Here is a 52,835-nt window from a genome sequence, read left to right as displayed (position 1 = left end):
ACCTCTTCCACGAGTTCCCCAAGCCCTGCAAGACGACTTGGATGGGATATAATTATTTCCTCCTCATCACAGCAGAATGATAATGCTGAGAGCCTGTCCGTGGTGAGTTCTTGAATGTGTGGGCACCAGGAACACACTGAGGAAGCCACATGTCCCTGCCCCAAGGGAAGGGCCCTGGAGAGCAGAAGAGAGGAGGAAAGTTGAACCTCTTCTGCTTTTCTGTCCTCTTTCCTCCTGCCCTGATTCTGTCCACGGAGGAAGGGTCAGAGCTAGAGGAACCTGGACGGTGAATCCACACCCAATGGACAGATGAGAAGACCGAGGCCAGAGACAACGCAGGGTCCAGCCCCTGGTCCTATTCCTGGATGCCTGTCACTGGAGACCCCTCCCCCGACTTCAAGGTCGCCCCTAGAAGACAGACGCTGAAGCCAAGTGTTTTTGGAGCGTCTCTTGGTGGACGCTTGGGCCTTGCCACACGGAACGGCAGCTTCGTGAAGGTTCTCATCTTAGACTTCAGCGCCACCTGGTGGCCACTGAGCATCAGACCTGGGACTTGCCTTGAGGGCGGCCGGAAACGAGTTTGTGGTTACATCACTGCATGAGAAGCCTCATTGCCAACCCACTCTCTCTTTTTTTTTCTCTTTCAGGGGGGAGGTAGTGGTGGCTCGGGGGTCTTTGGCGGCGGGCGGGAGGGAGGGGAGGGGAGGGAGGGCGGGAGGGCGTCGGGAGGGAGGGGGCGGGATGGCGTGAAGGTAGTAGGGCGGGCTTCGGGCGGGAAGTGGGAGGGACAGGAGGCCTACGTAATTCGAACCTTCCCCTTAAGGGGACCTCCTTCCTCCTTCCCTCCCCTCCCTCCTTCCCTCCCTCCCCTCCTTCCTTCCTTCCTCTCTCTCTGTTTCCCTCCCTCCCTCCCTTCTCTCTCTCTCTCTTTCCTTCCTTCCTGCTTTCTTTTTCTTTTTTTTTGGAGTCTCACTCTGCCGCCCAGGCCGGAGTGCAGTGGCACGATCTTGGCTCACTGTAACCTCTGCCTCCAGAGTTCAAGTGATTCTCCTGCCTCAGCCTCCCGAGTAGCTGGGATTACAGGCACCCATCACCACATCCGGCTTATTTGAGTGTGTGTGTGTGTGCGTGTTTGTGTGTGTGTTTGGAGATGGAATTTCGCTCTTGTTGCCCAGGCTGGAGTGCAATGGCACGATCTCAGCTCACTGCAACTTCCGCTTCCTGGGTTCAAGCAATTCTCCTGCCTCAGTCTCCCGAGTAGCTGGGGTTACAGACATGTGCCACTACGTCTGGCTAATATTGTATTTTTAGTACAGACTGGTTTTCACCATGTTGGTGAAAAACGTCTGGCTAATATTGTATTTTTAGTACAGACTGGTTTTCACCATGTTGGTCAGGCTGGTCTTGAACTTCTGACCTCAGGTGATCTGCCTGCCTCGGTCTCCCAAAGTGCTGGGGTTACAGGAGCGAGCCACTGTGCCTGACCGCATCTCTTTCTTTATTCTTTGTTTGTTTGACATGAAGTCTTGCCCTGTTGTCCAGACTGGAGTGCAGTGACATGATCTCGGCTCACTGCAAGCTCCGCCTCCTGGGTTCACGCCATTCTCCTGCCTCAGCCTCCCGAGTAGCTGGGACTACAGGCACTCACACCACGCCCGGCTAATTTTTTTTTGTATTTTTAGTACAGACGGCGTTTTACCATGTTGGCCAGGCTGGTCTCAAACTCCTGACCTCAGGTGATCTGCCCATCTCAGCCTCCCAAGTAGCTGGGATTACAGGCAGCCGCCACCATGCCTGGCTAATTTTTGTATTTTTGATAGAGACGGGGTTTCACCATGTTGGTCAGTCTGATCTCAAACTCCTGACCTCAGGTGATCTGCCCTCTTCAGCCTCCCAGAGTGCTGGGATTACAGGTGTGAGCCAGTCCCTTACCATACATATAATTTACAATCTTTTTTTTTTTTTTTTGAGACAGAGTTTTGCTCCTGTTGCCCAGGCTGGAGTGCAATGGCACGATCTCGGCTTGCTGCAACCTCTGCCTTCCCAGTTGAAACGATTCTCCTGCCTCAGCCTCCTGAGTAGCTGGGACTATAGGCATCCACCACCACACCTGGCTATTTTTTTTTTTTTGAGACAGAGTTTCACTCTTGTTGCCCAGGCTGGAGTACAGTGGTGCCATCTTGGCTCACCACAACCTCCTAGTCCAAGCAATTGTCCTGCCTCAGCCTCCTGCGTAGCTGGGATTACAGGCATGCACCACCATGCCCGGCTAATTTTTTTTTTTTTTTTTTTGAGACGGAGTCTCGCTCTGTCGCCCGGGCTGGAGTGCAGTGGCCGGTTCTCAGCTCACTGCAAGCTCCGCCTCCCGGGTTTATGCCATTCTCCTGCCTCAGCCTCCGAGTAGCTGGGACTACAGGCGCCCGCCACCTTGCCCGGCTAGTTTTTTTTTGTATTTTTTAGTAGAGACGGGGTTTCACCGTGTTAGCCAGGATAGTCTCGATCTCCTGACCTCGTGATCCGCCCGTCTCGGCCTCCCAAAGTGCTGGGATTACAGGCTTGAGCTACCGCGCCCAGCCTAATTTTGTATTTTTAGGAGATACGGGGTTTCTCCATGTTGGTCAGGTTGTTCTTGAACTGCTGACCTCAGGTGATCCGCCTGCCTTAGCCTCCCAAAGTGCTGGGATTACAGGAGTGAGCCACCGCACCTGGCCACATTCTTTTGCATGTGGCTATCCAATTGTCCCAGCACGATTTGTTGAAAAGACTATTCTTTCTCCATTAACTGGTCTTGACACTCTTGTCAAAACTCAGTGGATCATAGGTGTACAGGCTTATTTCTGGACTTTTTATTGAGACGGAGTCTTGCTTGTCGCCCAAGCACAGTCTTGCTGTGTGATCTCGGCTCACTGCAACCTCCACCTTCTGGGTTCAAGGGATTCTTTTTTTTTTTTTCTTTGAGACAGAGTCTTGCTCTGTCACCCAGGCTGGAGTTCAGTGGAGCAATCTCAGCTCACTGCAAGCTCCACCTCCCAGGTTCACACCGTTCTCCTGCCTCAGCCTCCCAAGTAGCTGGGACTACAGGCGCCCACCACGACGCCTGGCTAATTTTTTGTACTTTTAGTAGAGACAGGGTTTCACTGTGTTAGCCAGGCTGGTCTCTAACTCCTGACCTCGTGATCTGCCCACCTCGGCCTCCCAAAGTGTTGGGATTACAGGCATGAGTCACTGCGCCTGGCTGAGTTCAAGGGATTCTTGTGCCTCAGCCTCCCAAGTAGCTGGAACTACAAGCATGGGCCATTTCTCCTGGCTAATTTTTATATTTTTAGTAAGACGGGGTTTGTCCATGTTGGCCAGGCTGGTCTCGAACTCCTGACCTCAGGTGATCTGCCCACGTTGGGCCAAAGTGTTGGGATTATAGGCGTGAGCCACTGCACCTGGCTGAATTGTTTTCTTATTTTATTTTCGTATTGTTTATTCTAAGTGTATAGAAATATAATTTATCAGGCCGGGCACAGTGGCTCACACCTGTAATCCCAGCACTTTGGGAGACCAAGGCGGGCGAATCACCTGAGGTCGGGAGTTCGAGATCAGCCTGGCCACCATGGTGAAACCCCATCTCTACTGAAAATACAAAAATTAGCTGGGCGTGGTGGTAGGAGCCTGTAATTCCAGCTACTCGGGAGGCTGAGGCAGGAAAGTCGCTTGAACCTGGGAGGCAGAGGTTGCAGTGAGCTGAGATTGCGCCATTGCACTCCAGCCTGGGCAACAAGAGCAAAACTCTGTCTCAAAAAAAAAAAAAATTATATATATATATATATTTATAGATAGAGAGAGAGAGAGAGATAATCTTCGTGTATCAGTCTTGTATTTGCAACCTTGCTGAATGCACTTATTAGTTCCAACAGTCTTTTAGTGGATTCCTTAGGCTTTTCTATATACAGGATTATATTTGCTTCTTCCTTTTCCATGTGGGTACTCTTTTATTTCTTTTTCTGTCCTAATTGCCTTGGCTGGAGCCTCCAGTACACTGGTGAATAGAAGTGGTAGGAGCAGACATCCTTGTCTTGTTCCTGATTTTAGAGAGAAAGTGTTCAGTCTTTCATCATTAAGTATGATGCTGGCTGTGGGTTTTTTATAGGTGCCCTGTATCAGGTTGAAGATGTTCCTTTCTATTCCTAGTTTGAATGTTTTATCATGAAAGGGTGTTGGATTTTTATCAAATGCTTTTTCTCCATCTATTGAATGATCAGGACTTTTTTTTCTTTCTTTTTTCTTTTTCATACAGTCTTGCTCTGTCATGCAGGCTGGAGTGCGTTGGTGCAGTCATGGCTCACTGCAACCCTCGCCTCCTGGGCACAAGCGATCCTCCTATCTCAGCCTCCTGAGAAACTGAAATCACAGGTGCGCCACCATGCCCCGCTTGTTTGTTATTTTATTATGTGATATACTGCATTTGTTGAGTTTCAGATATTAAACCAACCTGGCATCCTATCCCAGGGATAAGTCCTTGTTGATCATGGTATATCATTCTTTTTTGTTTGTTTTTGTTTTTTGAGACGGAGTCTCAGTCTGTCGCCCAGGCTGGAGAGCAGTGGCACGATCTCAGCTCACTGCAGCCTCTGCCTCCTGGGTTCCAGCGATTCTCCTGCCTCAGCTTCCCATAGCTGAGATTACAGGTGCGGGCCACCGTGCCTGGCTAATTTTTTTTTTTTTTGAGACGGAGTCTCCCTCTGTCGCCCAGGCTGGAGTGCAGTGGCCGGATCTCAGCTCACTGCAAGCTCCGCCTCCTGGGTTTACGCCATTCTCTCGCCTCAGCCTCCCGAGTAGCTGGGCCTACAGGCGCCCACCACCTCGCCCTGCTAGTTTTTTGTATTTCTTAGTAGAGACGGGGTTTCACCGTGTTAGCCAGGATGGTCTCGATCTCCTGACCTCGTGATCCACCCGTCTCGGCCTCCCAAAGTGCTGGGATTACAGGCTTGAGCCACCGCGCCCGGCCGCCTGGCTAATTTTTTGTATTTTTAGTAGAGACAGGGTTTCGCCATGTTGGCCAGGCTGATCTCAAACTCCTGATCTCATGAGATCCACCCGCTTAGGCCTCCCAAAGTGCTAGCACTATAGGCATGAGACACCATGCCCGGCCTATGGTGTATTATTATTATTATTATTATAATTTGAGACAGAGCTTTGCTCTTGTCGCCCGGGCTGGAGTGCAATGGTGTGATCTCGGCTCACTGCAACCTCCGCCTCCTGGGTTCAAGTGATTCTTCTGCCTCAGCCTCCTGAGTAGCTGGGATTACAGGCATGCGCCACCACGCCCAGCTAATTTTGTATTTTTAGTAGAGACGGGGTTTCTCCATGTTGGTCAGGCTGGTCTCGAATTCCGGACTTCAGGTGATCCGCCCGCCTCGGCCTCCCAAAGTGCTGGGATGACAGGCATGAGCCATTGCGTCCAGCTAGGTGTATCATTTTATAATAATGGAATTCTTATTATTGTTTTAAGCCTGTAAATTTTAGGGTAATTTGCTAAGCAGCAATAGACAACTAGCTCAAGCTGCCTGTTATGGCGCCACAGACATCATGTTGCTTCCTTAACACCCAGGTGAGTGTAGTCAAGATGGGGGCAGATGCCTTCTTGGGGGCCTGTTCTCTTGGCTGTGGGGACTCTTCTTTCCAGTGACTTGTGGTGAGATGGTTTAACCTGGAGCTGGGGCCAGGGACTCCCTCTTCTGTCTGGTGAAATGGGTGTTGCAGCTGCAGCCGCGAGCATGTGGAGGCAGAGCTGGGATAGAGCCTGAGCTCGTCCCCTGGGTCTCCAAGTTCTTTCGTTGGTAACGAGGGTTCAGGCTGCAGTCTCAGCTGTGCCCTCCCGTGGTCTTCAGTTATGGTTAGGCACATGGGGGAAGCAGATGCTGCCTATTGACATGAGGGGTCTAGGTTGTCAAGAATTCACCCTAAATAAGGAGAGAGCGAGGTCCTCAGCTTTGGTTGGTGCAAACCTCTGGTGCTGGAGAGCAGAGTGATGCGGTTTGTAGCACGGGCCCGCTGCGCAGGTTGTCCTCTGCTCCTTTATCCCTAATCTAAGGAAAGGGAGAGGGGGTGTCAACATGACTACCCTGGATCCCTGCAAGACACTGGCTGCCCCACGAGAGATGCCCCTGTGTGCAGAGAGCATCCGGGGGCCATGCATTTGAAAGACTATTCCAAGCGAATGCAAGATTTTCTTTTTCTTTCTTTCTTTCCTTTTTTTTTTTGAGACCGAGTCTTGCTCTGTTGCCCGGGCTAGAGTGCAGTGGCTGGATCTCAGCTCACTGCAAGCTCCGCCTCCCGGGTTTACGCCATTCTCCTGCCTCAGCCTCCGGAGCAGCTGGGACTACAGGCACCCACCACCTCGCCCGGCTAGTTTTTTTTTTTTTTTGTATTTTTAGTAGAGACGGGGTTTCACCGTGTTAGCCAGGATGGTCTCGATCCCCTGACCTCGTGATCCGCCTGTCTCGGCCTCCCAAAGTGCTGGGATTACAGGCTTGAGCCACTGCGCCTGGCCTTCTTTCTTTCTTTCTTTCTTTCTTTTTTTTTTTTGAGACATGGTCTCCCTCTGCTGCCCAGGCTGGAATGCAGTGGTGCACGATCTCAGCTCGCTGCAACCTCTGCCTCCCAGGTTCAAGCGATTCTCCCACCTCAGCCTCTTAAGTAGCTGGGATGACAGGCACCTGCCATCACACCTGGCTAGTTTTTGTGTTTTTAGTAGAGACGGGGTTTCACCATGTTGGCCTGGCTGGTCTCAAACTTCTGACCTCAAGTGACCTGCCTGCTTTGGCCTTCCAAAGTGCTGGGATTACAGGCGTGAGCCACCACACCCAGCCCATATTTTGGAATGGGGATACAGTTCTAGCTATCTTACGGACGTAGGCCAGAGCATCCTTTGCCGAGATTCAGAGCCTACTATTACTCCCAGGCTGGTGAGGCTGATGGCCTGAGAAGCTAGATTTATTCACTCATTCAGAACACCTGTTTTGTCTTCCTGCTCTGGACAAGGCCTGGGCCAGTGGGAGGCAGAAGGTCTTCCTTTCCCTCCAGAGCCTCACTGACCAGTGGAGGAGACAGAAAATCCTAATGATGAGCAGTAAGTATCATAATAAAGATAAGCCAAGCCAAGAGGCTTAGCCAAGCCTGGCAGCTTCCTGGAGGAGGTGATGCATGAAGTTTGCCCTAGTAGGAGGTGGCATCAACAGGCCCGTGGGGTGGATGTTGAAAGCTCAGAGAGCTGGGGATGGAGGGAGTTTGGAGCATTCTCTTCCTCCTTTTCATCCATCTCTGTCCACTTCCTCTTTCCCTTTGCCTTTCTTTCCTTGCTTCTCTTTTTCCCATCTTCCCTTCAGTTTGCCAGGCCCTCTCATTCCAATCTCTGTTCCCAGTTTGGGCCCATTGCTCACCAAAGCTAGGTCCCTAATAACCGCGGGTTCCTGTATTTATAGATTCCAAAGGAAAGCAGGGGTTTTCCACACTGTTATCAAATAAGGAGACCCCAGGCGAAGAGGGAAACTGGGCCTTTGCAGGCACAAATTCCTGACCTTTCTGGCATAGCTACATCCATGTGGCACCTGCAGTCCTGAGCCCTGGAGCTGTATGGATAGCACACATCATATGCACATTTTGTTTAGTTTCAAAGCATTATTTTTTATTTCACTTTATTTGTTTATTTGAGACAGAATCTGGCTCTGTCACCCAGGGTAGAATCCAATGGCATGATCTCAGCTCACTGCAACCTCTGCCTCCTGGGTTCAAGTGATTCTTCTGTCTCAGCCTCCTGAGTAGCTGGGATTACAGGCGCCCACCACCACGCCCGACTCATTTTTATATTTTTAGTAGAGGTGGGGTTTCACCATGTTGGCCAGGCTGTTCTCGAACTCGTGACCTCAGGTTATCTGCCTGCCTCGGCCTCCCAAAGTGCCGGGATTACAGGCATGAGCCACAGCACCTGGCATATTTTTTATTTTTATTTCTTCATTTATTTAGAGACAGTGTCTCACTCTGTGCCCCAGGCTGGAGTACGGTGGTGCGATCATGGCTCACTGCAGCCTCAAACTCCCGAGCTTAAGCAATTCTCCCACCTCAGTCTCCTAAGTAGCTGGGACTACAGCCACATGCCATCATGCCTGGTTAATTAAAAATTTTTTGTGTGTGTAGAGACAAGGTCTTGCTATGTTGCCCAGGCTGGTCTCAAACTCTTGGGCTCAAGCGATCCTCCTGCCTCATCCTCTCAAAAAGCTGGGACAGGAATGAGCCACCATGCCCAGCCAGCGTTATTATTATTATTATTATTATTATTAATTTTATTTTTTTTTTGAGACGGAGTCTCGCTCTGTCGCCCAGGCTGGAGTGCAGTGGCCGGATCTCAGCTCACTGCAAGCTCCGCCTCCCGGGTTTACGCCATTCTCTCGCCTCAGCCTCCCAAGTAGCTGGGATTACAGGTGCCCGCCATCTCGCCCGGCTAATTTTTTGTATTTTTTTAGTAGAGACGGGATTTCACTGTGTTAGCCAGGATGGTCTCTATCTCCTGACCTCGTGATCCACCCGTCTCGGCCTCCCAAAGTGCTGGGATTACAGGCTTGAGCCACCGCGCCCGGCCTGCATTATTTTTTTCTGATTATAAAAGTTATACATCAGGCTGGGCACAGTGGCTCACACCTGTAATCCCAGCACTTTGGGAGGCCAAGACAGGCAGATTACGAGGTCAGAAGTTCGAGACCAGCCTGTCCAACATGGTGAAACCGCATCTCTACTAAAAATACAAAAATTAGCTGGGCGTGGTGCTGTGTGCCTGTAATCCCAGCTATCCTGGAGGCTGAGGCAGGAGAACTGCTTGAACCCAGGAGGCGGAGGTTGCAGTGAGCCGAGATCACGCCACTGCACTTCAGCCTGGGTGACAGAGCAAGACTCCATCTTGGGGGAAAAAAAAGGTATACATCCCACTGCTTTTTCTTTTCTTATATTATTCCTATGCAAGTGACACACTGCAGAAAAATTAATATACACAGATAAGACAGGGAGGTGGTATCGCAGAGAGGATAGGAGCAGAGTTCAGAGCCACATGCGGCGGTGACGTAGCTTCTTTGTGTCTCCGTTTCCTCACTTAAAAAGTAAGTATAGGCTGGTCATGGTGGCTCATGCCTATAATCTCAGCACTTTGGGAGGCCGAGATGGGAAGATCACTTGAGCCCAGGAGTTTGAGACCAGCCTAGGCAACATGGGGAGGCTCCCTCTCTAAAAAAAATTTAAAAATAAAAAATTAGCCAAATGTGATGGTGCACATCTGTACTCCCAGCTACTCAGGAGGCCGAGGTGGGAGGATCGCTTGAACCCGGGAGGGCAAGGTTACAGCGAGCTGTGATTGCAACATTGCACTCCAGCGTGGGTGACAGAGAGTCCCTGTCTCTGCCTGCCCCCACCAAAAACTAAGCATAATGATGGTTTGTTTTTTTTTTTTTTTTTTTTTGAGATGAAGACTTGCTCTGTCCCCCAGGCTGGAGTGCAGTGGCATGATCTTGGCTCACTGCAACCTCCGCCTCTGGGGTTCAAGTGATTCTCATGCCTCAGCCTCCTGAGCAGCTGGGACTACAGGTGCGCACACCATGCCCAGCTAATTTTTGTATTTTTGGTAGAGACAGGGTTTCACCATATTGGCCAGGCTGGTCTTGAACTCCTGACCTCGTGATCCACCTGCCTCAGCCTCCCAAAGTGCTGGGATTCCAGGCGTGAACCACTGCGTCCGGTCAGCATAATGATCATCGCCAATTCACAGGCACTCAGCACATGGTATGTGTTAGTATTTGCTATTATTATTATTGGCACATAGTGATAGAAAAAAGAAATAAAGGAAAAAAGTTTACCTATAGTTCTATGAGCCTGAGATAAGTACACTGTTAAGCCTTTGAGTTATAGCCTTCCACATGTTTGCTATATGTATATACTTTATAAATATGGTCGGTTCCACAACGTGGTCTAAAATATGATCATAACTCATTTTCCCGATTAATTGTTCATGCTTGTGTACGCCTTATTAAAAAGAAATCCAGGGCCAGGCGTGGTGGCTCATGCCTGTAATCCCAGCACTTTGAGAGATCAAGGCAGGTGGATCGCTTGAGCCCAGGAATTTGAGACCAGCCTAGGCAACATGGTGAGACCCCGTCTCCACAAAAAAATACAAAATTTAGCCCAGTGAGGAACATGCCTGTGGTTCCAGCTACTCGGGAGGCTGAGATGGGAGGATCACTTGAGCCCAGGAGATAGAGACTGTAGTGAGCTGTGATCACTGCTACTGCACTCCAGCCTGGTCGATAGAGTGAGACTCTGTCTCAAAAAAAAAAAAAAAAAAAAAAAAAAAAAAAAAAAAAAAAACCAAACAAACAAACTTTGGGAGCCCACACCATGCCGCGCATAGGTCATGACTGCTATTTCCTCTCATGACCACATGGTGTCGCCATTGAAGCCCAGTTGTAACTAGTCCCTAGGACTTGGTGGTAATGATGCTTTTTGAAATCGTGCTAACCTCAGCGAGGAGGGTTCCAGGCTTGAGATGTCAAGCTTGCTGTTCTCAGCGTTCAGCTGCTCTTTTTCCTGCACACTTGCCACCATCTAGGGTGATTCCTAGCTCCAGGAGGCCTGGGTTAGGACAGCTTCTGACATTTGCCACCTCCTAGATCCAGAACCTAAAATTTTCCCTTCCTCTTTGGAAATCCACACCAGGAGCTCGTTTCAGCCCTGCAAGCATCAAGGCTGGGAGGTGGTTAGCCATCCGCGAAGACATGGTCTGCTTACTCCGTGGCCAATTTCTTTCTTTGAGACAAGTCTCACTCTTGTCTCCCTAGGCTGGAGTGCGATGGCACAATCTTGGCTCACTGCAACCTCTGCCACCCGGGTTCAAGCGATTCTCTTGCCTCAGCCTCCCGAGTAGCTGAGATTACTGGCACCCACCACCACGCCTGGCTAATTTTTGTATTTTTAGTAGAGATGGGGTTTCACCATGTTGGCCGGGCTGATATCGAACTCCTGACCTCAGGTGGTCCGCCTGCCTTGGCCTCCTAAAGTGCTGAGATTACCGGTGTGAGCCACCGTGCCCGGTCACCCTGTGGCCCCTTTCTTTCCCCTTCCTCCTCAGAGACAGAGGCCGACCCCCCCGGCACCCACCTTCCCAGCTTCTCCTGCAGACATGGAACCGATGCATGACTCAACCTGGCCATTGGGATGTGAGGGAGCGCCAGCAGGGGAATTTCTAGGACAGATTTTCCTCCCTAATAAATACACGTGAACACATTTCAGGATGAATCTACTACCTTCTTATAGGTGAGACGACAAGCCTCAAGATGGAGACTGTGGCAGCCAGCCTGCAAGATCTCCTGGCAGGGTGCGGTGGCTCAGGCTGGTTATCCCACACTTTGGGAGGCCAAGGCGGGTGAACCATCTGAGGTCAGGAGTTTGAGACCAGCCTGGCCAACAGGGAGAAATCCTGTCTCTACTAAAAATACAAAAATTAGCTGGGCGTGGTGGCAGGCGACTGTAATCCCAGCTACTTTTGGGAGGCTGAGACAGGAGAATCACTTGAACCTGGGAGGTGGAGGTTGCAGTGAGCTGAGATTGCACCACTGCATTCCAGCCTGGGTGACAAGAGCAAAACGACATCTCAAAAAAAAAAAAAAAAAAAAAAAAAAAAAAAAAAAAAAAAAGACTTGAATAAAATACATAAATCTTTTTTTTTTTTTTTTTTTTTGAGACTGAGTCTTGCTCTGCTGCCCAGGCTGGAGTGCAATTGCGCCATCTTGGCTCACTGCAAGCTCCGCCTTCTGGGTTCACGCCATTCTCTTGCCTCAGTCTTCCGAGTAGCTGGGACTACAGGCACCCACCACCACGTCCGGCTGATTTTTTTTTTTTTTGTATTTTTAGTAGAGGCGGGGTTTCACTGTATTAGGCAGGATGGTCTTGATCTCCTGACCTCGTGATCTGCCCGTCTCAGCCTCCCAAAGTGCTGGGATTACAGGCGTGAGCCACTGCGCCCAGCTTTTTTTTTTTTTTTTAAAGATCTCCCATGAGCTTTCCCTCCTGGTATTCATGCCCTTCCACGCAGAGGGGCAGCAGAGAATATGGGAGCACAGAGCACAGACTGGCTTGTGTGACCAATGGAATGCAGCTGAGTACAGACCTTGGAGTCCGGGTCAGGAGAGATGCAGGCCGGGCACAGTGGCTTATGCCTGTAATCCCAGCACTTTGGGAGGCCGAGGCAGGCGGATCACCTGAGGTCAGGAGTTTGAGACCAGCCTGGCCAACATGGTGAAACCCTGCCTCCACTAAAAATACAAAAACTGGCCGGGCGCGGTGGCTCAAGCCTGTAATCCCAGCACTTTGGGAGGCCGAGACAGGCAGATCACGAGGTCAGGAGATCGAGACCATCCTGGCTAACACGGTGAAACCCCGTCTCTACTAAAAATACAAAAAAAAAATTAGCCAGGCGCGGTGGTGGGCACCTGCAGTCCCAGCTACACGGGAGGCTGAGGCAGGAGAATGGCGTGAACCCGGGAGGCAGAGCTTGCAGTGAGTGGAGATCACGCCACTGCATTCCAGCCTGGGCGACAGAGCAAGACTCCGTCTCAACAACAACAACAAAAAAAATTACAAAAACTAGCCGGGCGTGGTGTCATGCACCTGTAATCCCAGTGACTCAGAAGGCTGAGGTGGGAGAATCGCTTGAACCCAGGAGGCAGAGGTTGCAGTGGGTGGAGATTGTGCTACTGCACTACATCCTGGGTGACAGAGCAAGACTCTGTCTCCAAAAATAAATAAATAAATAAATATAAAAGATGTTGCAGTTTCTGCCTTGGTCCCTAATGCATCGTTGCCCCTGCAGGAAACTAGCCACCATACTGTGAGGATGCTCAAGCAGTCCTGTGGAAGGACCCATCTAGAGAGGAACCAACAGGCAACACCAACTTGCCAGCCATGTGAGTGAGGCCCCTTGGAAACAGAGCTCCCAGCCCCAGTCAAGCCTTCAGGGAACTGCAGCCCTTCACTGCAACAAGAGACCCTGAGCCATAGTCCTGCATCTCAGCTGCTCCCAAATCCCTGACCACTAAAAAATACAAGAGATAAATGACTACTGTTGTGTAAAGCCATGAGTTCAGGGGGATTTGTTTTACAGCAATTGATTAGGTAATCAAAGGCCAACACTATAAAGATTTCAGAGAGGACAGATGAAAAACGCCGAGTTTTCTGTGATGTCATGGTGCCACCGAGTCAATCAACCCTGAAACTGCCTACTTCTTGACTTGCAGTGTAAGAAAATGAGTGAATGTCCTGGTTTGGCTGCTGTTACTTCGGCTGTTACTTGCAGCCAAAAGCATCCTTATTGATTCATCACATAAAAGATGACTCCCTGGGGATTTCTGAAGAGTGATTCCTGGTCAGGCACGGTGGTTCCCACCTGTAATCCCAGCACTTTGGGAGGCCGAGGCAGGCGGATCACAAGGTCAGGAGATCGAGACCATCCTGGCTAACACGGTGAAACCCCGTCTCTACTGAAAATACAAAAAACTAGCCGGGTGTGGTGGCGGGCACCTGTAGTCCCGGCTACTTGGGAGGCTGAGGCAGGAGAATAGCGTGAACCTGGGAGGTGGAACTTGCAGTGAGCCGATATCATGCCATTGCACTCCAGCCTGGGCAACAGAGTGAGACTCCATCTCAAAAAAAAAAAAAAAGTGATTCCTGAGTGACTTCCTGTGACCTTCTATTCTCTCTCTCTCTTTTTTTTTTTTTTTTTTTTTTGAGTAAGGGTCTTGCTCTGTCACTGAGGCTGGAGTGCAGTGATGCAATCACAGCTCACTACAGCCTCAACCTCCTTGGCTCAAGCAATCCTCCTGCCTAAACCTCCTGAGTAGCTGGGACTACAGGCACACCGCCACCATGCCTGCCTAATTTTTTTTTTTTTTTTTTTTACAGTGATGGGGGTCTCATCACTGTGATGGGGGTTGCCCAGGCTGGTCTCAAACTCCTTGTTTCAAACAGGCCTCTCACCTTGGCCTCCCAAACTGTTGGAATTACAGGTGCGAACCACTGTGCCCAGCCTGTCACCTCCTATTCTGTGAGACTGGACATTTCTTTTGTTAAAAAAAGAAGGGTATAAATTTATTTATTTATTTATTTATTTATTTATTTATTTATTTTTTGAGAAGGAGTCTTGCTCTGTCACCCAGGCTGGAGTGCAGTGGCCAGATCTCAGCTCACTGCAAACTCCGTCTCCCGGGTTTACGCCATTCTCCTGCCTCAGCCTCCCGAGTAGCTGGGACTACAGGCGCCTGCCACCTTGCCCGGCTAGTTTTTTGTATTTTTTTAGTAGAGACGGGGTTTCACCGTGTTAGCCAGGATGGTCTCGATCTCCTGACCTCGTGATCCGCCCGCCTCGGCCTCCCAAAGTGCTAGGATTACAGGCTTGAGCCACCGCGCCCGGCCGAAGGGCATAAATTTAAACTCTGATGGGAGCCCCTCTGGAAGGGTCTTCACTGAAAATCATCTCTCAAATGAGCTGTTTTTTTTCTTTTTTTTTTTTTTTGAGATGGAGTTTCGCTCTTGTTCCCCAGGCTGGAGTGCAGGGGTGCGATCTTGGCTCACTGCAACCTCTGCCTACTGGGTTCAAGGGATTCTCCTGCCTCAGCCACCCAAGTAGCTGGGATTATAGGCACCACCACGATGCCCAGGTAATTTTTTTGTATTTTTAGTAGAGACAGAACTTCACCATGTTGGCTAGGCTGGTCTTGAATTCCTGACCTCAGGTAATCTGCCCACCCTGGCCTCCCAAAGTGCTGGGATTACAGGTGTGAGCCACCACGCCTGGCCTCCAATAAGCTTCTGTATCAGAGTTCATGAGTAAAAGCAGCCAAATATGTTATAACTGGCCAATTCATAAATTTTTCTTTTATTTATTTTTGTTATTTTTACCTGAATGGAATTAGCCAGGACATGAATTTTGTAGGCTCTTGTTTATTTTTACCATCAAATTCTGAATGCCTTTCAGATCAACATAGACTAACATCATGTACAGGGTTGTCTGGTGCCCCATTGTAGGGAGGTACCATAGTTTATTTATTAATTTAATTTTTATTTTTTTGCAATGGAGTTTCGCTCTTGTTGCCCAGACTGGAGTGCAATGGCAGGATCTCAGCTCACCGCAACCTCCGCCTCCCAGGTTCAAGCGATTCTCCTGCCTCAGCCTCCTGAGTAGCTGGGATTACAGGTGTGTGCCGCCATGCCCAGCTAATGTTTGCATTTTTAGTAGAGACGGGGTTTCATCATATTGGTCAGGCTGGTCTCGAACTCCTGACCTCAGGTGGTCCACCCGTCTCGGCCTCCCAAAGTGCTGGGATTACAGGCATGAGCCACTGCACCCGGCCTCAATTTAACCATGTTTAAGTAGCTTAGAGGCGTTAAATGCACTCACATTGTTGTGCAACTATCACCACTCTCCGTCTCTGAAACTTTTTCATCATCCCCAACTGAAACTCCGTACCCGTTAAGCAATAACCCCATTTCTCACTCGCCCCCATTCAGTCCCTCCTAACCTCTATTCTACTTTTGGTCTCTATAAATTCACGTATTCTAGTCCAGGCACTGTGGCTCTCATCTATAATCCCAGTACCTTGAGAGGCCTGAGGTGGGCAGATTGCTTGAGCTCATGAGTTTGAGACCAGTCTCGGCAACATGGTGAAACCCTGTCTACAAAAAATGCAAAAAATTAGCCAGTATGGTGGTGTATTCCTGTAGTCCCAGCTACTCGGGAAGCTGAGGTGGGAGGACGGATTGAGCCTGGGAGAAAGAGATTGCAATGAGCTGAGATTGTGCCACTGCCCTCCAGCCTGGGTGACAGAGCCAGACCTTGTCATTCATGAATGAATGAATGAATAAATAAATAAATAAAAGGCCAGGCGTGGTGGCTCATGCCTGTAATCCCAGCACTTTCGGAGGCCAAGGCAGGCAGATCACCTGAGGTCAGAAGTTCTTGACCAGCCTGGCCAACAGGGCAAAACCCTGTCTCTACTAAAAATGCAAAAATTAGCTGAGCGTGGGGGCACGTGCCTGTAGTCCCAGCTACTCAGGAGGCTGAGGCAGGAGAATTGCTTGAACCTGGGAGGTGGAGGTTGCAGTGAGCTGAGATCATGCCACTACACTCCAGCCTGGGCAACAGAGCGAGACTGTCTCAAAAAAAATAAAATAAAATAAAATAAAATAATTAATTAATTTAAAAATTCACTTATTCTGTAAATCTCATATAAGTAGAATCATACAATCAATATTTGTCTTTTGCATCCTGGGTAATTTCACTTAGCATAATGTCTTTTTTTTTTTTTTTTTTTTTTTTTGAGACAGAGTCTTGCTCTGTCGCCCAGGCTGAAGTGCAGTGGCATGATCATAGCTCATTGCAGCCTCGAACTCCTGGCCTCAAGCCATCCTCCTACCTCAGTCTCCCCAGTAGCTGGGATTACAGATGTGAGCCACCACACCTAGAGAGTTGGATATATTCTAATGCTGCTCTCCTGGCTAACATCCAGCCTCCCTGACTTGCCCAACTCCTGGGAGTTCTGGCCCCACAAACCCTTCCCTGGTCCCTGACTGGCTCTGATAGCCACCACAGGGTCTCTCTCTTGTTGGGTAAAGGAGAGGGCTGGACCCTGGAAAGGTCCTGTTTGGGGCAGCAGCTGCTGGGTGGGGGCTGCCTCGGTCCTCACTGTTGTGTGGTTTACATGAGTATGTGTGAGTGAGGGTGTGGGTGCTTGTGTGCTCACTTCCTTCTCACGCACTCATACTTGTGGATGTAGCTCTGCCCACTACTCTTTGGCTCTCAGGGCAGGGGCTGAGAACAAAGTTTCAGCCACGTGTGCTGGGGAAAACCCCCACTGTATTTAACACTCACACTTCCTCAATACCAAGCATAGTTCTGGCACTTTTCAAACATCATCGTATTCAAGCACAACAATCCCATGCAGTGTATGCTATGTTTATCCCCATTTTATTTGTTTTATATTTATTTATTTTCGAGACAGGGTCTTACTCTGTCGCCCAGGCTGGAGTGCGGTGGGTACGATCACAGCTCGCTGCAGTCTTGATCTCCTCGGCTCAAGTGATCCTGGAATTACAGGCATGCACCACCATCCTTGGCTAATTTTTGTATTTGTATTTTTATTTAAAATTTTTTTTAGTAGAGACGGGGTTTCACCATGTTGGTCAGGCTGGTCTCGAACTCCTGACCTCAGGTGATCCACCCGCCTCAGCCTTCCAAAGTGCTGGGATTACAGGCGTGAGCCACCGCGCCCGGCCTTAATTTTTGTATTTTCAGTAGGTTTCGCCATGTTGCCCAGGCCGGTCTCCAACTTCTGAACTCAAGCGATCTGCCTGCCCTGGCCTCCCAAAGTAATGGGATGACATTCATGAGCCACCACGCCTGGCCATCCCCATTTTATAGGTGAGAAAATTGCGGTAGAGAGAGGTTGGGTGATCTGCCTGAGATCCTATGGCCGGCGAGCAGTGAGTCTAGCTGCGGAGTACAGGATCTTAAGCAGGATGCGAGACTGCCTGCATGTGTGCATGTTGGTGAGGGTGATCTTGAACTTCCCTTCCTTCCACCAACTGCAGACCCCATGCGGGGAGTCACCAAGACGGTATGCGGCTGAACCAGGCAGTAGAGGCCAAGGACCTCATCATCATCACCACCACCACAGTAACACTCCACACTCAGTGCTTGTCACATGTCAAGCTCTATGTCGGAAACATGTGCATCTATGTTGGTTCCTCCTCACACTTAATCCCTGAAACACTGTCATATTATTCTTTTTCTTTTCTTTTTTTTTTTTGAGATTGATTGGGTCTTGCTCTTGTCGCCCAAGCTGGGATTACAGGCACCCACCACCATGCTGGGCCTATGTTTTGCATTTTTAGGAGAGACGGGGTTTCACCATGTTGGCCAGACTGATTTCGAATTCCTGACCTCGAGTGGTCTGCCTGGCTCGGCCTCCCAAAGTGCTGGGATTACAGGCATGAGCCACCATGCCCAACCCGTCTTATTATTCTCTATCACAAATGAGAACACTAGTTGGGCGCAGTGGCTCATGCCTTAATCCCAGCACTTTGGGAGGCTGAGGCAGGCAGATCACCTGAAGTCAGGAGTTCGAGACCGGCCTGGTCAGTATGGCAAAAGCCTGTCTCTACTAAAAATACAAAAAATTATCTGGGCATGGCGGCTCACGCCCGTAATCCCAGCATTTTGGGAGGGCGAGGCAGGCAGATCACCTGAAGTCAGAAATTTGAGACCAGCCTGGTCAGCATGGCAAAAGTCTGTCTCTACTAAAAATACAAAAAATTATCCGGGAATGGTGGCTCATGCCCGTAATCCCAGCATTTTGGGAGGGCGAGGCAGGCAGATCACCTGAAGTCAGGAATTCGAGACCAGCCTGGTCAGCATGGCAAAAGTCTGTCTCTACTAAAAATACAAAAAATTATCCGGGCATGGTGGCGCATGCCTGTAGTCCCAGCTATTTGGGAGGCTGAGGCAGGAGAATGGCTTGAACCCGGGAGGTGGAGGTTGCAGTGAGCTGAGATTGCACCGTTGCTCTCTAGCCCGGGGTGACTCTGTCTCTAAACAAAAAAACAAATGAGAACTCAGGGGCTCAGAGGGGTTAGAGACTTGCCTGAGGCGCACAACTAGAAAGTAGAAAAATTTGATTTTGAATCCAGGCTGGTCAGACTGTAGAGCTCACACTCTTGCCATGTTGCCAGGCTGGTTTTTACTTTGTTTGCTTTTTTTTTTTTTTTTTTTTTTTTTTTAAGAAATAGGATCTTGTTATGTTGCCCAGGTTGTTCTCAAACTCCTGGGCTCAAGCAATCCTCTTACCTCAGACTCTCAAGCAGCTGAAACAACAGGCACGTGCCATCAAGCCAAGCTTCTCTAGTGTTTTTTTAAAAAATTGAGGTAATTACATTACTTAGAGTTGTAAACGTTTGAAAGGGTATAATTCAGTGGCATTTAGTACATTCAGAGTGTTGTGACACCGTCATCTCTATCTAGTTTTGAAACATTTTCATCACTCGGTTTCCATTAAGCATTTTCCTCTCCTCTTAGCCCCTGGGAACCATTTACTTTCTGTTTCTGTAAATATACCTCTGCAGGATATTGTATATAAATGGAATCATGCAATATGTGGCCTTTTCTGTCTGGTGTCTTTCACTTAGTACAATGTTTTCTTTCTTTTTTTTTTTCAAGACGGAGTCTCACTCTGTCGCCCAGGCTGGAGTGCAGTGGCACAATCTCGGGTCACTGCAACTTCTGCCACCTGGGTTCAAGTGATTCTCCTGCCTCAGCCTCCTGAGTAGCTGGGATTACAAGTGTGGTGCCACCATGCCCGGATTATTTTTGTATTTTTAGTAGAGATGGGGTCTCACCGTGTTGACCAGCCTGGTCTCGAACTCCTGACCTCAGATGATCCGCCTGCCTCAGCCTCCCAAAGTGCTGGGATTAGAGGTGTGAGCCACCACACCCAGCCAGAATAATGATTTTAAGGTCCATCCGTGTTGTAGCATGAATCAGTACTTCCTTCCTCTTTATGACTGGATACTATTCCATTGTATGATTATGCCACATTTTCTTGACCCATTTATCAGATTAAATGGGTTTCCATCGTTTAAGCCGTTTCCACCTTTTGGCTGTTAAGAACAGTGCTGCTGTGAACGTTTGTGTACAAGTATTTGTTTGAGTCTTTGTTTCCTTTTCTTTTTCTTTCTTTCTTTTTTTTTTTTTTTTTGAGACAAAGTGACAAAGTTGCTGTGTTGCCCAAGCTACAGTACAGTGGCCCAATCTTGGCTCACTGCAACCTCTGCCTCCAGGGTTCAAACAATTCTCATGCCTCAGCCTCCCCAGTAGCTGAGACTACAGGTACGTGCCACCACGCCTGGCTAAGTTTTTTGGATTTTTTAGTAGAGACGGGGTTTCACCATATTGGTCAGGTTGATTTCGAACCTTGACCTCAAGCAATCCACCTGCCTCAGCCTCCCAAAGTGCTGGGATTAGAGGCCCAGCAAAGTCTTTGTTTTCAATTCTTTTTTGTTGTTGTTTTTGAGAGGGAGTCTCACTCTGTCACCCAGGCTGGAGTGCAGTGGCGCAATCTAGGCTCACTGCAATCTCTGCCACCTGGGTTCAAGTGATTCTCCTGTCTCAGCCTCCCGAGTAGCTGGGATTACAGGCGCCCGCCACCACGCCTGGCTAATTTTTTTGTAATTTTAGTAGAGACGGGGTTTCACTATCTTGGCCAGGCTAGTCTTGAACTCCCGACTTTGTGATCCACCTGCCTTGGCCTCCCAAAGTGCTGGGATTACAGGTGTGAGCCACTGCGCCCAGCCTGTTTTCAGTTCTTTTGGATATATACCTAGGATTGGAATTGTAGGGCCATATGGTAATTTTATGTTTAACCTTTGGAGGAATTGCCAAACTGTTCCACTGTGGCTGCTTTATTTCACATTCGCAGCAATGCATGAGGCTTTCAATCTCTCCACCAATGTTTGTTATTTCCTCTCTCTCTCTTTTTAAAATTATAGCCATCTTAGTGGGTATGAACTGATATCTTATGGTGGCTTCAATCTACGTTTTCCTAATGACTTGTAATGTTGAACATTTTTTTTTTTTTTTTTTTTCTGAGATGGAGTCTCGCTCTGTCACCCAGGCTGGAGTACAGTGGCACGATCTCAGCTCACCGCAACCTCCTCCTCCTGGGTTCAAGAAACCTTCTAAGTAGTTGGGATTACAGGCACCTGCTACCACGCCCAGCTAATTTTTGTACTTTTAGTAGATATGGAGTTTCTTTTTTTTTTTTTTTCTGAGCCAAAGTCTGGCTCTGTTGTCCAGGCTGGAGTGCAGTGGCACGATCTCGGCTCACTGCAACCTCCACCTCCTGGGTTCACACCATTCTCCTGCCTCAGCCTCTCAAGTAGCTGGGACTACAGGTGCCCACCACCACGCTCGGGTACTTTTTTGTGTTTTTAATAGAAACGGGGTTTCACTGTATTTGCCAGGATGGTCTCGATCTCGTGACCTTGTGATTCTGCTGGCCTCGGCCTCCCAAAGTGCTGGGATTACAGGCGTGAGCCACCACGCCTGGCCATGGAGTGTCACTATGTTGGCCAGGCTGGTCTCGAACTCCTGACCTTGTGATCTGCCCACCCGAGCCTCCTAAAGTGCTGGGATTACAGGCATGAGCTACTGTGCCTGGCCTGAACATCTTTTTATGTGCTTGTTGGTCATCTGTATATCTTCAGATAAATGTCTATTCAACTCCTTGCCCCAGTTTTTGTTCCCCTGATTTTTTTTTTTTTTTTTTCAGTGGTGGAGTCTTGCTCTGTTGTCCAAGCTGGAGTGCAGTGGCACGATCATAACTCACTGCGGCCTCAACCTCCCAGGCTCAAGTGATCCTCCCACCTCAGCCTCCAGAGTAGCTGAGACTACAAGTCCATGCATGCCACTATGCCTGGTTCTTCACTCATTTTTAAATTGGTTTTGCCATTTTATGCTTTAACTTTTTGTTTAGACATCATTTATAACTTATAGAAAGTTTATCATATAGTACAAAGAAACCCTTATAATCTTTACCCGGATTCATCTATTATTAATATTTGCCCCATTTGCTTTCTTACTCTACGTGTCTAATATTTCTTCCTGAACCGTTTGAGAATGAGTGGCATACGTCATGGCCCTGTGCCCCTGGATACTTCAGATAAGGATATTGACTTATTTACTTACATACCCGTAGTTCACAGATGCTCATATGCTGTTTTCCTGACCCAATTTTATCAATTGATCCAGTACAGGAGCGAGGCTGGGATCCTGTGCTACCCTTAATTGTCTTATTGTCTTGTGTCTTTTGTCTCCTTCAATCCAAAACAGTCCCGTCAGTCTTTCCCTCCCTCCCCCTCCCTTCCCTCCCTCCCTCCCTCCCTCACGCCCTTTTTACCCCTCCCTCCTTCCTCCCTCCCTTCCCTCCCTCCATCCCTCCCTCCCTCCCTCCCTCCCTCCTCCTTCAACTCCCTCCCTCCCTCCCTCACTCCTCTTTTTTTTTGGACGGAGTTTTGCTCTTATTGACCAGGTTGGAGTGTAATGGCACAATCTTGGCTCACCACAACCTCCGCCGACTGGGTTCGAGTGATTTTCCTGCCTCAGCCTCCCAAGTAGCTGGGATTACAGGCAGGCAACACCACGCACAGTTAATTTTGTATTTTTAGTAGAGATGGGGTTTCTCCACGTTGGTCAGGCTGGTCTCGAACTCCCGACCTCAGGTGATCCACCCGCCTCGGCTTCCCAAAGTGCTGGGATAACAGGCATAAGCCACCGTGCCGGGCTCCCTCAGTCTTTCTTAGTCTTTCGTGACTCTGACGTTTTCGAATATACAGTCCCTTTAAATAAATAGTGTTTCTCAATTTGGGCTCGTCTGATGTTTTTTCATTTTGAAAATTAAAAAAAAATTGTTTTTGAGACAGGGTCTTGCTTTGTCACTCAGCCTGGAGTGCAGTGGCGTGAACATGGCTCACTGCAGCTCCGACTTCCCAGGCTAAGGCAATCATTCCTGCCGCAGCCTCCCAAGTAACTGGGACCGTAGATGCACACCACCACACCCGGCTTTTTTTTTTTTTAATTATTTATTTATTTTTTTGGTATTTTTGTAGCAATGGGGTTTAGCCATGTTGCCCAGGCTGGTCACAAACTTCTGGGCTCGGATGATCCTCCTGCCTTGGCCTCCCAGTGTTAGGATTACAGGCGTGAGCCGCCGGGCCCGGCTGATGTCTTCTCATGATGAGATTCCAGTTGTGCCTTCCTGGCTGGAATGCTGCATAGATGATGCTGTGGCGTGCGAAGACCTTCACATCTGGAGGCACACGACACCCTCCTGCCTCTCACAGGTGATTTATTTTAACCCCTCGGTCAAGATGTCTGATTCCTCTACTGTATAGTTACTCTTTTTCCTCTTGTTACTAACAAGCAATCTATCAGGAGATGCTTTGTGACCATGCCGACGCCCTGCCCTCACTGAGGACTTCGCAGCCCCCGCTGATGAGTTCTGCTCATAGACTGTCTTCTTGTAGGCAGCCTCCTCTGCTACGTTTGTTTCTCCGGGAAGGACCTTAGATCCTGGGTGGGTGCTCGCCTTGCCTGGCAGTCAAGTGCAATGCTGCTGTCTTGGCCAACGCCTAGCCTTCCTCCTTTGCCCCAGCTTCAGGGCATTGGTTCACAGTCCCGTATGGGCAGCCAGATCATCTCACAGTGAGCCGCCCTCTGGGAGGTTCGTCTCATTTCCTGCCCTGAAAGCTTTGTTTCCTCACTGCAGCCGCTGAAGCTGCCGGCTGGATCGAGGGGACCCCAGAGTTGTCCAGTCCCCCAGGGTAGGGGTGCCAGGAGCCCTTCTCCTCCGTAGCAGGTCTCAGAGGCTGATGATGGGGAAATCGCACTGGTGAGACTGCCGTGGGCTCAGGAGGAACCTGCGATAAGATGCCCAACAGTTAAGGCAGCTGCTTTGAGGTTTGGAGCCTGAGAGCCCACAGGAAGTGACTTGGTGCTGAACTGATGTTGCTTCGATCTGGCGCCGGTCTCAGGCCAGGAGCTGCAGGGTGGCATGGCTGGGGGCATGTCAGCGGAGTGCCCTGAGCCTGGGCCAGGAGGGCCGCAGGGCCAGTCCCCAGGGCCAGGCAGGCAGTGTCCCCCTCCCATCCCACCCGCCCCCTGGAGCCTGCCCCCGTGGAGGGCCTACGTGGCTGCCGCCGTGCTCTGCTACATCAACCTTCTGAACTACATGAACTGGTTCATCATCGCAGGTGAGGAGGGGACGGCCACCCTGGGCAGCACCTGCTGCTCTGCCCGCCAGCTGGGGCAGCAGATCCACGGTGGCCTTTCAGCCGTCACCCATCTTTCTGTTCCTGGCCCTGTCTCTGGTGTTCTCCCCTCTAGAGGTGGTTTTCAGGTCTGCCCGAATCGGGGAGGACCAACTGACATTCCCAATCCAGCCTCAGTTAAAGAGGGGGCACAGGCTGGGCATGGTGGCTTCCACTTGTAATTCCAGCACTTTGGGAGGCTGAGGCAGAAAGATTGCTTGAGCCCAGGAGTTTGAGACCAACCTAGTCAACATAGTGAGGCTCTGTCTCTATCTTTTTTTTTTTTTTTTTTTCAGACAGAGTCTCGCTCTGTCGTCCAGGCTGGAGTACAGTGGCGCAATCTCAGCTCATTGCAACCTTTGTCTCCCGGGTTCAAGTGATTCTCCTGCCTCAGCCTCCTGAGTCGCTGGGATTACAGGCATGCACCACCACGTCTAGTTAATTTTAGTATTTTTAATAGAGGAGTAGAGACAGGGTTTTACCATGTTGGTCAGGCTGGTCTTGAACTCCTGACATCAGGTAATCCACCTGCCTCGGCCTCCCAAAGTGCTGGGATTACAGGCGTGAGCCACTGCACCCGGCCTTTTTTTTTTTTTTCTCCAGGTGAAGTCTTGCTCTGTCACCCAGGTTGGAGTGCAGTGGCGCGATCTTGGCTCACTGCAACGTCTGCCTCCTGGGTTCAAGCGATTCCTCTCTCAGCCTCCCGAGTAGCTGGGACTACAGGCACATACCACCATGCTGGGCTAGTTTTTGTATTTTTAGTAGAGATGGGGTTTTTTTTGTTTATTTGTTTTTTTTTTTTTTTGAGACGGAGTCTCGCTGTGTCACCCAGGCTGGAGTGCAGTGGCGCGATCTCGGCTCACTGCAAGCTCCGCCTCCCGAGTTCACGCCATTCTCCGCCTTAGCCTCCGAGTAGCTGGGACTACAGGCGCCCGCCACCACGCCTGGTGAATTTTTTGTATTTTTAGTAGAGATGGGATTTCACCGTGTTAGCCAGGATGATCTTGATCTCCTGACCTCTTGATCCGCCCCCCTCGGCCTCCCAAAGTGCTGGGATTACAGGCTTGAGCCACCACACCCGGCCAAGACTCTGTCTCTATTTAAAAAATTAAAACTATTTTAGGGCTGGGTACAGTGGCTTACGCCTGTAATCCCAGCACTGTGGGAGGCCAAAGCGGGCAGATCACTTGAGGTGAGGAGTTCGTGACCAGCCTGGGCAACATGGTGAAACCCCGTCTCTACTAAAACTATAAAAAGTAGCCGAGCGTGGTAGCGGGTGCCTGTAATCTCAGCTACTGCAGAGGCTGAGGTAGAGAATTGATTGAACCCGGGAGGTGGATGTTGCAGTGAGCCAAGATTCCACCATTGCACTCCAGTCTGGGCGACAGAGCAAGACTCTGTCTCAAAAATATATATATATATATTTTTTTTAAGTTAAGAGAGGGCACAGTGGGGGTGGAGCCAGAGGCATAATGAGGGGTGGGTTGGTGAGGATAGCAGGGAGGACTTCCAGGCAGAGACCGCGAGGTTCTGGGTGGAGGACAGGGTAGCCTGGCCCAGGCAAGAATAGCTCCTGCTGGCTGCGTTTCTAGAACAACAGGCTGCTCGCAAACCTTGCACATTCTGCCTTCCTTCTTGCAGGCCTCAGGGCTCAGCCTGCTTCTGTCTTCTGTCACTCATTCACTCACTCACTCATTCATTCATTCTGATTGGGGACTGATTGGGGACTGGGCACGGTGGCTCACGCCTGTATTCCCAGCACTTTGGGAGGCTGAGGTGGGTGGATCACCTGAGGTTAGGAGTTCGAGACCAGCCTGGCCGACATGGTGAAACCCTGTCTCTACTAAAAACACAAAAATTAGCCAGGTGTGGTGGCGGGTGCCTGTAATCCCAGCTACTTGGGAGGCTGAGGCAGGAGAGTCGCTTGAACCAGGGAGGTGGAAGTTGCAGTGAGCTGAGATCGCGTTGTTGCGCTCCAGCCTGGGCGACAGAGTGACTCCATCTCAAACAACAACAACAACAATAACAACAACTGATTGAGGCTCCACTTGCTCTTCTTGTCATTCATTCATCCATTCATTCATTCACTCACTTATTCATTCAAGACTGAGCACTAACTGTGGGTAGGACCCCTGGTGGCTCCTGGGGACCCAGGGAGGAAATTGGACTTGTAGTTCCTGAACTCAGGAACGACCGTCTCATGGGGCAGAGATAGAAGCTGGTTGATGGCAGTCCTGCGAGGCAGAGAGGTGCGGCCAGACAAGGGAGAGGCACAGGCCAAGCTGGGAGCTCAGGAGGGTGCCTGCAGCTGCTAGGCCTCTCTGTGACCTGGCCATTGATCTGTCCGTTACCAGCTCAGCACGCCAGAGAGTGGCTGTGGAATCATGAAACTCTAGGGGCTGCAGAGCCATCCCCGGACCTGGTCATCGTCTTTGAGGAGCTCAGAGGTCAGAAGCTTCTCCTCCTCACTTGAAGTCAGGAGTTCGAGACCACCCTGGGCAACACAGAAAAGCCTTGTCTCTACAAAAAATTAAAAAAGTTAGCCAGGGACAGTGACAGCTGAAGACAGTGATGTCTTCAGCCTTTTGGGAGGCTGAAACAGGAGGATTACTTGAGGCTGAAGCAGGAGGATTGCTTGAGGCTGAAGCAGGAGGATTGCTGGAGGCTGCAGTGAGCAGTGATCGTACCAGTGCACTCTAGCCTGAGTGACAGAGCAAGATCTTATCTTAAACCCCTAAAGACAAAAAGCAAAACAAAATATACTAAACGGCCGGGCGCGGTGGCTCAAGCCTGTAATCCCAGCACTTTGGGAGGCCGAGACGGGCGGATCACGAGGTCAGGAGATCGAGACCATCCTGGCTAACACAGTGAAACCCCGTCTCTACTAAAAAAAATACAAAAAAACTAGCCAGGTGAGGTGGCGGGCGCCTGTAGTCCCAGCTACTCGGGAGGCTGAGGCGGGAGAATGGCGCAAACCCGGGAGGCGGAGCTTGCAGTGAGCTGAGATCCGGCCACTGCACTCCAGTCCGGGCGACAGAGCGAGACTCCGCCTCAAAAAAAAAAAAAAAAAATATATATATATATATACTAAACAAACAAACAACCCCGAAGGGGCGTATGGGGTGAGATCAGAGCTTCTTGGGTGCCAGACTGGGAGCTTGGACTTTCTACCTTGGGCAATGGGGAGCCATATAATTGGATTTGAGGCCCTGATGGAGGCAAAATGATCCAGGGAGTCAGTTCAGAGGCTGTTGTAGTGGATCAGGCCAAAGCTGAGGAGGCCTGAGTCGGAGTGTGGGCCGAGGGCACGCAAAGGCGGGAAGAAGCAAGAGGCAGATGAGAGCCAGGAATCACCAGTGTAGAGCTCCCAGAACCCAGGAGCCTGGGGACCTGCTATCTCTGCCGCTAGCCCTGGAGGCCCCTGGCTGGGCCCTAAGACCCTGAGTCTTGCCTGCCTCGGTCCCTTCCGCATTAGCACTTCCTCTGTATGTGCAAAAAAGTGGGCTGTGATTACTGTGGGGGTAGAGACCTAGAGAAGTGAAACCATGCGGAGCGTCTGGGAACTGGTGGGGATAAACAACTAAAATGTTCTTGCAGGAAACAGCTCTTATGGGGCCAGGGTGGTAGGTTACAGGTAAAAGCAAGGCTGGGTACACACTTGGCCCTGGGTCATCCCTAGAGCACCATGGGGCTGGGAGGAGCCCAGGAGGAGATAAAACAAGGGGATGAGTCCTCATTCCTGAAAATGGAAGATGGGTACAATTTAGAGCATTTTTGTTTAGCTATTTATTTTGCTTACCTGTGTTGTCTACTTTTTTTCTTTCCAAAGACTGTCTTCTTTGTGTATTTAAAATAATAAAAGGGGACTTTGAGAGGCTGAGGCAGGTGGATCACCTGAGGTCAGGAGTTTGAGACCAGCCTGGCCAACATGGTGAAACCCTGTCTCTACTAAAAATACAAAAATTAGCCGGGCATGGTGGCGGGCACCTGTAATCCCAGCTACTTGGGAGGCTGAGGCAAGAGAATCACTTGAACCCAGGAGGCAGAGGTTGGAATTAGCCGAGACTGTGCCATTGTACTCCAGCCTGGGCGACACAGCGAGACTCCATCTCAAAAAAACAACGGGCCGGTCGCAGTGGCTCACACCTGTAATCCCAGCACTCTGGGAGGCCAAGGCAGGTGGATCACCAGAGGTCAGGAGTTCGAGACCAGCCTGGCCAACGTGGTGAAACCCCGTCTCTACTAAAAATACAAACATTAGCCAGGCATGGTGGCAGATGCCTGTAATCCCAGCTACTTGGGAGACTGAGGCAGGAGGATCGCCTGAACCCAGGAAGTGGAGGTTGCAGTGAGCCGAGATTGCATCACTGTACTTCAGCCTGGATAAAAGAGTGAGACTCCATCTCAAAAAAAAACAAAAACAAAAACAAACAATAAAACTCAAACAACAACAAATAAAATATTAAAGGGGGAAAAGGACATGCCGGTTTGTATGCCAGGTTATGGTGGCAACTGGGGGCAAATTAAATGTCTAAACAAAGATTTTTTTTTTTTTTTTTTTTTTTTTTTTTTGAGACAGAGTCTCGCTCTGTCGCCCGGGCTGGAGTGCAGTGGCCGGATCTCAGCTCACTGCAAGCTCCACCTCCCAGGTTTACGCCATTCTCCTGCCTCAGCCTCCCGAGTAGCTGGGACTACAGGCGCCGCCACCTCGCCCGGCTAGTTTTTTTGTATTTTTTAGTAGAGACGGGGGTTTCACCGTGTTAGCCAGGATGGTCTCGATCTCCTGATCTCGTGATCCGCCCGTCTTGGCCTCCCAAAGTGCTGGGATTACAGGCTTGAGCCACTGCACCTGGCCCTCTAAACAAAGATTTATTTCTTTTTTTAATTTTTGGAGACAGAGTCTCCAAAACATTTTTAGTAGAGTATTTTTAGAGTATTTTAGTAGATTATTTAGTAGAGTATTTTTAGTAGAGACGGGGTTTCACCATGTTAGCCATGATGGTCTCGATCTCCTGACCTCGTGATCTTCCAGCCTCGGCCTCCCAACGTGCTGGGATTACAGGCGTGAGCCACCGCGCCCGGCCCTAAACAAAGATTTCTTGCTTTGCTCCTCTGATTCCTTGATCTTTATGTGCATGGGGCAGGTCTTGGAGGTGCGCACGCAGGACTTCCTTGACGTGGGTGTTTCTGCGGGAACCCACCTGGGGGTTTCTGCCCCCCTTCTGTGGTTCTGGGTGTGCGGACAGGCTGCCTCTGGCTGAGATTTGAGCCCCAGCTCCCCCAGCTTCAGATGGGCAACCTTGGCCTGCTAGAGCCTCTGTTTCCTGTGTAGAATGGGGGCAATGACAGTCCCCTCCTTTTAGGATGACAGCTGCAAGTGGACAGCTCAGGGCCTGGCTCTCAGTCACCTCCTGATTCATGAAAGTGATGATTGTTGCTCTTCGTAGTAACGACAGGGCCAGAGCCGCATGGCTCACTTGAGCAGGTGCTGCAGACCCGGACCCTTTCTGAGACACCACCAAGAGGCTATCAGGAAACAGACCCTGGTGTCTGGGAGACCCACGTTCTCTCTCTGCGTTAGGCTGGGCGCCCACTGCTGTGCCTCTGGAAGAACATGCTTGTGTGTGCGCATGCGTGCAAGCCAGGACACGTTCGTCTTTGTATGTACATGTTCATCTATGCATGTCCGGTGTTTGCACGAGCAAGGCCGCTGTGCTGCACAGCTCTAGGGACTTCTGTTTACACAGCGGCCTAAGTAAAGGGCTGTGCACTGCGCAGCAACAGGGAGCTGTGCCCCTCTGACCGCAGTGTGGATGGCAGCCCTGAGCCTGTGCATACGCAGGTGGGTATCTGGGTGTGTCTTTATGGGTACATCTCACTGCACATGTGTCTGTGTGTCTGTGTGTATGAGGCTGGGTGTACATGTCTGTGAGTGTGAGTTCCTGTGTGTGTGTATTTGTGCCTCTGCAGGTGTGTTTGCTGGGTGTACATGTCTGTGAGTGTGAGTTCCTGTGTGTGTGTGTATTTGTGCCTCTGTAGGTGTGTTTGCTGGGTGTACATGTCTGTGAGTGTGAGTTCCTGTGTGTGTGTGTGTATATTTGTGCCTCTGCAGGTGTGTTTCTCTGGAAATGCCTATTTGTATCTATTTATATCTGTGTTCCCACATGAAGAGGAGGGAAGGAGCTGTGTGGCTGTGTGCTTGTATGTCGACGTGTGTATGTGAATGTCTGTGCCTTTGGGATGCTTCTTTCTTTCTTTTCCTTCCTTCCTTCCTTCCTTCCTTCCTTCCTTCCTTCCTTCCTTCCTTCCTTCCTTCCTTCCTTCCTTCCTTCCTTCCTTCCTTCCTTTTCTTTCTTTCTGATGGAGTTTCACTCTTGTTGCCCAGGCTGGAGTGCAATGGCGCGATCTCGGCTCACGGCAACCTCCGCCTCCCGGGCTCAAGCGATTCTCCTGCCTCAGCCTCCCAAGTAGCTGGGATTACAGGCACCCACCACCACGTCTGTCTAATTTTCTGTATTTTTAGTAGAGACGAGATTTCACCATGTTGACCATGGCTGGTCTCGAACTCCTGACCTCAGGTGATCTGCCCACCTTGGCCTTCCAAAGTGCTGGGATTACAAGCATGAGCCACCATGCCCAGTCAAGGGATGCTTGTTTCTTTGAGTGTTTGAAATGCACACGTTTCTCTGTGTGTCTGCTGTTGTGTGTGTGGTTGTGCACGTGTGGGAGAGCGGGGGGAGAGAACAGTGGGCTTTGGTGCCATGCCTTCTGCTGTGCTGTGGCCCTGTGTCAAACCTGGAGCAGCTGCCTTTGGAGGCCAGGAGTGTTACTTCCCATTTCCTGAGCACTGTCCATCTGTCCACAGGAGTGCTGCTGGATGTACAGGAGGTTTTTCAGATCAGTGACAGCCATGCTGGTTTGCTTCAGACTGGTAAGGAGGAGCCCTGGCTCTGGAGCTGGGGTCCTGGGTTCCTGCTGGGGTGGGCTCTTTCTGTGGGTCATTTTCTGTGCCCAGCTCCAGCCCCACTGGGTCCCCTGGCACAGAGGGTGGGTGCAGCGTGGGCCTGAGGGACAGTCTAGGCAGGAGCAGGAGAGAGCCCAGGCTGGAGCAGCCGTGGTAGTTTGAGTGTAGGGTGCTGCAGGAGAGCAAAGGGAGGTGGGGCTGGGAGAGGCCCCTGAGCCTCAGCTCCTGGTTATGGAGCTAGTCATTCCTTCCCTTCATATTGCTGAGGCTCAGCTGTGCACCAGAGGCTTGCTGGTGTTTGAGAAATCCTGATGTGCGCTTTCCTCTCATAGACCTGAAAAATCTGACTACTGGGACACACAAAGTCAAACAGACAGACACAGACAGAGACACATCGTCCTGCATGGGCTCAGATGGACTCTGGGCCCACAGAGAGACTAACACCCAGCAGCAGGGAGCAGCCACACGTCCCATCACAACATCAGAGCGGTTGGGGTCATGAGGCATTAGCTTTTGCCTTGTGGGTGCCTGGATGGTGACACACACTCACACATGTGCATATCCACACACTCACGTGGGCACACGTGGTCACAACACGTGATACACCTGTGCACACACCCAGCCTGTAATCAGTAGGCACCAAGGGTCCTCCTCACAGTCCATCATCTCAGGGGTTTAGAACATGACTCTCAAACTGGGGTACAGGGATCTCTGAGGATACACAGTAACTTTCCAGGGGCTACATGAACACAGAGAGTTTTGAGAGACTGATTTATTTCTAGATCCTCAAGCCTGTATGTTTTTTTCCTAAAATGACCTGCCTGCCAGGGAGCCTGTGGTCGGCCTGTGGTTCTCCTTCCTCTCCTTCCGTTGTACAATTCCCTGGCTACCGTAGTAAGCAGAGAGGGACTCCTCTCCACATCCTGGATGTGCTGTTCCTGGGTATAAAAACCTCCGGGGCATCACACAGAGGCCCCCGCGTGGATGCTCGGCTTCTGCTGGGGGGACCTTGGGAGCAAAGGAGAGAGCATCAGGAGAAACGTGCCGGGGAGATTTGCCCCAGGCCACAGCCCAGGCAAGGAGCCAAGCCTTATCTAGCTGTCCCTGTGTACAATGTCTACTATTTATCTACAAATTAGAATTCAAAGTGAGATAATGGTCTCAGGGATGCATGTCAACACATTTGTTTCAATGAAAAAAATGAAGCCAACATTTTTCTTTTTTTTTTTTTGAGATGGAGTTTCGTTCTTGTTGCCCAGGCTGGAGTGCAATGGCACGATCTCGGCTCACTGCAACCTCCGCCTCCCAGGTTCAAGCAATTCTCCTGCCTCAGCCTCCCGAGTAGCTGGGATTACAGGCATGTACCACCATGTTGGCCAGGCCGGTCTCAAATTCCTGACCTCAGGTGATCCGCCCATGTTAGCCTCCCAAAGTGCTGGGATTATAGGCGTGAGGCACCACGCCGGGCAACATTTTTCTTTCTTTCTTTTTTTTTTTTTGAGGCGGAGTCTTGCTCTGTCGCCCAGACTGGAGTGCAGTGGCCAGATCTCAGCTCACTGCAAGCTCCGCCTCCTGGGTTCACGCCATTCTCCTGCCTCAGCCTCCCCAGTAGCTGGGACTACAGGCGCCCGCCACCTCACCCGGCTAGTTTTTGTATTTTTAGTAGAGACGGGGTTTCACCGTGTTAGCCAGGATGGTCTCGATCACCTGACCTTGTGATCCGCCCATCTTGGCCTCCCAAAGTGCTGGGATTACAGGCTTGAGCCACCGCGCCCGGCCAACATTTTTCTTATAATCAATTTGATTGTCTAATTGCTTTGGCAAAAGAGGACGGGCATTATGACTTGGATTCTACTGCAGACATTCCCCGTAAACTGAATAAACTCGACCCTGTAGCTCCAAGAGTTTGGATGAAAATACAGTTAAAAAAAATACACAACAACGCTGGAAGTCCCATCCTTGGCAACGATTCAAACTCGGGATAAGAACATTTTAGTCCGGGCGCGGTGGCTCAAGCCTGTAATCCCAGCACGTTGTGAGGCCGAGACGGGCGGATCACAAGGTCAGTAGATCGAGACCATCCTGGCGAACACAGTGAAACCCCGTCTCTACTAAAAATACAAAAAACTAGCCGGGCGAGGTGGCGGGTGCCTGTAGTCCCAGCTACTTGGGAGGCTGAGGCAGGAGAATGGCGGGAACCCGGGAGGCGGAGCTTGCAGTGAGCTGAGATCCGGCCACTGCACTCCAGCCTGGGCGACAGAGCAAGACTCCGCCTCAAAAAAAAAAAAAAAAAAAAAAAAAGAACATTTTAATATTAGCTGAAAATATGTGGAAGGGTACGTAGTTCTAGAAACTTCTTTAAAAATGAGGTGAGAGCCGGGTGCGGTGGCTCACGCCTGTCATCCCAGCTCTTAGGGAGGCGGAGGCGGGAGAATAGCTTCAGTCCAGGAGTTCGAGACCTGCTTGGGCAATATAGTGAGACTTCCTTCTCCACAAAAAGGAAAAAAAAAAAAAAAAGACAAAAGAGTTACATGAGCAAGAGTTAGAAGACCATGGCTTTAGAACATGCATCATTTCCAATTGCCCCTCAGTCTTGTGGCCAAGAGGCGGCAACTGATGCTGATCTGCCAGCCATATCTGTAGCCAAAGTGAGATACCCACAACCTCCTCGATTAAATAGATAATGGTGGTTTACTCAACATTTCCCTTCACTGGTTCTTCTTTTTTTTTTTTTTTTTTGAGACGGAGTTTCACTCTTATTGACCAGGCTGGAGTGCACGATCTTGGTTCACTGCAACCTCTGCCTCCCAGGTTCAGGTGATTCTCCTGCCTCAGCCTCCTGAGTAGCTGGGATTACAGGCACCCACCACCACGCCCGGCTAATTTTTGTATTTTTAGTAGAGATGGGGTCTCACCATGGTGGCCAGGCTGGTCTTGAACTCCTGACCTCAGGTGATCTGCCAGTCTCAGCCTCCCAAATTGTTGAGATTACAGGCGTGAGCCACCATGCTGGCCCTTCACTGGTTCTACCATAGTGGTCAGGATGATTGCTATAAGGCCTGGGCCACGGAGGGAGAAGTGTGTGTGTGTGTGTTTGGGAGTAGGTGAAGAGAAGGGTCATCTTTGCAGAAGCAGCCCAAAAATTTCATGGAAAGGACAGTGGGCTTGGCGGCCTGATGACCAGGCTGGTCTCTGGTGGCCTCAGGTGAGGTCTCTTTACCTTTTCGGGTTGCCATGCTGTGGCCCTAGACCCAGCCTGTTTGTCCACAGGGCTGCTAAGAAGAGGAAACTGATGACTGAGGGAGAGGGTGGTTAAGAGACAGAGGGATTGGGCCGGGCGTGGTGGCTCACGCCGGTAATCCCAGCACTTTGGGAGGCCGACGTGGGCGGATCACCTGAGGTTGGGAGTTTGAGACCAGCCTGACCAACATGGTGAAACCCCGTCTCTACTAAAAATACAAAGATTAGCCGGGTGTGGTGGCAGGTGCCTGTAATCCCGCTACTTGGGAGACAGAGACAGGAGAATCACTTGAACCCAGAGGCAGAGGTTGCAGTGAACTGAGATCGTGCCACTGCGCTTCAGACTGGGCCACAGAATGAGACTCGGTCTCAAAAAAACAAGAAAAAGAGAGAGTGGTAGAAGGTGAGAAGAGGCAGTGGTCAGGCTCCCTTCACCCACCCATGGGCTAGAGAGGCTGCTGGAGTGAGTTAATTAATTAATCATATTTAAAACTAACACTGACTTGGCCCCTACCACGTGCCAGGCACCATTCTAAGTGCTTTAAATATCAACTTATTTAATCTTCACAACAATCCCACGAGGCAGGTTTTATTATTATGTCCATTTTACAGCTGATGAAACTGAGGCTCAGAGAAGTTAGGAGACTTGCTGAAGCTGGGATTTGAATCCAGGAAGTGTGGCTCCAGAGTCTGTCTTTTAACTCTAGGAGCATTCATTTCATCCATGGTGTCAAAGAAACCATTTGAATTTGGAGACATTGGAAATGAGGAGTGTCTACTTTCCCCTTGGGAAGGGCATCTGCAGAGTCAGCCACAGAGCATCTGCAGGTTTAAGGCACTTAAAACAGCCTGCAAGTGATCCCTGCATGTGAAGAATATGGGGGAAAATATATTTATTTATTTATTGTTGTTGTTTGTTGTTTTTTTGAGACAGAGTCTCGCTCTGTCACACAGACTGGAGTGCAGTGGCACAATCTTGGCTCACTGCAACCTCCGCCTCCTGGGTTCAAGCCATTCTCCTCCCTCAGCCTCCCTAGTAGCTGGGGTTACAGGCATGCACCACCACACCTGGCTAATTTCTGTATTTGTAGTAGAGATGGGGTTTCACCATGTTGGCCAGGCTGGTCTCGAACTCCCGACCTCAGGTGATCCACCCGCCTTGGCCTCCCAAAGTGCTGGGATGACAGGTGTGAGCCACCGCGCCCGGCTGGGAAATAGTTTTATAACTTTTGGATAAAGAAGATATGCATGAACAAGACGTGAAACAACTCTTGCCCCTCCAGAAGGTTAATAAACTTGACCACATCAAAGCTAAACACTTCTGTATGATGATGATTGAAATTATGCAATCAGTAATAATAATAGATAACATTTGTTGGATGTTTACATGAAGCTATGCAGATAACTTTTATGTGCTTTATTTTACTTCATCCTCTCAGTAACCAAACAAGGGAATAGCACTGTTGATGAAAGGGGAACAAAAGAGTTAAGGAATCTGCCCAAGGTCACATAGCTAGAAAGTGGTGAGCCAGGATTTAAACCCAGCCAACTTAGTCCCAGAAGTTGCGTTTTTAATTCTTAAAACAAACATAAAAGACTATGGGAACTTATTTCCAAAACATATGAACAAACAACAGCCCAACAGAAAAATGGAAAGTGCGCCGGGCGCGGTGGCCCACGCCTGTAACCCCAGCACTTTGGGAGGCCGAGGTGGGTGGATCCCTTGTGCCCAGGAGTTCGAGACCAGCCTGGGCAAGATGGTGAAACCCCGTCTCTACAAAAACGACAAAAATTAGCCAAGTGTGGTGGTAACGTGCCTGTAGTCTCAACTACTCTGGAGGCTGAGGTGGGAGGATGGCTTGAGGCCAGGAGGCAGAGGCTGCAGTGAGCCGAGATTGAACCACTGCACTCCAGTCTGGGTGACAGAGTGAGATTTTGTCTTACAAATTAAATGAAAGTATAAATGCAGCTGTGTCCAGGGAACATTTTACCTATGTAGGAAAACCAATTCTTTCCTGGCTTCCTGGAATCATCACTAGTTCACAGTGAATGTGCTTATTCTTTCTTTTGTTTTTTCCTTTTTTTGAGACCAAGCCTTCCTCTGTCGCCCAGGCTGGAGTACAGTGGCGTGATCTCGGCTCACTGCAGCCTCTGCCTCCCGGGTTCAAGCAATTCTCGTGCCTCAGGCTCCCGAGTAGCTGGGATTACTGGCGCCCACCATCAGGCCTGGCTAACTTTTTTGTATTTTTTTTTTTTTTTAGTAGAGACAGAGTTTCACTATGTTGCCCAGGCTGGTCTAGAACTCCTGAGCTCAGGCAATCTGCCCACCTCAGCCAACTAAAGTGCTGGGATTACAGGCGTGAGCCACTGCGCCCGGCCCAATGTGCTCATTCTAAACTGTCCTCATTTACTGCTCAGAGCAGGCCCAGGCTGACTTCCCTCTTCCCCTGCTCCCTGTTGCCCCAGTAGGTACATGAATGAAAAATCAGACCTGTCCCCATATCCAGGTTCACAGGGGTTACGTGTTTTTGTAAAGCCTGGAAACTGGCATCTGCTCCATGCCTGACGCTCCACATTCACTTCCCATCTCACCTTCACCATCCTGGGGGGGATGGTGACTTCTCCAGTGTTGGGGTGACACCCAGAGCAAGCGGCAGAGCTGGGCTTTGGGTTCGGGGCCGGGTCCAGGCCTCCACACTCTCGGCTGGGGTTGTATGTTGGCCACGCACTGTGAGGTTCACCTTATCTTTTCTTCCTCCTACCCTGGGCCCGCTGCCAAGGTGCCAGCTTGTGGCTTCTGAGTCAGGCCCCTTCCCTCCCCAGGCCTGCTGGGCCGTCTGCCCTGCCACGGTCGTGGGGGGACCCAGGCTGCCCCTGTGTGTCTCCTCCAGTCTTCATCGGCTGCCTGCTGCTGTCTGCACCCGTGTTTGGCTACCTGGGCGACCGATACAGCCGCAAGACCACCATGAGCTTCGGGATCTTGCTCTGGTCAGGAGCTGGGCTCTCTAGCTCCTTCATCTCCCCCCGGGTAGGTGTCCATGCCTCTGCCCAGGCCCCTGACGCCCCTTCCCCACCTGCTTCCTCCCTGATCCAGCCCCATCAGAGCTGCGTGGGGACAATTCTGCTCCATTCCCAACTGTGACTGGATCAGGGATTGCACGGAGGGCTGGGAGAGGAGGTGAGGGCCCAGTCTCCAGCCTGAGCTGCGCAGGGCAGAGCTGGTGGACTTTTTTTTTTTTTTTTTTTTGAGACACAATTTCGCTCTTGTTGCCCAGGCTGGAGTGCAATGGTGCGATCTCGGCTCACTGCAAACTCCGATTCCCGAGTTCAAGTGATTCTCCTGTCTCAGCCTCCAGAGCAGCTGGGATACCAGGCGTGTGCCACCACGCCCAGCTAATTTTTGTATTTTTTAGTAGAGACAAGGTTTTGCCGTGTGGGCCAGGCTGGTCTCGAACTCCCAACCTCAGTTGATCCACCCGCCTCAGCCTCCCAAAGTGCTGGGATTACTTGCGTGAGCCACCGTGGCTGGCCGACCCGGCGGACTTTCTTTTTTTTTTTTTTTTTTTTTGAGGCGGAGTCTCACTCTGTCGCCCAGGCTGGAGTGCAGTGGCCGGATCTCAGCTCACTGCAAGCTGCGCCTCCCGGGTTTACGCCATTCTCCTGCCTCAGCCTCCCGAGTAGCTGGGACTACAGGCGCCCACCACCTCACCCGGCTAGTTTTTTGTATTTTTTTTTAGTAGAGACGGGGTTTCACTGTGTTAGCCAGGATGGTCTCCATCTCCTGACCTCGTGATCCGCCCGTCTCGGCCTCCCAAAGTGATGGGATTACAGGCTTGAGCCACCGCGCCCAGCCTGGTGGACTTTCTTAACAGGAGACCTCCTCTCTCCTACCTCTCACTGCCGCACCAGCTTCATTTCTGCCTGACTCTGCTGGGGGTGGAACTGGGGGTAACAGCTGCTGTCTTGGGGAACTGGCCTGGTTAGCAATGGTGGGACCCAGGAGAAGGGCTCCCCTGGGCAGGGGGGTAGGCGGTGGCTTCAGGGGACACATGTGGGACTTTGGAAACCTGGAGTGGAGAGGTGTCCATAGCCCCGATCCCCTCTCCCTACTCTGGGGTCCTGTGACATGAGGTCCCCTTGGCTTTTCCAACAAACCCTCGGGTTCCTGGCCCTATGGGTGATTTCTGGAACTCACGTGGTCTTGTGCCTGCTCGCCCAGTATTCTTGGCTCTTCTTCCTGTCCCGGGGCGTCGTGGGCACTGGCTCGGCCAGCTACGCCACCATCGCGCCCACCGTCCTGGGCGACCTCTTCGTGAGGGACGAGCGCACCCGCGTGCTGGCCGTCTTCTACATCTTTATCCCTGTTGGAAGGTTGGTATTACCCATGGGTCCACTTCCCCAGGTGGTAAACTGAGGCCCAAAGGAGTCAGAACAGGGGCTGGGCATGGGTAGGAGAGGTCAAACCAGGAGGGCTGCAATTTGAGTCCCAGTGCTACCCCTTCCTCGCCACATGAGTCTACCTCTCCGAGCCTCAGTTTCCTCATCTGTCAACGGGGGCAGTGACGCCAACTGATGGGCTGGGGGAGGAGTAGAGGTGATGAGGATGCGCCCTGCAGATTCGTACACTCGGCAGTGTGGCCCGGCCAGGGAGGGGCCGGCCCTGGGAGGCGAGGTGAGGAAGCAGGATTTGCAGTCAGGACCCTGGCCTCTGACCCAGATTTCCTGAACTTGCCTGATTCAAGCAGGGCCCAGCCTTGGGCAGGAGGGCGGACAGTATGTGTTTCCATAGGTGGGGAGAGTGGCGCTGGGGGTGGGCCAGGATCCAGAGGTCACTGGTGATTTGACCAAGGGCAGTGGACATCTGGACCTCACGTGGCTTACTTTCCTCAGTGAAACAGCTCTGTGCCTGCAGAGAACCAGCTCCCTGGGGCACGGGGGAGCACCCTGGGTCAGGCTGGCAGTGGGGTCTGCCTTCTGCCTCCCTCCCCTCACAGTCCATTGCCCTTGACCCTCTGTTGTAGTGGTTTGGGTTACGTGCTGGGGTCGGCTGTGACGACGCTGACTGGGAACTGGCGCTGGGCCCTCCGAGTGAGTCCAGCTTCCTTTTCTTCCCTCTGCTTTCCCTCTGGACCAGCAGGGACTTTCCAGCCTTGGGTGACCTTAGCCACTTGGAGTAGCACGCGGCGCCATTGGGGGGGCGGGGGGTGGTCAGGCATTGGCAGCTTTGGGGCCCCACAGGGAGCATGGGCTGGGGAGGTGGTGGCCCTAGGCTCAAAGCTGGCTGCTTAGTTTACCAGCTGTGTGATCTCAAGCAGGTCACCTTCTTCAGAGCCTCAGTTTACCTGTCGGTAAAGTGGGGGTAGTAAACGCTACCTAAGGCATCTTGAGGATCAGTGAGACGAGAGATGGAAGTTCCAAGCCGCAGGGTCAGGGCACGGAGTAGGCCCTGGCGGACTGGCAGCTAGGCTCGCTCAGCAGTTGAGCAGGATGCTGAGGAAGATGCCAGGCAGGCCCCGCTGGGCTGCGGGCCTTGTAATTCCAACATGGGCATGGAGCAGGACCGTTCTGAAGAGGAAGGAACTCCATAGTGGAGGGCGCTGAGCTCAGCCCTGGGAATGCAGCTTGGTGGGAGTGCAGGCTGCATGCAGACCTCCACGGAGCCGGCCCAGTGCCGGGGAGCTGGCGTGTGAAGCGCTGAAGCCAGATTTGGAATCTCGGGAGTGGGGTGGGCTTCGAGGAGGCAGGTCTGACCTGGATTGAATAAGCCTTCTCATGGTCTGAGCTGTTTGAAGGCTGACCCAAGGTGGGTAGTGAGATCCCCGTCCTTGGGGTTTGAGCAGAGGGGCCGCTAGGAGAGGATGCCAGGGCAGGACTATGTGGCAGATGGAGGCCTGGGCCAGGGAAAGGTCAGCTCTAGGGGCAGCAGGTACTCAGGAGGCAGGGCCAGGGTAGTGAGGGTCCCTGTTCTCAACCATCTCAGGCCCGTTGACCCCAAAAGGGTGGTGTCTGTACTGGAAAGATGGGAATTACATGAAGTCCCAAAAAGACTCCACTCCCTGGAAAGGCTGCAGTGGTGAGGGCTGAGAAACAGTGGTACATCCCGCTCTGTGGATACCAGCGCCCTGAAAAACAAGTCACCCCCACTACTCCCAGGGCCTGGACCCTAGAGGTCAGACACTGGCTGGTACTGTGACCAGTTGCCCCCGGGGTCTCTTGGGCTGTGATAATATGTGGCCCTGAGCTTCCTGGGCCCTCCTGTCCCCAGATCATGCCCTGCCTGGAGGCCATGGCCTTGATCCTGCTTATCCTGCTGGTTCCAGACCCACCCCGGGGAGCTACCGAGACGCAGGGGGAGGGGGCCGCGGGAGGCTCGAGGAGCAGCTGGTGTGAGGACGTCAGATACCTGGGGAAAAAGTGAGTGTCACTGCTACCCCCTGCAAGGCATGGAAAAACCCCTTTGTCTGCCCCAGCCTCACTGACCCCCTCTCTCCACCTCCAGGGAGCCCTCCCTTATTGTCCCAATGTTTACAGCCCTCCTCTTCCTCTGAGATCCCACTTACCAACTGAAGTGCCCCTCCCTCCCTTAGGGCTCAGCCTCCATCACCTTGCCATGTGACAGAAATATGGACAGGGAGGGAGGGAGATGGCATGAGCCCCAGCCTTGCCTCTGCCGCTGCCCTGCCCATAAGTGGCCCTGGTACTCAGAGCCTCACTGACCTTGCTTATTCAATGGATGGAATTCTCCAGCCTTGTCCCCTTCTCCGGGTTGCTTGGAGGATGCTGGGAGTTCATCACTCACCTCTCCAAGCCTCATGGCGTGCGTGATCCTCTGTGCCAGCCATGCTGGGGGAGGCAGGCAGGAGTCAACTGCTGGTCCCAGGCCTCACAATTCACTGCAAGGCAGGGCATGGACAGGACCCACTTCTGTTACTGAGCTGTGAAACCGACCAGGAGGACTCAGAGGAAGGTGGGGCAGGCAGGGACAGCCTCCTGGAGAATGTGATGCTGGCTGGGGAACCCTCAGGATGGGGAGATTTGGTCCTGCAGAGAGGAGGGAGGGAGGAGGAGCCAAGGTATGTGGGTAGGGGGGTCTCCGAAACATAGGGGAGGCTGGAGCTCAGGGTGCTGCCAGGAAGGGTCTGGAGGCTGGAGCTTGGGGTAACCTGAGTGTCTTCTTCGGAGCCACAGTTTGCCTATCTGTAAAGAGGAGTTAGCAATTGCTACCTATGGAATCTTGAAGGTAATGAGATGAGATGGAAAAGTTCCTGGTGCCCAGGAGTTGGGAGGAGTGGGCAGGCCCCTTCAGCCCCAGCCCTCTCCCGACTCCAGCTGGGGCACCTTGTCTTGCAGCTGGAGTTTTGTGTGGTCCACCCTCGGAGTGACCGCCATGGCCTTTGTGACTGGAGCCCTGGGGTTCTGGGCCCCCAAGTTTCTGCTTGAGGCACGCGTGGTTCACGGGCTGCAGCCTCCGTGCTTCCAGGAGCCGTGCAGCAACCCTGACAGGTGAGGGCGTCCGGGGGCACTGGGCACCTTGCCCAGCTTGGGGGCTCTTCCTGAGGAAGTTCTGAGCTCCGAAATTCAGTTTCTTGGGGTGGGACACGTGGTGCTGTGTGAAGACAGTGAGGCTCGGACCCAGATGGCAGCAGGAGGCCTGGCTTGGGCTCGGGCTGAGCCTCTGCCACTCTGGGTGGCCATGGCCAGCTCCCTTGTCCTCTGTGAGCTGAATCCCCCGTCTCTCCACTCTTGGGGCCACTGTGGGCTCCAGAAGGCACTGGTGGGAGATGGGCATGAGGCTTCTGTGGGGCTGTGGGATGAGAGGAGCCCCACCCTTCAGAGGGGCCTGTAGCATCTTCTATGAGGGCATCCCATTTTACAGATGGCAAACTGGGGCCCGGGAGGCCTCGTTGCTTCGCTAGTTTTGGGATTTCATGTGTGTGAGAAGGCTCCTGGGAGGGAAGGCCGGGCACTCTGCCCTTAGGGCACGCCCTCTCCCGCTTCCTGGGCTGTCTGCTGCCCGGCTGGGCTCCACTTCTGTTCCTATCACCTTCCACCCTGTGCTCCAAGAGCTCCAGTGACTGCTTGATGCTGAGTCAAGGACACCCTTCAGTTCTCCCTTCCTTCTCTCCTCCTCCTCCCGGAACCCTTAACCCCGGCCTCGCCACTGCCTCCAGCAGCTGCTCTTCAGCCTCCGCGTGGTCCCCTCCTCCGTTCTGACCCTGTCCTGGTGGGTCTTGGGGGCTCCTGGGGATGCTCTCCTCTTCCCTGGAGCCCCATCCTCCGCCAGGGTTTTGGCGACACTGGTCCTCTGCTGACTGCACCTGCGCCTACCTTCTCCTTCCCTCCTCCTCCTTCTCCTTCCCTCCTCCTCCTTCTCCTCCTTCCTTCTCTCTTCTCTTCTCTTCTCTACTCTTCTCTTCTCCTCTCCTCTCTTCTTTTCTCTCTTCTCTTCTCCTCTCCTCTCTTGTTTTTTCTCTCCTTCCTTCTCTCTTTCTTTCTCTCTCCCTCCCTCCCCCCTCCTCTCCTTCTTGTCTCTCTCTCTCCCTCCCTCCCTCCCTCCCTTCCTCCCTTCCTTCTCCTCTTTCTTTTTTGAGTCAATGTGTCACTCTGTCACCAGGCTAGAGTGCAATGGTACAGTTTGCTGCAGCCTCGACCTCCCAGGCTTAAGCAATCCTCCCACCTCAGCCTCCCAAGTAGCTGGGACCACAGGCACACACACGCCACCATGCCTGTTTTTTTTTTTTTTTTTTTTTGAGACAGAGTTTCACTCTTGTTGCCCAGGTTGGAGTGCAATGGCACAATCTTGGCTGACTGCAATCTCTACCTCCTGGGTTCAAGTTGTTCTCCTGCCTCAGCCTTCCTAGTAGCTAAGATTACAGGCATGCGCCACCACAACCGGCTAATTTTTTTTTTGTACTTTTAGTAGAGATGGGGTTTCACCATGTTGGCCAGGTTGGTCTCAAACTCCCGACTTCAAATGATTGGCCCACCTCAGCCTCCCAAAGTGCTGGGATTACAGGCGTGAGCCACCAGTGCCCGGCCTGACTTACAGATTTTTAAGGCCTCTCTTGGCTGTGAGAGTCTGTGATGCTGGGAAGGCCCTGTGTGGATGGAGGGAACGTGAAGGGCTTCGGAGCTGGGCCATGTCCTCTGGCTGCACCTCCCGTTCAGGGGCTGGCGGGGGTGCTTTTTCAGGCAGCCTGTCTAGATAATCAATCCTAAGTCTCACGAATATCTCGAGAACCTGCCAAGGTCAGCTCAGACCAGGACTCAGAGGCGGCCAGCATGCATCTGGGATTCGGGTCACTTGACTAGGCTGAGCCAGACCTCGCACAGCTCAGAAGGCTGGGAAGGTTTGGAAAGCTCTTCTTTCTTCTTTCTGCCTGCCCCGGCCCCTGCCCCTGCCCCCTCCGCCTCCCCCTCTCCCTCCTCCCCCTCCCCCTCCCCTCCTCGTCCCCCTCCCCCTCCCCTCCTCCTCCTCCTCCTCCTCCTCCTCCTTCTTCTTCTTCTTTCTTTTTTTTTGAGACAGTCTTGCTGTGTTGCTAGGCTGGAGTGCAGCGGCACGATCTCAGCTCACTGCAAGCTCCACCTCCCAGGTTCAAGCGATTCTCCTGCCTCAGCCTCCCGAGTAGCTGGGACTACAGGCGCCCGCCACCACACCCAGCCAATTTTTGTACTTTTAGTAGAGAATTTAGAGAATTCTCAGTCATCTGGGCAAAGCGAGGGTGGGAGAAGAGAGGGGAAGCTACATCAGTCGGCATGGACCAGTCCCGCAGAGCTGTCAGTGCTGGCCAGGAGCTTGCTCAGAGGACAACAGGGAGCTACTGAGAGGCTGGAAAGATCCTGGTTAGACTGGTGTCTTCAAGAGTTCACGCTGGGCACAGTCTCAGCGTTCCCTTTGAGCTCCTTTATTTGTTTAGTTTCATTTTGTTTTTGAGATAGAGTCTCACTTTCTTGCCCAGGCTGAAGTGCTGTGGTGCGATCTCAGCTCACTGCAACCTCCACCTCCCAGATTCAAGTGATTCTCTTGCCTCAACCTCCCAAGTAGCTGGGATTACAGGTGCCCACCACCATTCCCAGCCAATTTTTTTTTTTTTTTTTTTTTTTTTTTTTTTTTTTTTTTTTTTTTTTTTTGAGGCGGAGTCTCGCTCTGTCGCCCGGACTGGAGTGCAGTGGCCAGATCTCAGCTCACTGCAAGCTCTGCCTCCCGAGTTTACGCCATTCTCCTGCCTCAGCCTCCCGAGTAGCTGGACTACAGGCGGCCCGCCACTTCGCCCGGCTAGTTTTTTTTTGTATTTTAGTAGAGACGGGTTTCACCGTGTTAGCCAGGATGGTCTCGATCTCCTGACCTCGTGATCCGCCCGTCTCGGCCTCCCAAAGTGCTGGGATTACAGGCTTGAGCCACCGCGCCCGGCCCCAGCCAATTTTTTTTTTAGTAGAGTTGGGGTTTTGCTATGTTGGCCAGGTTGGTCTTGAATTCCTGACCTCAAGTGATCCACCCGCCTCGGCCTCCCAAAGTGCTGGGATTGCAAGCATAAGCCACCTCGCCTGGCCCCTTTGAGCTCCTTTAAAAGGAGGCTAGAGGTTGCAGAATAGACCAGGAGGGTGAGGATGTATATTCAAATCCTGGTCTGTCATTTACCAGCTGGGTAATCTTGGCCTTGACTTTTCTCAGCCTCTCCTTGCTCATCTGTCCATCTGGGAATTGTAGGAGGAATCCATGAGTTCACTTGCTCAACATATGTCTCTCGTGTGCCAGGCTCTATACTCCCAGCATAGAGTCAAGAGAGGAAACCAAACCTGTTACTGTTCTCTAGGAATTCCCAGGCCAGCGAATGAACCTGATGACAGACACAGAAGGTGCTGTGGGAACTGATGGGAGTGAAGGGATCAGCAAGCGAACAAAGGAAGGGCATCCCCAAGTAGGCTGTGCTGGGTCTTGAAGGATGAGTAGGAGTTTGATAGGTCAAAAACTAGTGAAGGGTGTTCCAGGCAGAGGAATGAAACTGTGTGGTTGGGAGTCGGGAGGGGAGAGCAACTAGTCTGGGTGAAGAAAATAGAGCTAGGACCTGGAGTTGATGTGAGTCAGAGTCAGATCACAAAGAACAATGTACACCTTACGGAACTGGGGACAAATCTAGTGGGTATCTGAGAGCTGGTGGAGAATTTTAGGCAGGAGGTGGGCGGGGACGTGGTCAGGTCTGTGTTTTTAATTTTATTTTTAGAGACAGATTCTTGCTCTGTTGCCCAAGCTGGAGTGCAGCGGTATGATCATAACTCACTGTGGCCTCGAACTTCTGAGCTCAAGTGATCTTCCCGCCTCAGCCTCTTGAGTAGCTGGGACTACAGGTGCACGCCGCCAAGGCTGGATCATTTAAACATTTTTTGTAGAGATGAGATCTTTCTGATCTTGAACTCTTCCCACCACAGATCTCCTGCCACCACAGAATGCACTCTTGGGGAGCCTATGTGGCGATTATTTTGTAGGGACAGGTCTCCACAGGAAGGATGTACAAGGGGAAGCGAAATGGAGTAGAAGTGGGTCTAAAAGTGGGTGGGAAAGGGACGGAGGTCAGGCAGGGGCTGCCTGAGGGGGGTTCAAAGACAGGAAGGGGAAGGATGGGATTCAAGGAAGGAAGGCGTGTAGAGGGCCCAGACAAGGGCCGGGTGTATCACAGGGGCTTAGTAAATACATGTTCGCTTGCCTCCATTCCTCGTAGTACTGGGAGCTGGAAAGAGAGAAGGTTGGGGCCAGAGTGGGACCCTGGAATTCAGATTTTGAGTGGGCAGTTTTGGGGGATGAGAGGGAAAGGGTCAATGGAGATGAGGCAGGCTGGGACCTGGGGTTCTGGGCGATCACCCACATGGCCAGTGGGATCCCCAGGATGAGATAGGGGAGGAGGTAGGAAAGGGGCTGGGGGAGGGCAGTGGGACATTGGTCCCTGGTCAGGGTCCCCAGGTCCTGGGAGCCTCAGTGATGAGGGTGGGTAAGGCCTGGGTCAGATCAGGGGCCCACAGCCATATTCCCTGTAGACACCAGATCGTGCCCTTGAGCCATGGGGCTAGACCTGGGGCTGGGAGCAGGGTGAAAGGTCTCCATGCTGAGCTCACCCAGCTGACCAACCCCTCTGTGTTCTCTCCCATTAGCCTGATTTTTGGGTCATTGACCATCATAACCGGCGTCATTGGGGTCATCTTGGGGGCAGAAGCTGCGAGGAGGTACAAGAAAGTCATTCCAAGAGCTGAGCCCCTCATCTGCGCCTCCAGCCTGCTTGCCACAGCCCCCTGCCTCTACCTGGCTCTCTTCTTGGCCCCGACCACCCTGCTGGCCTCCTATGTAAGTGAGAGCCTCTATGGAGGTGGGAACAGGGTTGGGGGACGAGGAACTCCTGTTTCCACGGCTCACGCTGTGCCCGGCCTTTATGTACATTATGTTGATCTCTCCTTCTGGGTAGAGCTTATCCCCGTTTTGCAGATCAGTAAAGAGAGGCTGGACGCGGTGGCTCACGTCTGTAATCCTAGCACTTTGGGAGGTCAAGGCCGACCTGGCCAATATGGTGAAACCCCGTCTCTACTAAAAATATAAAAACATTAGCTGGGCATGGTGGTGGGCACCTATAATCCCAGCTGCTTGGGAGGCTGAGGCAGGAGAATCGCTTGAACCAGGAGGCAGAGGTTGTGGTGAGCTGCGATTGTGCTGCTGCACCCCAGCCTGGGCAACAGAGCAAGACTCTATCTTGGGGGAGAAAAAGAGAGAGAAGCTTACCAGGAGTTTCACAGTGAGGAAGCGGCAGAACTAGGATTTGAGCCTGAGCTTTTCTGACTGTAAAAGGTGTCCTCTGAGCATTGGATTAATGTGTTAGTTTGAGAAAATAGGACTCATTTATTGCCAGGGCATATTGTGGGCCAAAGAAGAAATAGAGCAATTCTCCCCAGGTTACAGAGGAGCGAAGCGAGGCCCAGATTGGTTATGGCCAATGTGGATGCTGCTTTAAGGGCGATAATCACGGTAATATCAAGCATTCCATATCCACATCCCATCACACCCTTGCATGGGCCTCACACTCTGGCCGTGCCAGCCGCGTGGGCACACCGACTTCCCAGACTTTGCACGCGTCCATTTCTTCCACCGAGAGCACCAGTTCCTCTTTTGTGCATCCTGAAATCCTCCTTCTGCAAGACTCAACTCAAAGTCAGCTTTGAGTTGAGCTCCAAAAGGCTCCAAAAGGCTTCCCGGACCGCTCTATCCTCATGCCAGAATTCGTGTTCCTGCTTGGGCTCAGTGCCTGTTTGGTTCCCTTGAGGCACTGAGGTGTATGGGGCCTGTCCAAAGACAGGGGGCCCAAAGGGCAGGGGACCAGAGCTGGAGTGTCCCTGGCTCCCCAAAGCCCCAGCCCTGCCTGACCCCCAACATGGGAAAGGGCCACTGCTTCTGGGAAACTAACACCAGCCCAGCCGGAAGCAGAGGGGTTAGACCTCCCCTCCTTTCCCAGATCCATGGCCCCGGGCCCTGTGGCTGCAGACAGGGCCCATACGCGTGTGCACCAGGTTTACTGAGCAGGCTGGACTTTGGAAAAGTAAACCAGCCACGACTTTATTGTCCTCACACTAGTTTGGCCACATCTCCCACCCGTGGCCAGAGCCCATCGCTTCTCCAGTCACACGCACAAACTAAACAGTCTGGTCCCATTGAAATAAAAACTTTGGCCCTGCTTCCAAATAAAGTTTCTTTTTTCTTTTTTTTTTTTGTTTGAGACTGAGTCTCGCTCTGTCACCCAGGCTGGAGTGCAGTGGCGTAATCTCAGCTCTCTGTAACCTCTGCTTCCTGGGTTCAAGTGATTCTCCTGCCTCAGCCTCCCAAGTAGCTGGGATTACAGGTGCGAGCCACCACACCCAGCTATTTTTTAAATTTTTTATTTTATTTATTTATTTTGAGATGGAGTCTTGCTCTGTTGCCCCAGGCTGGAGTGCAGTGGCACCATCTCAGCTCACTGCAACCTCTGCCTCCCAGGTTCAAGCGATTCTCCTGCCTCAGCCTCCTGAGTAGCTGGGACTACAGGCGCACGCCACCACGCCCAGCTAATTTTTGTATTTTTAGTACAGATAGGGTTTCACCATGTTGGCCAGGCTGGTCTCCAACTCCTGACCTTGTCATCCACCCGCTTCAGGTTCCCAAAGTACTGGCATTACAGGTGTGAGCCACTGTGCCTGGCCCCAAATAAAGTTTCTATCCAGGACCAGAAAATTGCCTTGGGAAGAGGTGGGGCTACAGTGGGGTTTTGTTCTCCTTGTTCCGTCTTTCACCCCACATCCCTGACATCCCCCCTCCCCTCGCAATTCTGTCGCCTCCAGAGATGAGCGGGCGTGGGAGGATGGCTGAGAACAGGCCGAGTACTGTGTGTGTCCGGGTTGTTTTCGCGCTGTCAGTGCCCCCCATGTGGCAGATGCTCAGAGGCTGGGTGTGGGGGGCCTTTGTGGGCACTTTGGGGTCTCTGGCCCTGGTATTTTTTGTTTTTTTTTTGAGACGGAGTCTCGCTCTGTCGCCCAGGCTGGAGTGCAGTGGCCGGATCTCAGCTCACTGCAAGCTCCACCTCCCAGGTTCAAGCCATTCTCCTGCCTCAGCCTCCCGAGTAGCTGGGACTACAGGTGCCCGCCACCTCGCCCGGCTAGTTTTTTGTATTTTTTTAGTAGAGACGGGGTTTCACCGTGTTAGCCAGGATGGTCTCCATCTCCTGACCTCGTGATCCGCCCGTCTCGGCCTCCCAAAGTGCTGGGATTACAGGCTTCAGCCATCGCACCTGGCAGCCCTGGTTTTTACTTTGCCCAATTCCTTGATGTGAGGGTTGCCTTTCCAGCCAGGCCGTCTTGCCTGGGTAGGCAATCCTGCAAGAGGCTCCTCTCATGAGCACCGTGTCTCCCTCCGCGGTGTCCATCTGACTCCTGGAGGAGGTCAGGAAGGGAGGCCTCCCCCACTGCTGCCCTCTCCCCTCCCACGACACCGCAGACTGCTTCCTCTGGCAGCCCCACCTGCAGACTTCCTTGGGGGGAGTCAGGCCCCAGGATCCATTCTCCCCGAACGCCAGATGACATGCATCTGGGTGTCCTGAAGACGTCTTCTGTGCACGCCCCTCGGGCTGTCCTGGTATAGGAGGCTTAGCATTTAGCCAGCGTCCAGCCAGGGAGAAAAGGCCAGCTTCGGCCGGGCGCGGTGGCTCAAGCCTGTAATCCCAGCACTTTGGGAGGCCGAGACGGGCGGATCACGAGGTCAGGAGATCGAGACCATCCTGGCTAACACGGTGAAACCCTGGCTCTACTAAAAAAATACAAAAAAAGCTAGCCGGGCGAGGTGGCTGGCGCCTGTAGACCCAGCTACTCGGGAGGCTGAGGCAGGAGAATGGCGGTAAACCCGGGAGGCGGAGCTTGTAGTGAGCTGAGATCCGGCCACTGCACTCCAGCCTGGGCCACAGAGCGAGACTCCGTCTCAAAAAAAAAAAAGAAAAAAAAAAGAAAAAAGAAAAGGCCAGCTTCCTTCTTGGCAAGCACTGCCCTCTGTTGGATTGAGTGTCATCTGAAGCCCCTCACTCAGCTTAAGAGTGGAACTCTTGGCTGGGCACGGTGGCTCACTCCCTAGTCCCAGCACTTTGGGAGGCCAAGACGGGTGGATCACGAGGTCAGGAGATCGAGACCATCCTGGCTCACACGGTGAAACCCCATCTCTACTAAAAATACAAAAAATTAACCAGGCGTGGTGGTGGGCACCTGTAGTCCCAGCTACTTGGGAGGCTGAGGCAGGAGAATGACATGAACCCGGGAGGCGGAGCTTGCAGTGAGCCGAGATTGCGCCACTGCACTCCAGCCTGGGTGACACAGCGAGACTCCGTCTCAAAAAAAAAAAAAAAAAAAAGAGTGACACTCTTTATTCATTGTTTATTAACTTTTTTAGAGATGGGAGCTCTCACTATGTTGCTCAGACTGGTCTTGAACTCCTGGGCTTAAGCAATCCTCTTGCCTCAGCCTCCTGAATAGCTGGGACTACAGGCGTGCACCACCACACCCGGCTAATTTTTAGTAGAGATGGGGTTTTGCCATGTTGCCCAGTCTGGTCTTGAACTCCTGTCCTTGAGTGATCTGCCCATCTCAGCCTCCCAAAGTGCTAGGATTACAGGTGTGAGCCACCGCACCTGGTCAAGAGCAGAACTCTTTCAATAAATCCTCCCCCAAGCATGATTTCTATGCAAGCGGGCGGGGGCCACATAGGGAATGGTCACAGAGAAGGCAGGGAGAGTCAAAGACACAAAGTCACCCACACTAGCACACAACCACACTATTATCAAAGCGAATCCAGTTTCTGAGCAGAGCTGCCCACACCCAGCTCAGAGGAAAGTCACTCAGCATGTAAACTCTGGATACATATTGTAGAAAAGCAAAGAAGGAAGGAAAGGAGGGCGATAAGGAGAAAAAAATCCAACCTGGCCGGGCGCAGTGGCTCACGCCTGTAATCCCAGCACTTTGGGAGGCCGAGGCGGGTGGATCACTTGAGGTGAGGAGCTCGAGACCAGCCTGGCCAACATGGTGAAACCCCATCTCTACTAAAAAGTACAAAAATTGACTGGTGTCGTGGAGCATGCCTGTAGTACCAGCTACTCGGGAGGCTAAGGCAGGACAATCGCTTGAACCCAGGAGGCAGAGGTTGCAGTGAGCTGAGATTGTGCCATTGCACTCCAGCTTGGGCGACAGCGTGAGACTCTGTCTCAAAAAAAAAAAAAAAAAAAAAAAAATCCAACCTAAAAGATAGGTAATAAGAGAAGGAGCAGAAGGAAATTCTTTATATTGGCTTCACGTTAAAAAACAATGCAATGAGAATAGTAATTCAGACTGGGCACAGTGGCGCATGTCTGTAATCCCAGCACTTTGGGAGGCCGAGGAGGGTGGATCACTTGATCTGAGGAGTTTGACACCAGCCTAGGCAACATGGCAAAACCCTGTCTCTACGAAAAATAGAAAAATTAGCTGGGTGTGGTAGTGCATGCCTGTGGTCCCAGCTACTCAGGAGGCTGAGGTGGGAGGATCATTTGAGCCCAGGAGGTCGAGGCTGCAGAGAGCCATGACTGCATCACTGCACTCCAGCCTTCGTGACAGAGTAAGACCCTGTCTCAATAATAAATAAATAAATAAATAAATAAATAAATTAATAAATAAATAAATATCAAAGAAAAGACAATCTCATGCATAAACGAACCAAAAGAAAATAAACTCTCTAGCCTTTTGGGGGACGGGGGTGGATAAAAATTTCTTAATCACAAAATCTACCCAGTTAGGAGTTGAAGCAAAATAAAGAACTCAGGAATACAGAATCTGTGTAAACAGACTGATAACAAACCTTGAATCTACTTAAATAAGAAACTATTGTCAAGTCACTACAAGGATGATGCTTAAAGAACAGACTGTGGCCGGGTGCGGTGGTTCACGCCTGTAATCCCAGCACTTTGAGAGGCTGAGGCAGGCAGATCACCTGAGGCTGGAGGTTCGCGACCAGCCTGACCAACATAGAGAAACCCTGTCTCTGCTAAAAATACAAAATTAGCTGGGCCATGGTGTCGCATGTCTATAGTCCCAGCTACTCAGGAGGCTGAAGCAGGAGAATCACTTGAAGCCGGGAGGTGGAGGTAGTGGTGAGCCGAGATCATGCCATTGCACTCCAGCCTGGGTAACAAGAGTGAAACTCCGTCTCAAAATAAAAGCAAAAAAAAAAAACAACAAAAAAAGAAAGCAAAAAAAAAAAAAAAAAAAACCAACAGAAAAAACCCCAAACAAAACAACAACAGACTGTGAATGCTCTAGAAAAAGTAAAAATAATAATATAACTAACAAAAATCAGGAGATTGGGGAGAGAAGGGAGAGAGGAGGTAGAAGAAGGCTGCTGTCCACTTTCATAGCTCGTATTCATCAATAAGTCCACGGTTTTACAACTAATTCAAACTTAATTCCTTTGATTTCACTTCAGTTTCTTCAAGTGGATTCATATAAATTAAACATATTATATGATTCTATTTATATGAATTATCCACAACAGACAAATCTATAAAGACAGAAAATAGATGTAGCAGCTACCTAGGGCCAGGGCTGGGGAGCAGAGAGATAGATTGGAGGGAAATGGGGGTGACTGCTAATAGGCATGAAATTTCTTTTTGGGGTGAGCAAAATGTTCTAAAATTGATGTGATGATGGTTGTTCAACTCTGTGGATGTACTAAAAACCAGTGAATTATACACTTTATTGGGTGAACTGTCTGATATATGAATTATTACTAATATTATTTTGAGACAGGGTCTTGCTCTGTCACCCAGGCTGGAGTGCAGTGGTGTGATCTTGGCTCACTGCAGCTTCTGCCTCCTGGGTTCAAGCGATTCTTATCCTCGGCCTCCCAAGTAGCTGAGATTACAAAGCACCTACCACCACACCTGGCTAATTTTTGTACTTTTTAAAAAAATATTTATTTATTTATTTTGAGATGGAGTCTCACTCTGTCGCCCAGACTGGAGTGCAGTGGCGCAATCTCGGCTCACTGCAAGCTCCGCCTCCCAGGTTCATGCCATTCTTCTGCCTCAGCCTCCCGAGTAGCTGGGACTACAGGTGCCCGCCACCTCGCCTGGCCAATTTTTTGTATTTTTAGTAGAGACGGGGTTTCACTATGTTA

At 51.4% G+C, this 52,835-nt stretch overlaps 1 protein-coding gene across 1 annotated transcript; it reads left to right on the top strand.

Annotated features, from left to right (window-relative positions):
* Positions 1-23,351: 23,351 nt before the first annotated feature.
* On the top strand, positions 23,352-49,286 carry LOC104677219 (protein spinster homolog 3). The gene is made up of 9 exons (XM_030924101.1): positions 23,352-23,880; positions 30,803-30,868; positions 37,033-37,169; positions 38,361-38,512; positions 39,163-39,229; positions 40,407-40,555; positions 41,492-41,644; positions 46,286-46,562; positions 49,143-49,286. The coding sequence occupies exons 1-9, from the start codon at positions 23,682-23,684 to the stop codon at positions 49,284-49,286; spliced, it is 1,344 nt and encodes a 447-aa protein (XP_030779961.1). The 5' UTR covers positions 23,352-23,681.
* Positions 49,287-52,835: the final 3,549 nt, after the last annotated feature.

This window comes from Rhinopithecus roxellana, chromosome 19, assembly GCF_007565055.1.
Source record: "Rhinopithecus roxellana isolate Shanxi Qingling chromosome 19, ASM756505v1, whole genome shotgun sequence".
Lineage (NCBI taxonomy): Eukaryota > Metazoa > Chordata > Mammalia > Primates > Cercopithecidae > Rhinopithecus > Rhinopithecus roxellana.
The sequence above is the reverse complement of the archived record's forward strand: the minus strand, read 5'-3'. Positions and strand labels throughout refer to the sequence as shown.

Bases quoted from the DNA above. Each gene is read 5' to 3' on its own strand.
- LOC104677219 (XM_030924101.1), top strand. From the start codon at position 23,682: ATGGCTGGGGGCATGTCAGCGGAGTGCCCTGAGCCTGGGCCAGGAGGG. The intron at 23,881-30,802 runs GTGAGGAGGGGA...ATCTGTCCACAG, and splicing joins GAACTGGTTCATCATCGCAG to GAGTGCTGCTGGATGTACAG. The intron at 38,513-39,162 runs GTTGGTATTACC...CCTCTGTTGTAG, and splicing joins ATCTTTATCCCTGTTGGAAG to TGGTTTGGGTTACGTGCTGG.